The sequence below is a fragment of the Rhinolophus sinicus genome, chromosome 11 (genome assembly GCF_057876585.1).
Source record: "Rhinolophus sinicus isolate RSI-liver-muscle chromosome 11, RSI-T2T, whole genome shotgun sequence".
NCBI lineage: Eukaryota > Metazoa > Chordata > Mammalia > Chiroptera > Rhinolophidae > Rhinolophus > Rhinolophus sinicus.
Window position 1 is genome coordinate 21,443,384 of NC_142511.1, and position 72,089 is coordinate 21,515,472.

At 36.0% G+C, this 72,089-nt stretch overlaps 1 protein-coding gene and 1 non-coding gene across 11 annotated transcripts; both read right to left on the reverse strand.

Moving 5' to 3' along the window:
- Positions 1–9,096: 9,096 nt before the first annotated feature.
- Positions 9,097–36,741, reverse strand: CD55 (CD55 molecule (Cromer blood group)). 10 transcript variants are annotated; one of them, XM_088801694.1, is made up of 10 exons: positions 36,613–36,741; positions 35,676–35,861; positions 34,115–34,306; positions 33,642–33,741; positions 32,534–32,619; positions 22,424–23,299; positions 18,054–18,074; positions 13,849–13,921; positions 11,053–11,141; positions 9,097–10,198 (listed from the first exon to the last, which is right to left on the reverse strand). In XM_088801694.1, the coding sequence occupies exons 1-10, from the start codon at positions 36,701–36,703 to the stop codon at positions 10,143–10,145; spliced, it is 1,770 nt and encodes a 589-aa protein (XP_088657820.1). In that variant the 5' UTR covers positions 36,704–36,741; the 3' UTR covers positions 9,097–10,142. The 10 variants fall into 10 exon arrangements, with proteins under 10 accessions (XP_088657820.1, XP_088657821.1, XP_088657824.1 ...); XM_088801695.1 differs by having other exon boundaries at positions 11,039–11,141; XM_088801696.1 differs by having other exon boundaries at positions 10,051–10,198; positions 11,063–11,141.
- LOC141569405 (U6 spliceosomal RNA) lies at positions 31,959–32,065 on the reverse strand. Its single transcript, XR_012493017.2, has one exon. It is a non-coding gene; the product is annotated as a U6 spliceosomal RNA (small nuclear RNA).
- Positions 36,742–72,089: the final 35,348 nt, after the last annotated feature.

The following is a 72,089-nucleotide window of genomic DNA, read 5'->3' on the forward strand; positions in this document are numbered from 1 at the left end:
TTCCCCACAAAGTTGTGTATAAATGTAGGAAGTATTATAGGTTTATCAAGTGTTTAATGTCATTGTTACAGATAAAGAAATAAAGGCTCGGCAAGATTCAGTTACTAAATGAGAGGGAGTCATTACAAAGGTGTTTAAATTTTATACTTTGGACCTTTTTATTTTCAACAAAGTCTAAGGGCTATGTGTATGCTCTAAAGTTTAGGTTTAGGAAGAGCTAATAAAATAGCCATATAGCTAACCACTCCATCACATAAATGAGAACCACCAACATCTTTAATACATTTTTTAAATTAGAGTTTTAGATTTTATACAAAAATATTTTTGTTAATATTTCAAAAACTTGATGCTACTCATTTGAATAGAGGAAAGTAAAATTTAAATAAAATTATCATGCAGCAGAAAATATTATTTCCTCCCTGTATAACAACAAGATAAACTGTGGGGACCCTAATGGCATGCACCCGGTAACAATTACAGTAATTCCTGTTTACACAGCACTTCAGATGTTTCAGTGTCATGGTGGTTTTACTTTTTATACAAATACTTGATACATATTTCTACCACTAGATGGAGATAGAACCATAACTGACCGAAGTTCACTTGCCTGTTTAAAAGAAAAGGGTAAAAAACACCTCTCCAATAATTGCATATGGAAAAGTATATATACATTAGCTATGCAATATAATAAATTTCTTTGATAATTTAATATCATATACTTGTTTACATTTTAAATATTTTATCACTATATAAGATTGACATGTGTGAAGTTTCCACGTAATTTAATTTATAGATGTCATATTAATACCTCAAATCTCTGGGATTGGACAGCAGAGGACGGTCAGTTATAAACAAAACAAAGTAAAAGTGTGTATGGAAAACTATTAGTGAAGTTGAGCATCTTCTTCATATATCTGTTGGCCGTTTGTAAGTCTTCTTGGGAGAAGTGTCTATGCAGGTCCTCTGACCAGTTTTCATTGGATTGTTTGTTTTTTGTTGTTGTTGAGTTGTATGAATTCTTTATGTATTTTAGACATTAGTCAGTCCCCTATTGGAGGTGTTGTTTGCAAATATCTTCACTCATTTGATTGGTTGCCTCACTGTTTCATTGATGATTTTCTTTTGCTGTGCAGAAGCTTTTTAGTTTGATATAGTCCCATTCATTTATTCTTGCTTTTACTTTTCTTGCCTTTGAGGTCAAATTCATAAAATCTTCTCTAAGACCAAGGTCCATAAGTTTAGTTAGTATCTATGTTTTCTTCTATGCAATTTATTGCTTCAGGACTTATATTTAGATCTTTGATCCACTTTGAGTTACTTTTGTTATATGGGTCTGTTTATGTATTTATACATTTTCACCCTATCGGTTTATCTATTATGAAATATATATTAGTACCCTTAATGATTAATTTATTTTTATAATTTGACAAATATTATTTTAAATTATTAGATAAAGATATAAAATAATGGATCTGGAAAATTATAATCACTCTCAAATTCAGTGTAATTTTTGCACTCCTGATGGTAAAGATAACCAATTTTACTTGTTCCTCTTTCTGAAGCATTAGATATTATAAATCTAGATAAATCTACTTTTCCTGAAACCTAAATACAACACAGTGCTTTTTGATTTAATAATTTTTCACAATGAGTTCTATTGTCTTGATTTTTTTTTTCCTACAGTAAATGATTCCATTTTCTTGGGAGCAGCATGGCATATTGTTCTATCATAAATTACCTAAACTTAGTTTTCACTAAGTTGTTTCTGAGTGGGACTTTGAGCAGGCTTTTCAGTAGCCTGTGCTGGCTACTTAACTATATGCTAGGCTGGTTAAAATGTATTTCCCATCATCGGTCCTACAAAGCCTCTAAGAATCATATTATGTAAAAATCATCCTACAGTTTGTGGCATATCCTCTGAAAGTATGGGCTTCTGATTGGTTGTTGTTATGTTAGCCCTCATTATGATATTTAAATTCATATATCTGTTTTATGAAAGATTTAAACATTTGTGAGTCTCACTTTTAAGGAAGAGCGTCGATATTTTCTTTTCTCCCATTATTCAAAAGATAAAGTAAAACCCATAGGTTTGTTGGATTCCTAATTCAAACAGGGAAATAAGAATCCTTGTCTCTTTTAAATGAACAACTGTTTAGGGACTGAATGATTATATTCAGGTAGGGGTGTATGTTGACAGAGGTAACATTAGCCTCCATCTGTGGTTCAGAGGGGAGATCGCTGCCATCTGTTGTTACTGAGGTGGGATCCATAGGATCCAGATTTTAATTTTTTAAATGATATGAGGAATTCTGCAAGCCTTTGAACTTAAGGGAGGGTGACTAAATTCCTAAATTTCACATTTCTGCTTTGATACGTGGTTACTAGAACCCAAGTCTGATTCCCAGCAGGCGATAGGTTTTCTTTCTTTGGGCTAAATGAGAGCCCAGCAGAGAGAGGTTCTGTTTTTGCAATGTGAGTGGACCAGCAGTGCAGCTGTGGAGCTCTGTGGACAAACTTCTCACCTTCCCAGATTCTTTTCTCAGTGACAGAGCGCTGCCACCCCTGGTGGATATATACTCGGTGTGAAGTTCCAGGTCCGGGAAGCTCACTCAGAGCAGCAATAGGCACCTCTGGGTACACAGTGTCTGCAAGGCGAGCTTCTAACTGTCCTAGTTAAGAGTCACCTATCTCCTCCCTCTCTTTTCTTCCTTTCTTTCTTGTTTTTAAATTAAAGTTTATTGGGGTGACAATGGTTAGCAAAGTTACATAGGTTTCACATGTACAATTGTGTATTACATCATGTATATATTACATTGTGTGTTCACCACCCAGAGTCAGTTCTCCTTCCATCTTTGGGCAAAAACGATGGTCATAACTTCCACTTTGCCCAAGCATTTGATGAAATTCTACCACTGACGATGATCCATTTTCTTCTCCTTGAATGAAAACCCATGAATTAAAAGACGGGGACTGCAAGTCCAAGTGAAATCCAACAGTCCTAAATAGAGGCTCTATCTAGGCTTCTAGAAGTATTTTGGTGTCGGGATCTGCATGTTTCCCGAGCAGTGAAGTGGCCGTTACAGAAAACTCCGACTGATACATTCTGAATATAACCCAGATTCCATGGAGGGAATTTGATCAAAATCATCTTCTTTAATAAAAAGTCAATAATGTCTCTAATGTGCAATGGAATTTCCACAGTTTCAGCACAAAGAAATCACTAAGTACTTATATATAATACATCTAGCAGGAGTCTCTAAGATTCTAAAAATGTTTTAAAAAATCAAGGTAACATTCCTAATGTTTTAAATGTACTATGTCTGAAACAAAACAATAAAGCAACAATAACAACAAAGCCTCTCTAGATAAAAGAAAATGGAAGTCCACGTCTTGCAATCATTATGTTTGCAAAGATAACCATTATTTATATAGGATAAAGAAATTAATATTCAGAGGACCAAGAATGAACATGTTTTCTTTATTTGAAAACATTGCCTCCTAAATAAAAATACTGACTCATTAAATTGTGTTACAACAATAATAGTATACTTTGATGAAAGGAGAAATAAAATATATACACACAGCTGTGTAGAAAAATCTAAATTATTAATGTAAATGTTTTTCTGTCCTACTCTAAATGGTTTCTATCCTTTAAGAAGTTAGAAGCTGTGGTAGAAATACTTATACCTGACAAAATAAAGTTTAAAACAAAAGCTATAACAAGAAACAAAGAAGGACCCAGTAATCCCACTTCTGGGTATTTATCTGAAAAACCAAAATGTTACTTCGAGGGGATATGTGCATCCATATTTTCATTGCAACATTATTTATAATGGCCAAGATGTGGAGGTAGCCTAGGTCTATTGATGAAGAATGGATAAGGAGGAGGTGGTACATATATGCAATGGAATATTGCTCAGCCATGGAAGGGAATGGGTCCTTGCCATCTGTGGCAGCATGGACGGACCTGGAGGTATTGTGCTGAATGCAGTATGTCATACAGAGAAAGACAGATGCAATGTGATTCTGCTTATATGTGGAATCTAAAGAACAAAATAAACAAATAAAACAGAAACAAATTCATAGATACAGAGAACATTTTGATGATTGCCAGATAGGAGGGGGTTTGGGGATGGGTGAAAAAAAGAAAGGAATTAAGAAGTACAAATTAGTTGTTACACAGTAGTCATGGGGATGTAGGGTACAGTACAAGGAATATAGTCAATCATATTGTAATAATTATGTATGGTGTCAGATGAGTACTAGAGTTATCGAGGTGATAGATGGGAGTGGGGTTGGGGGCAGGGTGAAAAAGGTGAAGGGATTAAGAAACACAAACTGGTAGTTACAAAATAATCACGGGGATGTAAAGTAAAGCATAATATGGCAATAACTATGTATAGTGACAGGTGAGTACTAGACTAGTCAGGGGGATCATTTCTTAAATTATATAAATGTCTAACCATATGCTGTACACCTGAGATTAATATTAAATAATATTGAATATCAATGTATTTGACGTTCAAATAATTTTGAACATCAAATGATACTGAATTTCAATGTAATTGAAAAATTAAAAAGGGGGAAAATAGGTGAAGGGGAATAAGTAGTTCAAATTTTCAGGTATAAAACAAAGAAGGCATGAGGATGTGATGTACAGCATAGGGAATATAGTCAGTGATATTGTGATAGCGTGGTACAGTGCGAGATGGCTGCTGGCCTTATCATGGTGATCACTTCTTTAGGTATATAAATGTTGAATAACTAATTATGGTGTATACCTGAAACTAATATAATATTGTATGTTAGCTATATTTTAATAAAAGTCATAAATATTAAATAAATACCGAAAGAAAGCATCAGTACAGTACCTACCACATAAGAAAATACTCGATAAATGATTTGTTTTTAAAAAGAAAGAAAATGAATTATTTATATTTTTCCTACCTGGATAACACTTGCATTTGTGGTCTTTATCAATGAAGCACAGTAACAACCTTTGAGTCATTAGAAGACAGCTTTCATAGGTGGCACAATGAGTGATCAACTTAATGAGTAATGACATAATTAACAATGAATAAATGGTATTAGGGAACCATAGGGGCAAGAAGATCTATATCAACATGAACAGACTCTAAAAATCCATGATGTCGTGAGTAGTAACAATGTTGCCATCATTTTCTGTGGCTAGGCAGAGAAACTACCCAGGAATAGCACATTGGGCACATTTGGCAGTAAAAAATCTATCCAAACAGATGGAGATGGTGCCAGGACACTATGAAACAATTTCATGTGCACTGATTAGGCAATAAACAAATAAGTACTTTTTCTCTAAATTATTCTAAATTTTCATTGATAAAGCACTTCACTTTACATGGGACCATGAATTTTATAATGCAGTTTAAAATCAAATTGTTTTTATAGTCAGATGATTCTAAAAAAAAAAACAACAACAACAACAAAAAAAAAAAACACACGCCTTGCCCAGGGCGCTGCACACCCTCTGGGCAGCCCTTCTTATAAGAGAGTAAATGCTGCATCTGCCAGTGGGTTGCTGCATCTGCTCTGATGCCTGCTGAGGGAGGTAGAGAAGGGGTCCACCAGCATTGCAATCCATAAACAATGCCTTCATTGATCAGCCTGGTCTCTGCTCCATCCCAGTCCCTATCTCCATGCCAGTTCTATAGTGAGAATCTCTACTTTTCTCTGTGAAAAATGGCTCTGCACTCTGACGCTGCTTCTGTGCACATTTGGAGTTACAGCTCCTCCTATTCTCCATCATTCCTATTAGGCTCCCATGGGCATTTGATCTTCAAAAAAAAAAAAAAAAAAAAAATCTAAAAGCTAAAGCTGGTTGCTTCTGGTGCCCCTCAACTGACAGGAATGTAGTTGGCTTCAAACAGACAGTGAGCCTGGCCCTGGAAAAGCAGTCAGTGGTCCCAGCTCTTCTCTTGGAGTGCTTGCTTTTATTATTTTTTAATCTTTCTTTGCACAGTTCTTTCTGCTGCTTTGCTCATGTATGGCAGGAGACATGACAACCAGCAGTTCCTTGTTTTTGCATTTGTGTTCAAGAGATATATCCAGACTGAAGGTAGAATCTGTTCAACCCACCAAATTCCAGAGAAGGGATTCTGGCACTGGTCAGTCAAGGACCAACCAACCATGGATGTTTTGGACATTCTGGGCTCCCTATATTCTTTTACGATTCTATGTGCACACTGGCCAGTTAAATTCTGAGTTTATCTCTTGTCTCCTATCAAATGTAGAAATAGCAACCATTTATACTAACATTCTGCCATGAATGCTCTTTGCCCAGGGCCACTAGTTTAATGTGTACATATCTGCCTCCCAAGTTATCTCAGGCAACAGTGGTATCTAATGTTTCACCACTGCAGGGTTGCTGTTTTCCCAGTTTCCTTTAACAGATACATATTTTAGGAATTTTCATAGCAGAAACCCACTTCTACGTATAAATTTCTTCACATCAATTTTTGCTGTAACAATAACTCCAAAATCTTAGTGGCTTACCAAACCAGTGTTTTCCTCTCTTTTAAGTTGCAGATGCAGGAGTTTGGATGGGGTTTCGCTAAGATTGGCTCCATGTTTCAGGTCTGGCTCAGGTTTGTTTCCAACGTCTTTGGTCATGCTAATACCTGGTATATGGTCCTCTCATGATTGATAACATCAGAAGAGGCTATATGGCAAATCAAGTAAGACATTTGGCTCCCTGCTTAGACTTGAGAGAGGGAAAATTACAGGAAAAACATTTTTAACGCTTTAGTAAATTACCTTACCAGAGCAGAAGAACCATTACTCCTTTCAAAGAGTGCATGACAGACTTGAGATAGAAGTAGGGACAATGAGAAGCAAGGACACGTCTCAACATTAAGGCATATGGAGTGTGAAAATGAACCAGCCCCCAGTGGAGTAGGGTACAAAGGAAGCATTAACTTCAGGGAAGAGGCTATTTTTAATTTAGGCAAAGGGGGTGGAGGGAATACTCAAGGTGGATGAGTGTAAAATGAGGCATTTCCACTTTGGGCATTAACCTAAAATACAGGGCTAGGGTGTAATAAGACAAAAACTATGAATATTCAAATGTTCCAAGAAATTCAATAATGATAGTTAGTGGGTCAAATAATATAAAACTCATGTTTCTGTGGTAAGCAAGTATAATTTTTACAACAAATAAGCATCAGTCTCAAGAGTAAAGGCAATACAATCTTTGCAACTAAAGTGTAATCTCATAGGAGAGCTTACCTTGGGGAAAAAAATAAAACAATTCAACTTCATGACAACAGGATAGAGAGTAATTATAAATCCTACAAGAAAACCCCATTCCCCCCATATGCCTACTGTTTATATTATTAAGATAACTATTGTTAAATATTTTTTCAGCTTTTACCCTTAGCTAAGTAATAAGACACAAAGGCTAACTCAATGTATTATATTTTCAAAGTTCAATATTTCCCAGTATCTAAAATTCTTGCTATTATAAACCCATGTCCATTCATTCCAACTTTTAATTTAATCAAAGCGAAATAAAATATTTAGACTTTATACCTTTTACTTCTACACTAAACCCAGGACACACTGTAGCCCTCTCTCCAAGCCTTTCCTCCGTCAAGTACACAGCATTATCTGCAACCCCCAAACCTGCCATGTACACCTCATCAGTTTGTCCTTTCTCACATCCTGTCTTAGTTACCTCCCTGCCCACCACTCTTACACCGAGCCAAGACAGCTCACGCACCCTGTATTCTGTGCAAGTGATTACTATGACACTGATAACTCTACATTTTTTCTCTCACTAACTATATAATGTTGGTCTTTCTGTGGTAGACTATAAGCAACTTGAAGGCAGACACTGTGTTGTTATCTTGGTTGTGACAGGCCAGCCGCCACAAGTCGATCAGTACCTGAATGGGGGAGTGGGAATGAATAAAAGACACACACAAATGCTAATGCGGCCGGTCTTCAGTCATGCTGAAGCCCTGAGTTTATTATCTCTAACCAATATATACAGTTTGAGTACGTGCAGTTAAACGAAGAAGATATGCATTATCTCAGCGAAACTAAATCTTTCCAGCCTCAACTTTACTTTGACATAGAAGATACAAGGTCACTGAAACTCACAAAAGTAAATATCTCAAGGAGACAGAACCTACCAATTGTCCAGAAAGCCCTTAGTCTTCTGTGTCCGGGAACTGGCCGTTTCCACCACATTCCTCAGCAGCCGTTAGGCGCCTCTCAGATAAGGCAGAGACAATGTTACGGGGGCAGAAACCGAGCCAGTCTGCAAGGTTCAGGGTTGCAAGAAACCATGGCTCCCCACACTTGGTAACCTCAGCACCCAGCACATGATAACTTGCACATAGTAGGCTCTCACGTGTCAGTGTTATCCTTGCTACTACCTCAGGAAGCACCAGATTGTCACAGAGTAGGCAGAGCAGGCCCTCCTATTTAACAAGCAAATGAAGTAATAGGTGGATATGTGCCTATGAACAGCGCTTTTAGGAGAGTGAAAAAGAATTTCCTAATATTAGGAACTGTTAAGAAATGATTGTTAATCTTGTTAATTGTGATGATTGTGGTTAGGGAGAAAACATATTCTTATTGTCAGAAATACATATTGAAGTATTTACAGTGAAATGTCCTGATGTGTATGGAATTTACTTCATAAAATACTTCAACAACAAAGTAGATGAAGTAATATGACATATAATTATTGTCAAATTTCATTATGTGTATATTCTAGTCTATTCCAACACTAAAATGTAACTGGCAAGATGACAAGAACATATTAAAAATGTAGAAATTAATGTGATTATCTTTAGGTAAATCAGTAACCTAATTTTCTCCTGTTAGAATGTTATATTGTCGCAGTAACAATATAACATTCTAACAGGAGAGAATATGACATGCTTGAAAAAGTACAATATAGTGCAATTTAAAAATAAGCAAAAATGTTTCACACTAGGATAACCAAAAGCACAGCATTCTAAACTACGTAAGTGAGGCAGGAGGGGAATCTCTTATTTAGAAGTAAATCATTTATATTTAACAAAGTAAATTTCAGATACTACATGAGACAAATAATGTAATCAATTATTTATTTCATTTAGGGAAAATAAATTTTTCTTTACATATATTCTTGAACTTTTCTTGTTACATGTAAAACTAACGTGTTCACTGATGTAAATTAATATAAATAATCTTAATATTACAAAAGAATATGATTTATAATCTAGGATCACTTCAGAAATATAGAATATTTTCTTATGTTAATATTATAATATCTCTGGATACTTTTAAAGACATTAAGTTAATAAAAAGACATCTTCTATCCTTTCACCGTTTTACAGGACTGTTACAAGAAAGAAAAAAAGATTGTCCTAATAACAAAATTCAAATTATAGCTTATCTATCTTACAATTAAGGGGCTAAATCCTAGTTAATTATCTGTGCTTGTGTGACAAAGAAAGAATCATTTCTTCTTTCTATACTTCTCCTTTGCCACCAACTAACCCACGAAATTCAACACTCGGGATCATTAGCATGTTTTTCATTTAAAATATTTCGTCAACATATTCAGATTCATTTTAATAGAATTAGAAAATAGGAAAATGCCTTTGAGTTAAGAAGGATTATTTTATAATATGGTTCATCTCTCTGGCGATTTTGCTTAAAAGAGACTAGGCAATACCTTTTTTGTTTGTTTTCAATATTCAATTAATGTTTTTAGTTTTTTATTTTTTTTTAGTAAGTAAAAATAGCATTACATATCTAGTGGAAAAAAGTCACTTGTTTCCTTTTCTTCATGCTCACCTTTTAAGCTACACTTTCCTATACTTTTAGGAAATGTCTACACTTTCCTATACTTTTAGGAAAGTAATCACTCTCAGGCTTGTAAGATGTTCTACTATCAAGAGGGTTGGGAGTGTTGAGAATGTGATTCCAGGGCACATTCGTTTCTCCTCACTGCACTGATAGTCCTATGCACCTTAAAGACAATGATAACGTGCAAAACAAAGAACACGACTGCATATATGGTGTCCACGCCTCCAGAAATTTATATGGAACTAGAAATATTCTGTGTACTTGTGTACACTTTCTTCTTATATCTTCTTTGGCTAAGTCAGCTAGCCAATGACTGTTAGCATCACGAGCAAAACTGTCAATATTATATATGCGTGTCCTGAAAGTTAAAAGAAAAAGTTAAAATCAACATGCTTGTATTTACTGGTGATAAACTCTAATTTTCTATTTACTATGTGATAAACCATAAATGAGTTAATCGGGTGATTTGGGATACCACACAAATGCAAAATTAGTAAGTTATGGAATACAGACAACCTTACCAGTATAGTTAGAGATTAGTAGCTATAGCAACACAAACTAAAATATGACACTTAACTTTTTAGTTTTGGACATTAAGTGGCCAAATTACAATCAATTAAGATACTTTCAGATTAAAAATCAATGAGAAAGTTTTGTCAAAAGAAGACACCTAGAAAGCTTCACTGATACATTAACGTGAATAATTTTGTGTAACAACATAAGAGATATCTTATAAGATCCGTAAACAGGACTTTAAAAAGCTACCTTAAAACAAATTTTAGTATTTCATAAACTCTGGAAACTCTAAAAGCCATCAAGTAAAAAGAAGAAATGAATACAATGTAAGCCAATCATCTCACGAAGCAAATAGTCATAATGAGGGCGTTCCTGTTCGGAAGCCCTAAGTATCAACCTTTTGTTTTTTTCCCCAAATATTTGTGGCATTGCTAACATCTAATCATTACAATAAACTGAGTACAAAACACAAAATGAGAGCATGCTGAAGAGTCAAGAATTGAAGACGTCATGCTGAGAGGTTTAATATGTTAGTCATTCATGCAACAAAGAAAAACAGAGCTGACAATAATAGAGGTTTAAGTCTCTATTATCCTTTTAACAATCACAGATAAATCCTGAGGCAACTGTATTGACGGACATTTTGCAAGACGCAGAAATGTGATGTTATAGAACCAGATACCTTTTATAATTTACCAAGTCTTACTTCTGAGGCATCAGGAGTCACAGTTAAATTATGACACATGGCATTTTGTGCTTTGTTGTCCTCATGAGTGTAATAGGAGCTGAACAGCAGAGAAGGAAAACACTAACTGAATTACCTAATTTGAATTTGAATTAAAAAGCAATACCAGCATTTTCCTACAACCACATCGTTTTTTTTTATATATAAACTAAAATTTATCATACAAGTTCAACACTTCTAAAAGAAGTAAAAAATCCTTTGATAGGCAAACACAAAGGATCACCAGGTGAAGAGGGTATATTATCACCTTTACACTCATTAACTCTTTCCCCGTCCTCATTAAGAGCAAAATTTTAATTTAGTCAATATGAAATCAGGAGAATAACCAGGAATGTACAAAGTTAGCTCTTACCCTGAAATGCTTATATTTACTTCCCAAGTAAGGCAAGTGGAGCATTTTTTTCAGTGCATGTGAAAAAGGCAAATTCTTAGTACTTTGCACAAATTTCCTCTTATTCAGAAACAGAGGAATTAGGTTTACTGCAAACATCAATAAAATTCTAAACAAATACTTCCTCCTTCTGTTTCAGCACTTTTCATACTATTAAAAATATCATGGCCAATTATTTTACCAAAGAATGTAAAGAAACTGATGACAGCCGAGAGCTAGCTAGCAAGCACCCTATAAACTCATTACTTTCCCCCCCCCTCACCTACGGAGCCCCAAAGCCCTGGCTTTGGAAGGTAAATTCATCATGCTCTAATCCATAATGAGGGCAGGAACAAATGCAAGGAAGTACATAAAATGGGTGGTTTACTTTTTCTTCCAGAGTAGTTTTGCTGAGGCACCTATACCAACTCATTTTATATGACTGAGAATTCTGTACGTTTTGGCTGGGCTCTAAACCACATTCTTAGAAAGTTTCTGAAACGTCTAAGAGAAAGTCATACCGTGTTTCCCGAAAATAAGATCTAGCCAGACAATCAGCTCTAATGCATCTTTTGGAGCAAAAATTAATATAAGACCCGTTCTCATTTTACTATAATATAAGACCTGGTCTAATATAATATAATACCGGGGCTTATATTAATTTTTGCTCCAAAAGATGCATTAGAGCTAATTAGGGTTTCCAGGTGGGAATTCCCGCCCGTTCTCGGGAATTTTTTTCGCTTTCCCATTCTGGAATCCTTGAGAAAAGTTGGTCGGGAAATTGGGAAAATCGGCTCCTTAAACCCAGGTGGTTGGTAGTATCGGCTGTCACTTTGTGGAAACGATTCATCATGCAGAACAGAAAACAGTTTGTATCTTGGGATTCGGGAACAGGAAAGCGAAAAAAATTCCTGAGAACGGATGGCAATTCCCTCATGGAAACCCTAGAGCTGATTGTCCGGCTAGGTCTTATTTTCGGGGAAATACGGTATGTTACTACATTTGCTATTATAGCCTCTAGACTACTTCATTGGCAGTAAACAAATATCTGTAAAAACTATTAAAAAAAAACAGAACCTAATGATCAAACATTTTTACTAAAAGACTGAACCCTTTAGAGATTTAAAAAGCATTCACATATTTTAGCTTATAATAGGCTTAAGTAAAATTGTTAATTTAAGGAGAAAGGAAAGTTATATAGAGCAAAAAGTAGACAGCTCACCCAAAGAATTAAAACCAGCAGTTAAGTAACAGCATTAAAACATAGTTGCTCTTAATTAATGAAAATATAGGAATTAAGACAGTTTAGAAATAACTCAAGTTTATATGAACTCCATAATTCGTTTTCTGAACAGTAAAATCTGTAAGATAACAGTAGGGGATCAATTTAAGTAATCCTGTTTGTCTACAGAGCATGTCAGGGTCAACCATGGCATTATACTTAATATATACTGGGGGTGCCAAAAAAAATGTATACACATTTTAAGAGCTGTTATCTATGCTCAAGCAGTAGTTCGCCATAATCAGAAGTGTCTGGACGCCGATGGTAACCACTTTGAGCACCTCTTGTAATTGCAGGAGTCAAAGGTGACTTGTATTCATCTTTTGTAATCAGTATATATTGAGTATTACAATTTTAATAGTTTTTTTCCTTTCTTAAAATGTGTATACAGTTTTTTGGCACCCTCTGTCTATTTATATTCAATGCAGATCATATGTTTCGAATAATAGCAATTTTTTTCTTATGTGTTACTATATTACCATCTAAGGCTTGCCATATGCCAAGCAATGTTCTAACCTCTTTACAGGTGGCAACTCATTTGATCCTTACTGTATGAGAAAACTGAGGCATAGAGAAGTTTAGTTGCTCACAGTCACGTGGCACCTAAACAGTAGACCCAGGATCGAACCAAACAGCCAGGTTCCAGAACCTACCCTATTAACCATTGGGCTATTTTGGGCTAGATTGGCCTGTACTAATAAATACAATTCAGAAAAAGGCCTAAGCACAGGCAATTTAACAATATGTTAGAAGTTGGCTTTTCCTAGATTTCTTTGATTTGGTATAACACACATATACTATCATAAATTGTACTAAGGAAAAAGGTGAGTTGATTAATAGATTGCAAAGGGAGACTTGGGCTTTCAAATCATTTTCCTTTGAACTGTTGTTAATGTCCTTGAATATATTCAGAAATTTGAAAACACACACAAAGTCTATTCATACAAGGTAGTAATTTCAGACAAAAGAAATAAAGAGATAGCATATTGAAAAATACAGTTAAGCTAAGAAAGTTATCTACTCATGATATAGTATCAAGTTTTATTGGAAAGAAGCTAAGGATAAATGTTTTAAATCATTAGAATTTCTGCTCACCCTGATTTTCCATAGTCCCAGAAAATTCTGACTAGAATTAGGGTACCAATTATTATAGTACCAGCAACAAGTCCTTGAGGGGAAAAATTTGGTAACACAGTTAACATAAATATGAGCAATTACATGTACAGAGTAATTTCACAATAACAAACATACTGGTTATGAGGCAAGTTAAAGAAAATATAGAAGACAAGAATTATATTTTGTATATGGTTTCCTCATGTTACAAGTTTGAGAGTAAAAAATGCATGTTATTTATCCGTAATCCTGTTTTCTCAGGTAAAATGAAATAAAATATTTAAAATGAAGTATCACAATGATCAAATAAAATTTGTTGGACAGGTTTTAAAAGATTCTAAAGTGTTTCAATGCCACTATGCACAATTTTAAAAGCTTTGCTGATTGATTTTCATATACCGTATGTATTTCCTCCTCACTTCACTCTCCAATGGCCTTGAACTCTACTTTTGATCTGTCTACAAAGGAAATTAGAGATGACACTAGAAAAGCAAACTGAAGCTAATGTGTCTAATAGGTATATTTGGTTCCAAATCAGCAAATATAAATGTCACACAATTGCACTATCATAAGGACACATGATTTTAAAAACAAAAACAAAAACAAACAACAGAAAAATCTGTTTCCACCACAGGTAAGTTTTTACAGTATTTTACCCAATCAATTTATTTAACTGATGCCCTACCACCTTGCCAGAAGCTTGGAAAGACTGTATTCATAAAATAAATTATGGTTCTTCAAAATTTTTAGTTTCTTTTCCTTTGACCATGTCCCATTAACCTCACCATTTTCTACTGCTACAAAAACACTCCATTTTCTATTTGAATGATAAATATAGAAATTTAAAAGTGATCCAAACTACTTAGATGACAGAAGTAAAAGCGTATTTCTAGAACACTGGTCCATGCATACATGTAAATCTATAAGAAAGTGTGTGAAGGTGGATGGTTTAACAGAAAACCAGAGTAAAATATAGAAATATGAGAAACATAAGTCTACATAAATGATTCCTTAGTAAATTAATAAGGGAGTATTATCTCCCAAATTGGAAACAAAAAAACTTTAAGTTATGAAGGCAATAGTTTATGAAGTCAAAATTCACTTGGTATCTATAGGAAACCATCCCAAAAGTGAATCAGTGTCAATTTAATATTTATGCAACTTGGGATAAATGAAACTGTAAATTTTGAATTAAATTATGATTATGATTCCATGTTCTTAGTCACTAACTGAAGAGACTCTGAGGTAGGAAAAGTACATAATTTTAAAAATGGTTTTCTCCAAGTGAAAGAGATATTTTAGTAATGTCCCCCAATGTAGAATTATTTTTACATACTGTTTAAAATGTTGCAAAGCAATTTTCCACCTATTATCTCATTTGGTCGCCTCCAATAACTAGCACAGTGCTTGGCAAATAATAGAAAGTGCTTAGGAAATATTTATTAAATTCATGGAATGATGTTCTTTTTGCAGACAAGAAAACTAAGAGCACTAAAATATAGAGTATCATCTTCATTTCTGAAGAACCCAAGTCAGAATTCTACCTACAAGATCTGGTGTTAATTAAATGATGCTTGTCTCCTTTTCTGAAGAAGTGTGTGTTCACCTAGTCACTTCAAAAGGTATCACTTATATCTAATCAGGTAGAAATGCAGTCCATGTGCTATGAGAAACTAAGCAAGTTGTAGGGAGGTTTTGTTCTCCCTTCTAACCTTATTTAACATAACAGAGTAAAGGGACTGAGGTCGGTGGATAGGTGATTTCACACTGGAAAGAGACTTTTGCAGAAGAAAAATGAATGTGCTTGAGTAAACCTTATATTTTCAGACTTATAAGTCAGGTTCCACTTCCTCAGCAACATGTATAGGACCCTTTAAGTGTCTTGCTATTATCACTGGATTTTCTGTGCCTCTGTTATTTCTTCAAATTTTTAATATAAGGGAAATTCACACACTTCCCTTTTCCGACTAAACAGATCACAGAAAAATTACATGATTACCTAACTTCTTAACTCTGAATAACAGGTAGGTAATTGAAGTCACTTTATAATGGGATTTAAGTTTGTCGTGCATAGACAGGTAATAAGATACAGTGAAGGCCCTTTATCAGCATCACATTCATTTCAAATCCCCACTTGTGATTCAAGACTCTTCAAAGTACACTTGAATTTGGGCTAGTGTGTAATACATGCTATATTCTGGTAGGCAGAAAGCATTAGGAAATAAGGATCTATGTTTAAAGGATACAGAAAATGTATTTTAGATTTTTCACTGAGTATTCTCTTTTTTTTATTTAATATTCCTTTAATTGAACTTTTAATTTCCATAAGGGACTTAGGAATGTCACAATACCAGATTTAAGCAATGGAGGGGGGAGAAGCAATACTTGTAAAGAATCTGGACTATGTTAATTGTCAAATTTGAGTTGTGCAGTTTCTTATCCTCTACTAGGACAAGAATCTTTCTAGACTTGCAAGTACCCAGTTCTGGAAAAACTAGTCATCTGCCTTTATTAAAGCACCTAATAGATGTGACCTTGGGCACGTTCTAAATCTTGCCAAGCCACAGTTCTCTCAGATGAAAAATGGGACATAATTATATTATAAGATTGTGTGAAAAGTTAATAAAATGTCTAAAAAATGTCTGAAATTTTTTTTTAAAGGGGAGAAGGCGATATAAAAAAAAAAGATAGAGAAAACACTGTTAATAGAACCAGCAGAAGAATATCTTTAAAATTCACAATACAGGCTTCACTTACATGGCAAATAAGGAAATTCTGAGAAGATTAGTCCGTTTCTCTTTCTTAGCAGAATTAAATGGGAAAAAATTCAACTACTTTGAAAGTTATAATGTTATCTGTGTTATTTACTTACACTGCAGTATAATCAATAAAAGCAATTTCCTTGCAGTGGAGTTTGCTTCTTTAAAATGAGAAAAGTGACCTGATTTACACAATAAATTTTATTGTCATATGTGTGATTTAAGAGGAAAGGAACTCCTCTTTATTTCTGAGCACAAGTTAGAATTACAACTAACCTTGAAGAAAAGTTTCTGGGAAATCACATAATGTATACCTCAAGAATTTCAGAGAAAATAGTAAGTATTTCAGATCTTCATTGAATACCGCTGAGCAGATGAGAAAAAGCTCATCTATTACACTCATCACAACAACCAAAATGTCATGAACATTATATCACTAAATCATGGGATTTGCATTTAGAACACATTTATTTCTATGTAAAATATAGAATGAACGAATTGAATTCCAACTGTATGAATCTTTCAAGATAAATCTTTCAGCTTAAGGGAGGTTTATTCAAAATATAAAAGAACTATAATAAATAATAATAAAAGAATAATTTAAAAATACCTGCTTTCAGTGATATAGTCCTTTGGCTAATTCATGTATGCATAAGATAGGAGATTGCAGATTACAAGGACGTAATTTTAAAATATACATTTTTTGTAAGAGTGCATCTTCTATTGGATATTTTTATCAACATGTAAATTTAACGGTTCTTCTTAACAAAGATTTCTCTTACCATATTCTTTAGGAGTTTATTAATCTTGTCAATGTATAATGTCAAATAATATATTTATGGGCAAAAAAAAAAGGACTGCACCAAATACGAAAAGAAATTATAACATAGATATGTTTTGGGCCTCACGCCTACAGCAACGGAATATATTTTAATGATAACTTTGCTTTAAATCACTGACAGGGAAGGGAAAAGGAAGAGGATATAATCAAAGGTAGAACTCTATTTTATCTGGGGAAGGACAGAAATGTAGAAATGGTCAAGAAGTAGTTTATGATTAATTATAAAATATCTGAGGATAAAAACTATATTAATAACATTCTTCTTTTTATGGTTCTTCATCCCTAGAATGACTCACTGAGACAGTAGGCACTCAATTGATTGATTGGCCCAATGATTTTAAGTTTTCCTAACATTACCTTGGAGCAAGAACATGGTTGGAAACACTTAGGAACGTACCAAGTACCTGATGGTGTCCACGAAACAAGGTGATAAAATGCATTTACGTGTTTTCTCTTTTGCACCGATAAACACCGCTTTTTAATAGTTTTCCTAAGACAGTTAAAAGACAATATTCTCTTCCAGAAATATGGATTGTACATCCAACAATGAAGACAATGTCTTTTAAATTCCAGAAAGCCAGACTTACCAGATGCAATGGTGCTGACCCCTAAAGAAAAGCAAAAAAAGAATTACAAAAATAAAAATGTTAAAGAATCATTGATTTGCTAGCAGTTTTATACATATATATACATACACACACACACATATATATATACAAACTGTACTTAAAAGTTCAAAAGTCATTCAGATTTCCATAACCAAAAGAAATAATTATATTTATGAAAACAATTATATATTATGCACAATCAAATAACACACACACCAGTGCCTATATCTATTCAACAGAGTCAACACTATAAAAACATAAGACACAACAGTTACATGAATACTGAAACAAACACCATGTAAATGATTATGTTATTTAATGACAAGAAACAAGATCAAAAGCTTAAATAGTAACTGCTGATCCAATCCTATGATCAAGAAACTATCAGAAACTGAAGTCTCTTTCAACTCTATCTAGTCTATGAAGACTCTATCAAAACTTAAATTACCATATCAGGTTATTTACTTACATCGTTCAATGACTATGAATGAGGCATTGCAAAACAGCTTCACTTTCAGATAAATATAGAGGTTGCCAAAAGAAATGTATACACATTTTAAGAAAGGAAAAAAGTGTATTAAAATTGTAATACAGTGAATGATGCTAGCATTCCTTTGATTAACGCCATCTTTTGAGTAAACGTCATACTACACATTGCTATGTAATTCAATTCAACTTCAAAAAGTAGTACATAGAAAACATCTCTTAAAATGTGTATATATTTTTTGGCACCTCCGGTATATTTATAATAAATAAATTGCTCTCTTAAGTGGTGAACAAATTTACTCAATGTACCATGGAGAATAGGATATATTGCATAGCAGAAAAAGCATAGAATCTGGAGACAGCAAACATGTTTAAACCCCAATTTTGTCCCTATTAACTATGCATTGTATATGAATCATATAAGTTAATCTCTGAGCCTCTAATTTATCATCTATAAAATGAAACTTATTTTGCAAGGTTGCTGTAAGGACAAAAGGAGATTTGACTTTGAGTGGTGAATACACAATGCAATATACAGATGATGTATTATAGGATTGTATTATTGGTTAATATTATTAACCAATAATATTAACCAATGTCACCCCAATAAATTTAATTTAAAAAAAAATTTTAAAGCAGTGGTATGATATTTAAAGAATAAATTAATTGCAAATAAAAGACTTGATCCCAAGATCAGATGAGATCAAGCATGTTCAGGGCAGTACAGCCGTACTAAAATTAACTCAAAATGGGTCAAAGACCTAAACATAAGACCTGAAACAATAAACTGCATAAAAAAAAAGCATAGGTACTAAACTTATGGACCTCAGGTTCAGAGGTATTTTATGAATTTGACCTCAAAGGAAAGGGTAGTAAAAGCAAAAATAAATGTAAGGGACTATATCAAACTAAAAAGCTTCTGCACAGCAAAAGAAACCATCAACAAAACAAAGAGGCAACCAACTGAACGGGAAAAGATATTTGCAAACAACGCCTCTGATAAGGGGTTAATATCCAAAATATATAATGAACTCAACAACAAAAATTAAACAATCCAACTTAAAAAATGGGTAGAGGACTTGAATAGACAACTTCTCCCAAGAAGACATACAAATGGCCAACAGATATATGAAAATATGCTCAACTTCACTAACTATTAGTAAAATGCAAATCAAAACCACAATGAGATATTACTTCACACCTGTTAGAAAGGAACCCTCAAACACTGCTGGTGGAAATGTAAATTGGTACAGCCACTATGGAAAACAGTATGGAGGTTCCTCAAAAAATTAAGACTAGAATTATCATATAACGCAGCAATTCCTCTTCTGGGCATCTACCCCAAAAATTTAAAAGCATTTGTCCGTAAAGATATATGTACCCCTGTGTTCATTACAGCATTATTCACAGTGGCCAAGACATGGAAACAACCAGTTTCCTTCAATGAATGACTGGATAAAGAAGATGTGGTGCATATACACAATGGAATACTACTCGTCCATAAGAAAAGATGGAATATTGCCATTTGCAACAACATGGATGGATCTTGAGATTATTATGCTAAGCGAAATAAGTCAGACAGGAAAAGTCAAGAACCATATGACTTCACTCATATGTGGAATATAAAACTGAAAGCAACAAAGGAACAAGACAAACAAAGAAACAAAAACTCATGGATACAGACAATAGTTCAGCGTTACTAGAGGGTAAGGAGTGGGGAGGTAGTGGAAGAGGGTAAAAAGGGTCAAATATATGGTGATGGAAGAACTGACTCTGGGTGGTGAACACACAATTTAATATACAAATGATGCTTTATATAAATGTACACTTGAAACCTATATAATTTTACTAACCAATGTCACCTCAATAAATTTAATAAAGAAGAAAAAACAAAGAAACTTGATCCCAAATATTGGTTGTATTTTTATCTTAACAATTGACTCAAGTTTAATTTAAAGGTGTTAAATTATCTTGTATTTTTTGCAGAAAAATATTTCAACAAAGTTAGCTCTATAACAAATTTACATAAAGTGAAACATTTCTCTTTGCCCTGCTATATTAAAAGTTGGGCATACTAATCTAAAAATTTTAGGCCCCAAAATGTCTTAAAAATTTAAAAAGTCAGCGAACACATACAAGTGTTAAAATTAATGAGCTAAATTTAAATGTACAAACATAAGCCACAAAACCAATATTGAGTGCAAAAAGTCAAGGTAGAGAATAGAAATATGGCATGTTTATGTGAATTATAAAAAAATACAAAACAATGTTTTGCACTACTTATGGATACATACATGTGCCATAAGAATAGAAACATAGAAAGCTTGCACACTGCCTCAGGGCTTAATTGCCTTATGCCAAGAGAAATGGGAGTAGGGAAATGTGTAAAGGAACTTTAACAAAAATATCTATCATGGTTAAATTCTTATAAATATCCAAGTAACGGCAAAATAGGCTTCAAGGTAGCAATTATGAAATGTATGAAATCAGTATGAAAACATGGTAATAATGTGTAAAATTATTTTTAAAACCACAATTATTTGATGTCATTGAAAAGTGACCAAAACCGGGTAGAAATTGAAGTTCCCCTTTTAAAGAGAGGAACTAAATGAGGAGGGATTTTGAGTATTTGCGTGTATTTGGCCTTTTACCTAATGGAAGAAAGAAATATACAAAGAAATTTCAACAATAATATCTGTAATGTTTTAAGTTTTTAAGAACTATCTGGGTAATAGCAAAATAGACTTCAACATAGCAAATCTGGACAAAATATTAAAAAACAACAGTAACAATGGTTTGAAGGCCCTGGAGAACAAACTAATAAGTGTAGGCAGAGACTGATCAAAGCTGAGAGAACTGCATGGAATGACATTTTGCATATACTCATATGCAGCTGAGGGAAATACCTAGGCCATGTGGTATAACGAGCAGAAAGCCAGTCTTACTGGATTGAGAAGTCAGAGGATGAACAGAACATCTAGAAACTGAGGGGGCAAATCTGAGGGGCTACTAATGTTCTATTTCTTGAAATTTGTGGTGGTTACGCAAATACTTGTTTTAGAAAAGTTATTGAGCCGCACATGTATGTTTTATGCAGTTTTTCTGTATGTGTGTTGAGTTCAATGAAAATGTTAAAATGATTTTAAAAAAATTATTTGCTGGTTCAGTTCTATTGACATTTTCCAAGAAACCAAAAAAGTAAGTTATCTCTGTTGGAGAACAAGAATGTCTATAAAAAGGGCTATATATTAGGCAAGTTGTGAGACAAAACAACATCCTGGTGGACTGGAGCACATGAATTAGTAAGAGGGGTTTCATAAGAGGGGTCTATGGCATATTTTATTCCACTTTTATAAAATAAGCTTTTATTTAAAGAGCCTTGTGTTAATATGAACTATTTCAGAGAACTCTGTGTTTTCAATTACTTAGATGCTCTATCTACCAAGTTAGCAACTTTAGGGAATCTGAGAGATCTTTTGGCATACTTGAGGGATGGGTATCTCTCAACCAACCAAACCCAGAAATCAACCTTAAGGAGGGTACATACTTGGTTCTTTAAAGGGTCTTGAAGAATTCAATGACTCCCTAAAGCTAATATAGAAAACAAAATTTCTTCACCAACTTTAATTTAGCATTATTTTTACGGGCCATACCTTTTTCTATATTATAGCAAAATGTTTCTTTTTTAAAGATTTGACGTAGCACAACTCAAGTCTGCCTCTGAAGAATGTCCAGACATTAGTATGAAAAAACTCAGGTTACAATAAATCACAGACTATTTAATTTTGAGATCCTGGTCAAGTTGAAATTTCCACCATAGCACATTAGATTCATACTCAGGAACCAGATCAATGTCAACTCACCTACAGAAAGGGTTCTTGGACGAAACGATGTGGTTCTCCTCGTAACAACTTGACTCTGTGTTGCTGTAATATGAGCAGAGGGCACTGTTTGTGTTGTACGTGGATGCTTAATCACTGGGTCATGTACAGCAGTGAACTGTTGTGTTACTGTGACTTGTGTAGCAGAAGTATTTGCAATGATGGGAGTCTGGGATGCTGGTGGGGTCTCTGTAGATAAAACATGTGATATAGGGGATGTTTTAGCTATTGTGGCTGAATCATTTGCTGTGATGGTTTTCTGAGGAGTTGATGAGGCTTCTTTAGCTGCAACATTTACAGAGGTGAGTTTCTGAAGAATTAGTGGGGACTGTGTAGCAGTAGCATTTACTGTGATGGGTTTCTGAGGAGCTGATGGGGCTTCTGAAGCTGGAATATTTACTCTGGTGGGTTTCTGAGGAGTTGTTATGGCCTTTGTAGCAGAAGCATTTACTATGATGGGTTTCTGAGGAGTTGATGAGGCTTCTGTAGCTGAAATATATACTGTGGTGGGTTTCTGAGGAGTTGGTATGGCCTTTGTAGCAGAAGCATTTACTATGATGGGTTTCTGAGGAGTTGATGAGGCTTCTGTAGCTGAAATATATACTGTGGTGGGTTTCTGAGGAGTTGGTATGGCCTTTGTAGCAAGAGCATTTACTATGATGGGTTTCTGAGGAGCTGATGGGGCTTCTGAAGCTGGAATATTTACTCTGGTGGGTTTCTGAGGAGTTGGTATGGCCTTTGTAGCAAGAGCATTTACTATGATAGGTTCCTGAGGAGTTGATGGGGCTTCAGTACCTGGAATATTTGCTATGGTGGTTTTCTGAGGAGTTGGTGGGACTTTGGAAGTTTGAGGACTTTCTGTGGAGGAAAAAAATGTTTTTAAAAATTAGCTAAATAATGCTGTCCAAAGTAAGATTTGGAACCAATTGCTTTCTCAATGACTCTTCTCTTTGCCCCCCCCCCCACTACAAACACCTAAATATGACATTTAGGAAACTAAATATTATTGCGCATTTCCAAAGGAACTGAAACGTTACATTGTTTTTGCTTTTATATAATTTATACTGACAGAAAACTACACCAAAGTAGTACTGAGATATTTAAACTGTTTTCTGTGTGAAGAAAGAAAACCGAAATTAAACGTAGTGATCTCATTCTGTGACACACCCCAAATAAAGATGTTTTTTCTCATAAATTGTCTTCCTTTACTCATGCCAAGACTAAAGGACAGCAGGATGCAACCTTGGGACCAACACAGATAATCACAACATAATTACTTTTTCCAGAGTTTTCAGGATATGTTAGTGACCTTGGGAACTTGTTTTGTTTCACTTATTTTTTAAAGTAATAAAGTCAATTGGAATAAAATAACTCCCTTTTTCTCCTCTTGAGCTCGTTACCAACTTTACATACATTAGTTGTGTTCCTCTTTGGATTTTAGGTCAGCTAACAAATATCTGAAGTGCAACTTCCGTTAAGATCCTACTCTCAGTTACACAGAGAAAGATATATGTGGATTCTAAAGAACAAAATAAACAAACAAGCAAAATAGAAACAAACTCATAGATACAGAGAACATTTTGATGGTTGCCATATGAAAGGGGGGTTAGGGAGGCTGTGTGAAAAGGGGAAAGGGTTTAAGAAGTACAAATTGGTAGTTACGAAATAGTCACGGGGATGTGAAGTACAGCATAGGGAAAATAGTCAATATGGTAATAACTATGCATGGTGACAAATAGTACTGGACTTTCAGGGTGATCACTTCGTAAGTTATATAAATATCTAATCACTATGTTGTACACCTGAGACTAATATAATATTATATGCCATTCTAATTGAAAATAAAACAATTATTTTAAAAAAGAGATCCTGTTCTGATAATAGCATAGTAAAATTTTAGGTTTTCAGTGCCTGTTTGACTCTGGGTTGCTTATACAACTCCCTCTTAAGGCAGCATTGAATCCTGCTTAACACTGTTACACCACATGTTCTGTAATCCCTCTAAACTTCAGTTTTCTCATCAGTAAAATGAGCATAAAAACAGAGCAGATTTTATAACACTACTGTAAGGAAGGAGGGAAATAATTCAGTTATTTCACACAGTGTCTGCCCCTGAAACAACACGTTATATCATCCAATACTGCTACTGCCAGCACCATAAACATACATTCTGCTCTAGGCGCTCAGATGTCATTTGTTTCCTTTACCTAGCTCACAGGATACTACAAGGGATAACTCAAGTAAAATACTAGAAAGTAACATAGCACTTAGCAGGCACTCAAAAAATGAGTCAATGTTTCATGTACACTTGAAAAATTTTGCCATGTGTCCTTCTAGGACTCAATGCTCTTATCATCAATTTTTTAAAGTTTAATTGTTGTTCACATCTTCCATATTCTTATTACTGATTTTTGGTTGCTTGTTCTATTAGTTATTGAAAGAGATATGTGGAATTGTAGAACTATAATAGTGGATTGTTTATTTTTCTTTCTGTTCATTTTTGCTATATGTACAGACTGAAGCTATTTTTTTAAGTGCACATAGATTTCAGATTGTGATATATTTTTGTTGAACAGATCCCTTTATCATTATGAACTGTCTTATCTTAAAATGTACTTTGATATCAACAGAGTGCAACAGCTTTGTGTGTGTGTGTGTGTGTGTGTGTGTGTGGTACTTGTTTGCATAGTCTATTTTTCCATTCTTTACTTTCACCTATTCAGTGTTCTTATCATTAAACTGTGGCTCTTACAAACAGCAAATACTTAAGTTTTATTTTACTAATCTAATCTGACAATCTTAGGCAAATCACACATAATGTAATCACTGATATAGTTGGGTTTATATCAAACACCTCACTATTACTAGTTTTCCATTCCACCTATCTATTTTACTTTTCTTTTTGTTTCTCTCTTATTGCCTTCCGGATTAAATATTCATTATCATTCCTGTATTAGTTTGTGATTTATACATTCTTTTGCCATTATTTTCATGACAACCCTAGAGATTATAATATATATTAGACTGTAAGTCCATTATGCAAATTAACATTTTTACCACTTTTTAATACTGCTAAAACCTTGTAACTTTCAAATTCAAGTTACCTCTTTCTGCCTTTTGGTTTGTTGCTATTGTACATTTGTATTCTACATGTAATTCAAACCCCACAAGACATTGCATTTATTCTTTTGTAAAGTCAGTATTCATTTTCCTTTGCCATTGTTCTTCATTTCCTCTTGCATTTTCATGTTTCACTTGGGACAGTTTCATTCTACTTGAAGGATTTCCTTTAGTTTTTCATTTTGTATAGGTCTGGTCTGCTGGTGACAAGTTCCCTTAGTGCTTTTGTATGAGAACATCTTTATTTTGCATTCAGTTTTAAAGAATATGTTCACTGAGTATAGAATCTTAGGTGAGCAGTGATTATTTTTTATAGTATTTTAAAGATTTCTTATTAATGTCATTTGGCTTCCATAATTTTTGTTGAAAAGTCAGTGATCAGGTTTAGTGTTGTTCCTTTGACAATGTATGTTTTTGCATCTCGGTGCTTTTATTACTACTTTTGAGTTTCCAAACTTTTGTTATGAGGTACCTGGAAATGGTTTTATTTTTATTCTGCTTAGAGTCCTGAGAGCTTTGGGAATCTGTTGGTTGATGCATTTCATTAGTTTTGGAAAATTCACATTATCTTTTTGAATATTTCTTCTGTTCCTGCTTCTCTCTCTCTCTCTCTCTCTCTCTCCTCTTTTTCTAACATGTTTAATATGTCTGAAATATCTCAAACTTTTATCCTTAGTTTAAATTCTTTTTACTCTTTGTGCTGCAGTGTGGGCATTTTTAATTAACCTCTACTCCAGTTCCTAATATTCTCTCCTGCTGTGTTCAAATCACTGTTAAACCTATCTATTGTGTTCTTAATTTCAGATATTATATTTTCCAGTTGTAGAATGCCTATTTTACTCCATTTTTATAGATCTGAATTCTCTATTGATGTTCTCTGTTTATCTTTTCCTTTAATGTCTTAAACATATTAATCACTTATTTTAAAGCCCTTGTCTGCTAATTCAGTTATCTGGATCTTCTTTATCTGGTTTGGTTTTCTTCTAATCTGGTTATATTTCCTTGCTTCTTTCCATGTCTAATAATTTTTTTATTGCATGCCATACATTGTATATAAAACATTTAGATGATATGATCTTCCAAAGAGACAGTCCCCTTTTCTGGTAGGCAGATTGGTTTGCGGTGATCACATCCTCAGTCTATGAGGGATTGAGCTGGGTTACAGTCTTAGTGAGATTTTTTTCTACTTCTGCTCTTGCCTCTGCTCCTTGGGAATGACTCTTCTGGGCTTCTGATTGGCAGCCTGGTGGATCTTTGTTTCTTAAGCCCTGAGATACTATGGCAGATCCAGGTCTATCCTTCAGAAATCCTATAACCCAACAATCTAGCCTCCTTCCCCAAACAGCTTCAGAATGGACACAATACAATGTCTTAAGGGGGAGACTGGCTATATGCTTGATACAGGCTTGTTCTTCTGATGAGTATTTTTTGTCCAAATACCATAAGGTTCAGAGACATTTCATTTTGTACTTTGGAAGCTTTGGGCCTAGCTCCCCAATCTCACATGCAGCCCCAGAAATCAACAAATGACTCTTGGGAAAAACTGGTTCTGCATTTGAGGACCTCAATTTTCTGTGTATTATCCTAGCCCACCATAACCATTAAAGTTTCGCTGGTTTCTCTCTTTCCTGGCAGTGGTCTTTTATCTGGATCAAGATGGATCTTCAGTCCAGGGCATCTCAGAAGGGTTTACCTTCAACCCCACCCCCAGGAATTTTGGTTTACTCAGTCCTAGTTGTTTTCACAGCCATATCTTATGCTTTTAAAAATATTATTTAGAAAAGAATCTACCCAGATTTTATAGTTACTGTAATGAAAGCACTGACGTGCCATGACCTACTTAGCCACTACCATCGGGTTGTAAGCTCTAAATAACTGATGACTTAATAAAACAGAGGAAAATAAATATGAAGTGGATCAAATGGCCAAACAATCCAATTTAAAAAAGGGGCAGAGGAACTGAGTAGTCATTTCTCCAAAGAGTACATACAGATATCCAACAGATATATGAAATGATGTTCAACATCACTAAATTATTAGGAAAATGCAAATTAAAACCACAATGAGATATCACTTCATACCTCTCAGGATGGCTATCATTGATAAACCAACCAATAATAAGTGTTGGAGAGGATGTGAAGGAAACCCTTGTATACTGTTGGTGGGATTGTAAATTGGTGCAGCCGCTATGGAAAACAGTACGGAGATTCCTCAAAAAAATAAAAATAGAGCTGTCATATGATCTAGCAATTCCACTTCTGGGTATTTATCTGAAGAAAAAAATAACTACTTTGAAAAGATAAATACACCCCTATGTTCATTGCCGCATTACTAGTAATAGCCAAGATATGGAAACAACCCAGATGTGCATCCACAGATGAATGAATAAAGAAGATATGGTGTACACACACACACACATACACACACACACACCACACACACAAAACACACACTGAAATATTATTCAGCAATAAAAAAGAATGAAATCTTGCCATTTGTGACAGCATGGATGGACCGTGAGGTAAGTGAAATAAGTCAGACAGAGAAAGACACAAGCCATATGATTTCACTTATATGTGGAATCTAAAAAACAAAAACAAAAAAGAAATGAATAAACAAAATAGAAACAAACCCATAAATATAGAGAACAAATTGATGGTTGCTAAAGGGAAGATAGGTGGGGGAGTGAGAATGATATTTTTTTTAATTTAAAATAAAAAATAAATTAAAAAGAAAGCTAATTCACTACAAACATGAGACATTATATGTATGTATGTATGTGTGTGTGTATATGTATATATTTTCGTATATGTCATGTATGTGTGTATTTATTTATTTATATATTACCACATATTTTCTACATCAGCGGTTCTTCCTTTTCTGGAAGTCATAGACCCCTCTGAAAATCTGATGAATAACTGTACCCCCCCCCCAGATAAATGCAAAATGCATATGTACAACATTTTACATTCATTTCTCAGGGATTCCACAGAATTTCTGAAGCCCTTATATAGACCTAAGAGTAAAAAAATATATATATATATAACCATGTAAACTGCTTAGCTTTGCATTCAGATGGCACGCCACTCCATTCTCCTTGGCCACCTTTGACTTTACAGTACAGTAGAGCTCTCTCAGATCAGAGTCAAGCCTTTAGTACCTTTACGTGTTATAAACTGTCTATATACATAAGTGTTCTGTTGCCCTTGAATTATTCCACTGTCAATTTCAGTAGTTCTGCACAAAAATTTCTTTAAAAATATTTCGGAATATTTTAAATTAATAAAACTGGACAGTTATTTTTTTAAAAAAAGTAAGATTAAAACATGTTAAATATTTTGTTTTTAAAAATCAAAGACTGGAGGGGAGATGGGAAAGATGGTAAATGGTTTAAAAGCACAAATTAGTAGTCACAATATTGTTCCAGTGTCATGCAGGGAATCTGGTCCCGCTTCCCACATAAGAACTCAAGATATGGTGAGGCCAAAAAGGAACACCAATGGAGCCATAGATAGGGGAGTCACATCACTATATTCTTGCTGGTGGCTGGACTTGAGACACATGAAGCAAACATCTGCCAGTACCCCAACAAGGGGTCTTCCTGCACCCCAGTCTTGCTGGAGGCCGGGCGAGACACAGCGAGCAAAACATCTGCACAATCTGCTATTTGCTGTCCGCTTTTCTGCCTGCCAGCCACCCAACCAACCAACACAGCCACAGCAGTTATATCAGTGGCTAATTGGCTAACTGGTTACAGCTGACAGCCAACCAGTCACAGCTGATGACCATCCACTACCCGAGTCAGCACCTTTCCACGTGAGGCCGAGAACCTGGAAACTGCTCTCTGGGACTCTGTCCCCACACATGGGGATGTGAAATACAGTTTGAAGAACATAATCAATAATGTTGTAAAGATTATGTAGGATGCCAGATGGGCACTGGACTTATTAGGGAGATCACTTCATAGAATGTGTAACTGCCTGACTACTAGCACTATATGCCTGAAGCTAAAGTTAAATAATATTGAATGTCAATTATAATTAAATATATAGTATAGTATATATTTATAGTATATAGTATATCAATTGTAATTAAATTTATATATTTATAAAAGTATATATTTATAGTATATATATATTATATATATACTATATATAATATATATATAGTACATATACTATATATGTATATATAATATATATACTTTTATATATTTTTTATATATAGTATATATAGTTTATACTATATACTATAAATATATACTATATATTTAATTATAATTGACATTCAATATACATATATATTATATATATGCTCACAGAATGTGGAGTACAGCATAGCGAATACAGTCAATGGAATTGTAACAGCTATATATGATGTCAGACAGGTACTAGACTTGGCGGGGGAATCACTTTGTGAGGGGTATAAATGTCTAACTGTTATATTGTTTTGTACACCTGAAACTAAAACAAAACAAAAAATCATTTTTCTAAATTCAGCATTATTAATGGGGGCTGCTTATAAATGCCTATTAAGTAATGGTACTATATTTGGAGCTTTGGATACAAGTGTTGTAAAACATGAATGCTAACTCTAAGACCAATTTATAGAAATACAGTAATGTGAAGTTTAATAAAGGGATATGACCTGTGAAACACATTGTTAGGCAATTTCATCATTGTATGAACATCCCAGAGTGCACGCACACAAAGCTATATGGTATATCCTCCTACATACCTAGGCTCCATTGTAATCTTATGGGACCACCGTCATATAAGGGGCCCATCATTGATTGAAATGCTTTATGCAGCACATGACTGCAATAAGATTTAGAACATATATGTAAAACAAAAATTACAATTAACTGTGCATGTTGTATCTCAAACTGGTGCTAAAAAAAAGTAAAGGAGTTCAGTGGCAAAAGCAGGGCGGAGATTTTAGGGAGGAAACGGAACTTGAGCTTAACCCTAAGATGACCTTTCTTCAAAGACAAAGCAGAGAAGAGGGCATTGCTGTTCTTTCCATGGGGAAATGATGTCAAATGGAATGGCTGGGGAATTCAAGTGGCATACTTGGGAAATAGAAATAGATCATTTGGAGAGGGCATAAGATCTCAAAAGCCAGAATTACATTTTGATTTTTAGGATAAAAAGATTTTAGCATGTGCTGACTCACAGCCTTTTACTTAAAGTAAGTCTTACTGAGCAGCTGAATTTGTAAAGCATATACAAGCAGAGTTACTCCAGTTATATTATAAAAAGTGCCTCCCCCAGCAGTCACCCTGCTAAAAATCTCAATGAGTCCACATTGTCTAATGGCATGAAGTTGTTTTTTTTATTTTTTAAGCAGGAAAGTGATGTGATCATGTGAACATTAAATTATATTGCACTGAATGCCCTGAAGTACAGAGAATACTAGCAAATTTATAAATTACTTTTAGGTATTGCTTTGCAAGAAGCAAAAACAAGCTAATCGGATTTACACTAAACTAGGGTGTATGATGACTACACATATCACCATTAGTTCAATTCAAGCATTTTCTGAGCACCTAATACATACCAGGCATTGTTCTATAAATATAAATGCAAAACTGAATAAGATATTATTCCCGTGTCTTCAAATATAGTGGGGAAAAAGATTCAAAGAAGTAATTTCAATACAAAATAGTGAGTGTTATTACAGAGGCATGAACAGTGGTGTGGAAAGAGAGACAGTTAACCAGACTAGTAGGTCAGAAAGCTTTTAAAATGACTATCAGAGCAGACCCTGAATAAGAAAAAGGAAAACCCAACCAGCCAAGCAAAGATAGGACTGAAGGGCCTTTCAGGCAGAGGTAATAGTATAAGGAATGATGTGGGGGCATGAAGAAGCATTGAGGTCCATGGAAAACTACAGTAGTTTGTATAGTCAAGAGTATAAAGTATGAGGGCCAAACATGAGCGTGGAGAAGTAGGTAGACCATGACTAGCCTTGTACTTTATAATACGGAGTTTCAACTTTGTAAGTGATGAGGAGACATTAATAAGCTCTAAGAAGGAAAGACAAGTCATGTTAGTGTTTCAAATGGATCACACTGGGTGGAGTATAGGTGAAACAACATCAATGGAGTGTAAGAATGAAGGCTGGAGGCCATTGTAATCAGTATCACCTTTGAACTCAGGCAAGTGGGATTCCTCCCCTAGCTCCCACACATTAAAATGCTGTGCTCTGGCTTCCTCTGGCTGTGCCTCTCTCTACTAGGTAAAGTATTTGCAGGGCTGAAGGGATGTGCTCAATGAGAGCTCCTCCCCCGCCCCATTCTAAATCATGCTTCAGGAACTGGCACCTGGAATTCCTGTGCCAGTGTGCCTTTCAAGGCCTGGAAGAAAGTGCCCTTTCTCCTGGTCCATATTCTTTAAAAAATATGGAGCACTTCACGAATTTGCATGTCTTTCTTGCATAGTGGCCATGCTAGTCTTCTCTGTATCATTCCAATTTTAGTATATGTGCTGCCGAAGGGAGCACATGGCCTATATTGTTGAGGATGGTCTATTCTGCTGATGTGCCTACCTAGCCCAAAGTTCAAAGGAGTTAGGGATAAAGGTCATACAGGACATGATGTGGGTGTATAAACCGATTTGTCCATTTATGTGCATCAGAGACCCCTCACAGTGCAAGAAGTGGGCACCTATTTGAGAACGGCTGGATCTTAGGCCAAGGACTTCCACATTTATTTTATCTGAGTGTTAGAAAAAAATTAAGATAATAAATGACCAAGCACAATACAAACCGCAGTTTGTTTTTAGTCCTTTATCTCCACAGCTAATAAATTAAGGAGCATTATAAATAAAAGTATTTAAATTAGCTAAGACACACATTAGAAGGTGAGGATACTACAAATACATACTGCAAATAATTCTTACTGGGCAGAAAGTAATTTATCATTGATTATTCAGCCCCACAACCTGAGTGCTTAGACTTTTTCAGTCTTACCTTTGCATTCTGGCAATGGATCACTCCAATCAACTGTGTCTCCCACAACCATACAGTAACTAGAAGTTGGACCAATTAATTTGTACCTAAACAACGAGAGGAAGAGAAAAGTTGGTTCTCTTAAATTTTGCAGAATATCATCTTAAAATATTTACTATTCCAGTAGATGGAGACAAAAACAATAATTGGTCAGAGTTCCTATGGCAGTTTAAAGAAAAAGAAATTAAATTTAAAAAGGTGACATCCAAAGGATAAAAAAGCATAAAACATGCAAAACATTTTTTATTGGGGTGGGGCACATGTTAGAAAATATTAAAGCATTTTAAAATTAGATGCTTGAATATTTTATATTTCTGAGTTCTAAAAGATTGATAAAGGCTTCCTAGAACAATAGAGAGTACTTATATTTAAAGGGTTCGAAGTATTCCCAGATTCAATATTAATTATATTAATGATCCAAACAGCTATGTTTAGTACAGAAGACAAATGATACTGATATTTCTGTTATGAAAAATGGACACAGAGTAAAATATCATAATTCAATTTGCAGATATTAAATGAGAAATGAACATGAAGTTTTCAGCAGCGTCTGAGACACTGATGACACCCAATGACTGAGTTCCTTTTCTCCACACAAATAACTGGTAAAAGATTTGAGCCAGAATAGTCTTTTCACAGTAGCAATAAACATTTTTAAACCATGATATTTTAAAACAGGTTGTTTGAATATAGGAAAAAACATATGCAAATTTATTATTTAGGTAAATGACAGATTGCTTTCATATTCAACACCTGGATTTAAGTTCTGCAACTATCATCAACATATTACAAGTTTTTCCTTTACTAATCACATTTAGAAGTTTAAAATGAATCACGTATATACTGAAAGCTAAGAATTGAGAGAATTTAATGGTATAAGAAATCTTCCTTTCTCGCCATATTTTACTAAATTTAACTGTGATGAGGTCATGGGAAAAATCTTTGAATAAAGGGGTAGTTTTATTGGTATTAGCTTATAAACACTAGCCACAAATCTAAAAATTTCCATCGTACATCCTAATTTGTTTTTTCATTTGTTAAGTATAGTATTTAGTATATCAAAACTTACCCTGTATTACATGAGAAGATGATGGATGCGCCAAATAATATGTCAGTTGTTATATTAATATAACCATTTATTATTTTTCCAGGATTAGGACACGATTTTTCTAGAAAAGAATACAAATTTCTTTTTTTCATTAAAGTATCAGGCACATCTATACAAATTCATCATCCAAATCATTGATAATCTCTTATTCTTAGACTTTTTAAGTCCTACATTCATTTGATAAGTTTCAAAACAAGCAACATATGTAGAATATGTACTTATTTCATTTACGGTAATCTTTAAATGTGAAATCTATGAGTAAATTAATATTCCTATCTCACAAGTATTTAGGTTGCCTGATTTAAAATAAAATGACTCTAATGGTTCTTTTAAGAATCATTCTAAGGAGAACAGGTATACACAGACTTCCAAAATGAATGAAGCAATACTATTTCCTCAAACACCATCAGATTAAGAATACTCTTTATACTCACTGTTACAAAATTCATCTGGTTTGGACCACGTGAAATTCTGAAGGCAAGTTGCTTTTCCTGATAGGGAATGATTCCTTGTGTAACCCAAACGGCACTCATATTCCACAACGCAACCCTCTGGGAAATAACTCATTCTGTTATAAGGCTGTTTCAGAGCTGCAAAGAGTAGCCTAGTTGGAACATCACAGCTACCTAAAAGTATTAACAAAAGCAACAACAAAAAAATAGTATCACTTTATAACTTATATTTAATTACTTTGAATTATCTGGTCCTTACATTACCCCTTTTTCTGTATTTCTTTGTACATATTTGGTACTTAACAATACTAACATCATTATGGCATTTAAAGTGTATCAAGTGTGTTCACATATATGTTTTCATTTTCTAATTACTAGAGAACTGTGAAGTAGATTTGGTACATACATGTCACTATGCCCACAGTTCTGGCCACTGACTCAATAAATACCCATGCCCCATGCAGCACAGGGGTAGTTGAGAACCAATATTTACAGATTCCTGGGCTAATGTCCTGGACAACAACAATAATAGTAACGATTCTATCTAATATTTATTGAATATTTCAAAATGTTTTACACATATAAATTCATTTAATCCCCACAACAACCCATGGGGACAGGATCAAATGAGCCAGTGTGTACATAAAAGTATTTACAAATTTTAAATATCTGGGCAAATATGAATTTACAGAGGCCTGGCATAGTGGAAAGGGTTTTGGATTTATAATCAAAAGACTCAAGTTTGAACCCTGGCTTTTCTGCATAAGAGCTGCTGATCTCAAGGAAGTTATTTAACTTCTGAGGGCCTGTTTCCTCAACTGTAAAATTAGGATGAGCCCCTATTCCCCGCGCTGAGTTACCTGGAGGATTAGAAGAAGTAATATATGAGAAGGGTTATAAACGCTGAGACATGATATACATACAAAGGTTTATGTACTTCAACCGACTGTCTTCTATCACAGATGTTTAAAACGTTAAAGCTGATTTCACGCATGGTTTCAAAAAATACTTGTGGCAGTTTCTATATTTACTGTGGCTTCCATTGCTCCAACTTCTTCAAAGGCAGGAAACAAGTCTTATCTTTATACCTACTTGTATATGTAAAAGCTATGCATAGATTTTTAAGTAAACATCGAGACATTTTTGAAATGCCATCACAGAGTTGTATTTGGTAAATACTAATTAAAAAATGAAATTTAAGAGAATAGAGCACCTATGTTATGTGTCCCAAAGTAATTGCCAAACATATTCATATATAATTTACTCCCTAAACAACAGTCGCTATCGTTTATTTTCTCTGTTAGTCAGTTCAGGAGGTACAGTGTTGGGGGGTGGAGGTGGGGCGAACCTGTTAATGGAGAAGCAGGACCTAGTCGATGAACTAATGATTATCAATTACCTGAAGTATGAAGTGCCAACAAGTATACCCTGGGATTTACTAATGCTAGAAAATGATCAGTTATAAGTCACTCCGAAGAGGGATAAATTTTAACAAGACACATTTCATTCCCATAATTTTTGTAAAAAGAAATGAAGAACTTACGATTACAAAACTCTGCAATGTCCGACCATGTACTGCCCGTAAGACAGATCACTGCGTCTTTCTTGCCAGGAATTTTTACAAAATCTTTATTACATTTGTATGTTACTGTGCTTTTTTCAGGAAAACTTGTACGACCTTCCAAAGCTGGCTTGGCATTAGGTACATCTGGGGGAAGGCTGCAGTCACCTAGGGTGAAAAAACCGGGAACTGAAGGAACAACCACTTTTCCATTCATTGCAGCACTGCTTTCCCAAGGCGAACAAGGGAAGCAGCAATGGCCTGAGATGTACTTGTAACATTTCCATCCAGTGCAGAACTGACATACCAAGAACTTGCTAGGCTTCCTGCCTTGTCAATTAATTTCAAGACTAAAGTAAGTCGAGAATAAATCCGTCCCCTTCATTATTCTTTTTAAAGTGGTTTAGTATTTATCTCTGCCTAGATACTGTTGTTAGGCACGCAACAAAGACAGACGCCCCTTGGAATATTACACCTGGAGGGAATGGGCAAACCTGGAGCGCTGTGTGCTGCACACGACTGGACTCTGCTTGGAGGCGAGGGAGGTCAGCTATTTTGCCTCCCACCCTTAAAGAGATAATTGGAGGTTTGAGAATTCACTCCGAGCCCTGCCTTTTGGCTTCCGCATGTTTGGCTGTTCTGCATACTGAGCGGTGCTTCCTCAATTCTCCACGCCTCACTCCTAAACCATGCCAGCTGGTCCGCCACAGCAAGACCCGCAATTGCTGGTTAGCAGCGGAGATCCTCTTCCGGTCCCAGGGATCCTGCCAGTAGGAGCTCTGAGTCTTAAATGTAGCGATTAAGGGTAATTACGGATGCCCACAGGTTCCCAGACTTCTCGGTTGTCACGGAGACTGACTCAGGCCCTCCCACTCAGCCCAGGCTTCCCCCGCGGCGCTCGTGCCCATCCCCCACTCACTCCGCACAGCCTGTGGACACAGCAGCAGTAGCACGGTCAGCCCGCGGAGCAGGCGCGACACTGCGCCGGCGCCCAGCCACGCCGGACTCATAGCGCGGGAACCAGAATCGCGCTCCCGGACTCCGCGGCCTCAGGAGCAAGACCAAGCGGGCTCCAGCGAGGAGCTGTAAGTTGCAGCAAAGCTAGTCGTTCTGCAAGTCAATTTAAATTAGCGCCTTGGGTGGGGCCAGGGCTCTGAATCACAAAGGGTGGGGCGAAGAGAAGCGCGGAGGAAGGGAGGGCAAGGGCTGGGGTTCTTGCGTCACTGACCCCTAAGGACCCTCGACTAGGGATGGAGGTCCTCGGCGGAGACCAGCTCTCTGGCGCTGAGACCTTTTCTTTCTCTTTGCTAGGGTGGGGGCTGCGATGAGCTGCCATCTGGAAATGTAAATATCTGCTTTATAAGGAAACCAAAAAGTGGGGAGAAGGGAGTGGTTCCAGGGGCGCGGGCTTGGCTCCCCAGGAATCGGAATTACTTTAAGAGGCCTCTAAGCGCCCTTGGTGCTGCAAAGATAGATGGGCGGTAGTTGCAGGTGAATTCTGAGGTAGCTGTCGGGGCTGAGAGAGAGGGCATCCCCAGGCACTCAGCTGTAGGAGGGCTGCCAAATGCGAACCAAAGGATGGGAGACAAACGACGGAGTGTGTTGTCTCCTACGGCACTCCATAATCGGAAAACAGCAAGTGGGAAATGGCCCAAGAAACAGGTGGAGCAACATAGCAGGGAGTGACTTGTTCATACCAGGTTTGGGTGGTGACCACTTTCACCGCCAGGGTTCTCCTAATTTACCAAGGATCCCTCATGAATTCCACTTTAGGACTATTCTAGTCGGACTGCAGAGAAAAGCTCATCATCCTGCGGGGAACGCATGTGTGTTGGGCAGAAAGAAAGCACCAGAAAGCTAAATGATAGGGTGGTAGATTTTAAGAAGCAAGTTTGCTAGAAGACCTTACGTGTATGCCAGTGGTTTGTGAGGCTGGCCACGTATAGAATCACATGTGAGCTTTTTAAAAATCCAGATGTTCAGACACCTCAAGACAAGTTAAATTAGAATGTCTAGGAATGAGAGGTGAAGGGAGGGGGGAACATCTGGATTATTTAAAGAGCTCCAGGTACATAATTCCACCGTGCAGCCAGGCTGAGAACCACAGATTTATTAAATGGTGCTAGTCAGAGTGAAGATCCACTCAGCCCAGCACTATGCCTGTCAAAAACACTGAAGGACATAAATAGAAAAACCAGTTACTCACATTCACGCAGAGTACCCCCAAGATCTTGCTTCCCTTTAGTAATTTACTGGGTCTGGTTAGCAGAGTCCTAGTCTAACTTTTCTAACTAGCCCCTCAAACATCTTACCTGGTTAAGTGAAATCCCTGACTTACAACTCAGTCCATGGACCAGCTGTGGGGATAATTGTTGCATCCTGTACTGATATGCTTTTCTAAATGCTTTCTGATTGCTTTTTATGGATTAGTATGAGCTTTAGAAGGAGGAAAACTGTTTCCAACAATAGCATTTGCTCTGACTCATGCTTTCTATACTGAACTGAACCACGTGTCACTCAATGCTGGAACCCATCCTACAGAGATTCCAGGAAAGGCACTCCTATCATTGTTCATCAAAAGCTATCAGTATTAAAACATTAAGAGATTAGAAGCTGGGCTTTTAGCATCATATTTTACATTAAAATACCTTACTTTTACTCTAATACTTGAAATAAAGACACAAAGTTTATCAGGGCCCAGCAGTGCTGTAGAAGTGATACCAGGTCTTCATTTATTCTCCCCGAGAGCCTCCTATGAGTCTACCTACTATTCCCTTCTGTCATGCTATTATGGACAGGCAGTCTTTGTTTCTGCTTGAGTTCAGAGAATTGGTGTGAAAGGCAAGGTGGCATCATGAAAAAGAGCTGAAGGTCAAGGTCAGTTGTGGAGCTGTGTATTATGTAAATGTGATAGCTCTTTTATCCAGAAAAAACAATGAGCTCTGCAAAGTGTCAAAAAGTTATCTCTGTCACCCAGCTTAGCTACACTGAATGCTGTAAGCATTCACCTTCCAAAATACATAGTTCTTGATACTACGTTTTTTTAAACAGGAAATTTACAAAAAATAACCGGGTGGACTCTTTAGTAACACTATTACCACCCCCAAAATTTCAACATTCTGAGGGCAAAGGAAAAAAGAGAAATCCACTATTCATTTACCCAATTAAAAAAAAGCTTCTATGATAAAATAAAGAAAATATGCATTAAGAAAAATTATATGTGCAAATTTGTTGCTTACTAAATATTATTTTAAATAATAACCTCAAATTTTTGTGTTCCAGTCACTTCATATACATTATATCATTTCACTAACACAACTTCATGAAGTGAAGATAATTGTCCACATTTTATAGATGAGGAAACAAGCTGAGAAATTAAGCAATTAACCCCAAAATCTGTGCAGCTATTTAAGTGACCAGGCCAGGATCTTAATCGATCCTGATTCCAAACCTGTACTTAAACTCTTTTATTCAGCCTCTTCAATAAACGGTGCTGGGAGAATTGTAAAGCCACATGCAAAAGAATGAAACTAGACTGCTATCTGTCACTGTGTACCAAAATTAACTCAAAATGGGTTAAAGACCTAAACATAAGATGTGAAACAATAAACTGCACAGAAAAAAGCATGGGTACTAAACTTATGGACCTCAGGTTCAAAGAGGATTTTATGAATTTGACCTCAAAGGCAAGGGAAGTAAAAGCTAAAATAAATGAATAGGACTATATCAACCTAAAAAGCTGCTGCACAGCAAAAGAAACCATCGACAAAATAAAGAGGCAACCAACTGAATGGGAGAAGATATTTGCAAACAACACCTCCAATAAGGGGCTAATATCCAAAATATGTAAGGAACTCATACAACTCAATAAGAAAAAAAAATCTAATTAAAAAATGGGCAGAGGACCTGAATAGACATTTCTCTAAAGAGGACATACAGATGGCCAATAGACATATGAAAAGATGCTCAACATCACTAATCATCAGAGAAATATAAGTGAAAACCACAATTAGATATCACCTCACCCCAGTTAGAATGGCTATCATCAACAAGATAAATAATAAGTGTTGGAGAGGCTGTGGAGAAAAAGGAAGCCTCATACAATGTTGGTGGGAATGCAGACTGGTGCGGCCACTATGGAAGGCAGTGTGAAGATTTCTCAAAAAATTAAGAATAGAATTACCATATGACCCAGCAATCCCTCTCCTGGGTATTTACTCAAAAAATCTGAAAACATTTATACATAAAGACAACTGTGCTCCAATGTTCATTGCAGCTTTATTTACAGTGGCCAAGACCTGGAGACAACCAAAACGTCCTTCGATAGATGATTGGATAAAGAAGATGTGGTATAGATACACAATGGAATACTACTCTGCCATAAGAAAAGATGAAGTAGTGCCCTTTGCAACAATATGGATGGATCTTAAGGTTATTATGCTAAGTGAAATAAGTCAGACAGAAAAAGTTGAGAACCATATAAGTTCACTGATATGTGGGATATAAAACTGAAAGCTACAAAGGAACAAGACAAAGAAACAAAAACTCATAGAAACAGACAATAGTTTAGTGGTTACCAGAGGAGAAGGGGGAAGAAGGGTGGTAGATGAGGGTAAACAGGATCAGATATATGGTGATGGAAAGAGAACTGACTCTGGGTGGTGAACACACAATGTGATTTATAGATGATGTATTACAGAATTGTACACTGAAACCTATGTAACTTTACCAACCGTTGTCACCCCAATAAACCTTAATTTTAAAAAAAACTTTTATATTCTACCACACTACATTTTAATGGAATAAGTCAGCAAAGATTTCTTTTATGTAGAGGACACTGAATTAGATTTTGGGAGGTGATTTGAGAACCAAGCTCTTTCTGGTGTCAGCAGTTAGACCTACCATAGTCTTCCTACTTGATCTACCAAAAACTAGCTCTCCTTCACGGCCTCATTTCCACATTAAGAAAGAATTTAGGATTAAAATAATTTCTATAGCGCTTTCTAATTCCAAAATGATAGATTTATATAATTAGATAATATATATATATATATTTTCATAGAAAATAGGTCTATGATTTTGGTGGAGGTTAATGGACACACAGCTCTCACACCTATCCCAGGAAACATACAATGACTAATCAAAGGCTTTTAATAAATTTGGGAGTACTTAAGACTCAGAAGTACATTACAAAAGTACCAATACTTACATTCAAGAATCACTAATAGTGATATTGTGATTCATAAGAAAAACACAGTTGGTCATTCAGACAACCCAAATATATTTTTCATGTACTTTGGTCTTTATCCACAATCCCTGGTTCACAGCTCCTGGAACTCTTGGAGTTTTCTAACTGTTGAGAGGTGTCTTTTGTTATGAGGTGACTTTTGGACCCCATCCAGGGATGGGGGCTGGTTACCAGTGGAACCAGCCATGTGATTAGAGGGTTGGACCTTTAAGTCACACCCTGACCTCCAGGAAGAGGAAAGGGGCTTGAGGTTGAATCAATCCACAATGGTCAATGAGTTAATCAATCACAACCATGTAATGAAGCCACTGCAGAAAATCAAGAAAACAGTATTTAGAGAGCTTCATGGTTGGTGAACATGAGGAAATGCAGGGAGAGTGGTGCACATGGAAAGGGCATGCAAGTTCCATGCTCCTTCCTGCACACCTTGCCCTAAGCATCATTTCCATCTGGCTGTTCCTGAGTTATATCCTTTCACAATAAGCCAGTGATCTAGTAAGTAACATGTTTCTCTGAGTTCTGTGACCTGCTGTAGCAAATTAATTGAACCCAATGAGGAGGTGTGGGAACCTCTGATTTACAGCCAGTTCATCAGAAGAACAGATAGCAACCTGGACTTGCAATTGGCATTCTGAGATGGACGGGGTCTGAAGCGTGTGTGTGTGTGTGTGTGTGTGTGTGTGTGTGTGTGTGTGTGTGTTTGGGAGGAAGGGCAGTCTTGTAGTGCTGAACCCTTAACCTGTGGAATCTGATGCTGTCTCTGGGTAGATAGTGTCAGAGTCCTGAGAATTGTTTGTTGGTGTTGAGGGATGCCTCCCCTGTTGAACTTGGGTCCTGGAACCCAATTGAATAATCTAGTCGGGAAGTTTTATGTGATAAATGCTATGAGAATGCCACAACCAATGTAGTGCGGGATTCAGAAAAGAGAAAAAGAAACATGGCAGTTAGTGTGGAGAAAGATAGTGATTCAGCTAAATAATGACAGATATCAATGCTATAGAGAAAATATATGAAAAGAGATCAGAATGATATGAGCAAAGGTTTGGGGTCAGGAAAAATGTCAGTTGATTCCAAGAATAGTAAAGAATTTTTTTAGGCAGAGCATGGGGAATTGAATATGGTCAATGGAAGAAGAGGCTGAGAGATAGGCTGGCAGGAGATGTGAGAGAGCCTTAACACACAAGCCTTCTGCACTTTAAACTACTCAGAAGCATTGACAGACTGTTGAAGATTTTAACAGGGAATTACAAGGTTAATTTGGAAATTGTGTGCAAGATGCTGCAATGGGAGTTGTCCTGCAAGCAAAGACCCAATTTAGTTAACTATGCAATAGTCCTGTCATTGAAGATTGGAGAATAGAAATGTCTTCGTTTTAATTTTAAAGTTAATAAATCTGTATTAAGGAAACAGTCGTGTTACTCTAAAAACCCCGATACAATTATTATAGCCATTTGAGTTTCCATGTCTGTTCTTACCAAAGAAGTTTCAAAGGAAACACCTACCGAATTTGGTGACTGATTAGATAAGGAACAAGAAAAAAAAAAGTGTTAAAGATGACTCAGAGGTTTGGCATCTGTGAGACTTGGGGCCCTACTTAAAAATTCAGGGGAAAAATAATAAATTTGGCTGTACAGTTGTTGATTTAAAATGCGTTGACAGGGTGTCTGTATGGAGATGCCCAGTATGAGACGGAAATGCGGGAGAGATGGAGCTGGGGCATGGATGAGACCTGGCTGAAGGCCAGGTAACCAAGGGAGAGAGTTAAACAGAAACTCCAACAGGCCTAAGGGGTGAGCCTGGGGGACCCCACATTAGAGTACAAACAATGAAGGGGGAGGAGAGGGTAGTGAAAAGAAAAGTGGATAATGCAATTTCCTGTAAGCCCAGGGGTACAAAACTGTGAGCCAAATATCATCACCCTCCTCATACTTGAGACAGGTGTTGTTGAGGGAAGTTAGGTAACCAGCCCCAACCACGTGGCTTGTGAGCAGTGGAGCTGGAGCTAGGATCCCAACCTGTCTGCTACATCGCTCAGGCATCACCTCCTCCAGAAAAGCTCCCTGCTCCCGACATCAAACCCAGTACCTTCCTCTACGCTTCCGAAGTCTTCCAAGTGTCTCTTCGTTCCTCAGGTCTAAGGAATCAGTCTATTTCATATTTGCATTCATAACTCAGCTTAGAATTATTCTCAATCTTAAAGTGGCCAAGGAAAAACCAAAAGTTTTGGTTGAGATATTTTGTCATGCAGCTGCAATGGAGAGCAGGTGTGCTTTGCAGAATAAATGAAGTATATTTTCTAAAGATACATGAGAACAAAAGGGGAAGACTCCCATTTCTTATAAAGGAAGTTTATTCTCCAGGAACTCACTAATCAAGGTATCAGTGTATACATCAAAAATAGTATTTTTTTTTCTTGAGATGCAGGTTTAGCAGGACCTCGTAAAAGTGGCCTAACACCATGTGACAGTCTCACCTGACATGATGGCATCCTGCCCTGCACCTGACTTCTCTGTGTGTGTGGAAAGGCTCAGCAGCCAAGTGGAAGTGTAATGCTTGACTCATGAGCAAATGTTTCTTTGCCAAGCCCCAATTTTCTGAGACAGCAGTGAATTTTCACCTAAGCGGAGGTAGAGGCAGGAGCCAGAAATGTAGTATGGTGTGTGTGTGTGTGTCTGGTGTATGTGTGAATATGTGTGTGTGAGTGTGCGTTTGTGAATGTGTGACTGTGTGTGTGAGTGTATATGTCAGTGTATGTGTGTGGCTGCGTATATGGGTATTTATGTATGTGAGTGTATGTACTGTGTGTGAGTATATTGGTATGTGTGCGTAAGTATGTGTATATTAGAGTGTGACTGTGTGAGTGTATGTGTATGTGTGTTGCATATGTGTGAGTGTGTGTGTGTGTGTTCCTGAGAGTGTGTGATGGGAGACAACATAGCACAGAGACTGAGTGGGCAGGTGTGAGAGTCAAACTGACTTAGGCTGTATACCCACTCCTTTGCTCCCTTTCTCTGCAGCCTGATATTCACAAATTCCTCGTTTGTAAAACAGGAGTGATAATATCATCTACCTCACAGAGATTCTGTGAAGAATAAATGAGATAATGTATGTAAAGCATTTGGTATGTTGGTTGGCCCACAGCACTCAATAAATATTAGCAATAATTAATGATGATGATTGACATGAGTGACTACTTCCTATACCAGGACTAGCCGACTTTTTAGGTAACCTATAAAAAAGGACATGCCATGACACAGAATCTGAAAAATCTATAAAAGAAATATAACATTTTCCAAGGAGATACCAGTAGTGTTGAGATCACTGTCATTCTCCTCATTCTCTCCCCACCCAACAAATTTGTTTTTCGGCAAAGATTAGGTCATGTACAAAGACCCAGATTTGTATAAACATTGGCCTCTTTTCCCTTCCTCCACTGTATTCCTTTCGTTTCTCTTGATTTATGATCTTGCAAATTACAAAGCGGAATTCTAATGTGAGCTCATTAGAATTACACAAGGCTGACGAGAGAAGAAAGACATTTGCATTTAAGGGTCACGTACCATGTGCTACTCCTAGTTTGAGACCGAACCTCACTGCTTACCCATCACAGCAATGCCATGAGTAAACTTTTATGACATCATTTTCACATGATGAAACAGAGGTTCAGAGGGGAAAGTAACTGGACCAAAATATACAGATGGGAAATCCAAGATTTGAACCCAGGTCTGCCGAGGTCTAAAATTACACTCCTGCCACTACACATGTTATCTTAAATACATGTGTTGGTGCATACTTAAAACAAAACGCTTCTTTGATATTTCTCAGAAATATTCATTACTGGGTAATATTTTCCTACCACTTTTCTTTCAGTTGTCAAATAAAATCATTTACCTAAATTATGAGTATCTCCCTAAGGTAAGTTGCACTTTCTCATATGAAGCTAAATAATTTGCTATAAAGAGGACAATTCACCTCAAACAATAATTGCAATTGCTATTGAAAAATGCTACTCTAGCCTCAAGGTCCCCATCTATTACTGCCTCCTCAAAGACTTCTGTAACAGTCTTTCTTTCCCCTCTTACATGTCAAATCTTGTGTTTCCAAGTCCTTTCTCATCTCCTTGCTGGTACTTCCTTAGTCTGTTCTGTCATGTGTGGGCTACATGAAACACAACTCTTAATTTCAGGATTGAACTTATTGAGGGTAAGCATAATATCTAATTTATCTTTGTATTTTTTTATTCCCTAGTTCAATACCATGCACATAGTAGTCCCTGAATAAATGTTTGTTAAATTGTATTTACCAGTCTATCATCTTTATGATCATGGGATTTATTGACTTTTTCAATAAATATTACAGATATACTAAATAAGATGACTGAAAACATTGCTTCAACCTTTTGGCATTTCTCTCTCAATTCATATTTTAGGTATGGGCAAATCTTCCCTGACCTCTATGCCAGATTAGAACTTCGATAAGTAGAAAAGAGAGAAAAGAATTTTCCAGAATAAAGGATCTATATAGTGTGATTTTTAGTTTATCTCGGAAATATATAGAAGTGAGCTCATTTTCATGTTCACCACCATTCTCTCTACTTCAAACCTGCTTTAGCTTAAAGAATGGTCCCCTTATCCACTCAGACTTAGGTGCCTTCCCACCTATTGCTTCCATTACTTGAAGACATATAATTAAAGAACGTATTGGAACAGCAAACATAAGCACAGGAAAAAAATGCTCAATAGCATTATTAATTAGAGAAATACAAATCAAAAGCACAATGAGATACAACTAAACACCCACTAGAATGACTAAAATTTAAAAAGAATGAACAAATCCAGGCATTGGTGAGGATATAGAATAACTGGATATAGAACTCTCAGACATTGCTGGTGAGAATGTAAAAGGTACAACCACTTTGGAAAATAGTTCAGCATCTCATTATAAAGTTAAACAGATAACTTATGACCCGACAATTCCATTTCTAAGTATTGACCCAGAGAAAGTAAAAACATGTCTACAAGACTTGTACATAAATGTTAATAGAAGCTTTACTCATAACTTCAAATGGAAACAATTCAAATGTCCATCAATAGCTGAATGGATAAACAAATTGTGATACTTCCCTACAACAACTCAGAATTTAAAAGGAACAAAGTAGTGATACACACAACATGGAAAAATCTCAAAAACATACTGAGCAAGAGAAGCTAGACAGAGGGAGTGACGTCATAGGAATGGCGGTAGCGGGGCGCACTTTTTGAGTTCTCCAGATCTTATTACGAACGGGACATCTATAACGCATCAAAGGACTCGCTGCTCATTACACAGAACAGCTAAGAGACTCATGCAAGAATTACTTGAAGGGCCCAGCTTAAGAGGTACAAGATTCAACACACCCAGAGGCTAACTCCAGACCAAACCAGAGTACTACTGGGTTTGACCTAGAAGTGACCACACCCAGAGGGAATTCTCTACAGGCACAAGAGCCCATAGAGGTCAAACCTCATTTAAGTGGTCAACCCTCACACAGCAGAACACCCAGCAGTGGGCAGAGCCAAGTCTCACAACTAGTCAGCCTAGGAGTTAACCCCACCTACTCACAAGCGAGAAGCAATTAAAGATCTTCTTTAACAGGACAACATACACAACACAAGAGTCACCTTTGGAGCACATGCAGAGGAGAAGAACGAAGTAGTGCAAGTCAAATATAAAGGACACATACTACATAAGATAACCCAGCAAGAACTAAGAACTCTAGGGGATGTACCTAATACATTGAAGCAAACACAGAGAGTCAGCCAGAATGGGGAAACAAAGAAACATGTCCCAAAGAAAAGAACAGAAGAAACCTCCAGAAATGGAACCAAATGAAACAGAGGTAATCAACCTATCAGAGACAGAGTTCAGAACACTGATGATAAGAATGTTTAAGGAGCTTAGAGATGACATAAAAAAGGATAGAGAAATGATAATGAACAACCAGTTAGAACTAAAGAACACAATTACTGAAATAAAGAACTCAATTGAAGGAATTAACAGCAGGTGAGATGAAGCAGAGGATCGAATCAGTGACTTAGAAGACAAGTTAGCAGAAATCACCCAAACAGAACAACAGAAAGAAAAAAGAATGAAAAACAATGAAGATGGTTTAAGAGACCTCTGGGATAACATCAAGTGCAACAACATGCGCATCATAGGAATACCAGAAGGTGAAGACAGGAAGCAAGGGATTGAGAACATATTTGAAGTAATAATGTCTGAAAACTTCCCTACCCTGATGAAGGAAACCAACATACAAGCCCAGGAAGTGCAGAGAGTTCCAACCAGGATAAACCCAAACAGGTCCACACCAAGACACATTATAGTTAAAATGGCAAAGGTTAAAGACAAAGAGAGAATTCTAAAAGCAGCAAGAGAAACATAGAGGGTAACATACAAGGGAACTCCCATAAGACTATCAAATAACTTTTCTACAGAAACATTGAAGGCCAGGAGGGAGTGGCAGGAGATACTCAAAGTGATGGAAAACAAAGGCCTACAACCTAGATTGCTTTATCCAGCAAGGCTATCATTTAAGGTTGATGGAGAGATAAAGAGCTTCCCAGAAAAGAATAAGCTAAAGGAATTTATTACCACCAAGCCAGCATTGCAAGAAATACTAAAAGGACTTCTATAAATAGAAGAAAGATGAAAACAATCTAACTACAAATTTAAAAATGGCAATAACTATGTACCTATCAATAATCACTTTAAATGTAAAGAGAATAAATGCTCCAATCAAGAGACATAGGGTGGCTGAGTGCATAAGAAAGCAAGACCCTTGTATATGCTGTATATAAGAGACTCACCACAGATCAAAAGACACACACAGGCTGAAAGTGAAGGGTTGGAGTAAGATATTTCATGCAAATGGAAATGAGAAAAAAGCTGGAGTTGCAATACTTATATCTGACAAAATAGACTTTAAAATGAAGAACATATTAAAAGACAAAGATGGGCACTATATAATAATAAAGGGATCGATCCACAAGAGGACATAACCCTAGTAAACATCTATGCACCCAAGATAGGAGCACCCAAATACATAAAACAGATATTGACTGACATAAACACAGAGATCAACAGTAACACTATCACAGTAGGGGACTTCAACACACCTCTGACAACAAGGGACAGATCTTCCAGACAGAAAATCAATATGGAAACAACGGCCTTAAATGACACATTGGACCACTTGGATTTAATCGATATTTTCAGAGCATTTCACCCCAAAGCTGCAGAATACACGTTCTTCTCAAGCGCACATGGAACATTTTCCAAGATAGACCATATGTCAGGCCACAAAACAAGTCTTGATAAATTTAAGAAAATTGAAATCCTACCAATTGTCTTCTCTGACCACAGTGCTATGAAATTAGAAATGAACTACAGGAAAAAAACTGGAAGACACACCAATTCATGGAGGCTGAATAACATGTTACTAAATAATGAATGGGTCAACCAGGAGATCAAGGAAGAAATCAAAAGATATCTCGAGACAAACTAAAATGAAAACCCGACGACCCAAAATCTATGGGATGCCACGAAAGCAGTCCTAAGAGGGAAATTCATAACATTGCAGGCATGCCTAAAGAAACAAGAAAAATCACTAATCCACAGTTTATCTTCACACTTAAGGGATCTGGAAAAAGAACAGCAAAATAAGCCCAAAGGGAGTACAAGGAAGGAGATAATAAAGATCAGAGCGGAAATAAATGAAATAGAAACCAAAAAAACAATACAAAAGATCAATGAATTGAAGAGTTGGTTCTTAGAGAAGATAAACAAAATTGACAAACCTTTAGCCAGACTCATTAAAAAAAAAAGAGAGAGAGGACCCAAATCAATAAAATCAGAAATGAAAAGGGGAAGTGACAACAGACACTGCAGAAATACAAAAAATTTTAAGAAATTACTATGAGCAAATATATTTAGGGATCAGGGTGATAGTGGCTTCAATCCCTAATATTTAGGGATTTAACCAAAGAAGTAAAAGATCTGTACTCAGAAAATTATAAGACACTGAAGAAAGAAATGAAAGGGAAGGTTGCCAGTTGAACAAATTTGACAATCTGGAAGAAATGGACAATTTTCTAGAGGCATACAACCTTCCAAGGCTAACTCAAGAAGAAACAGAAAACCTGAATAGACTGAATACCACCAGGGAAATTGAATCAGTAATCAACAATTTCCCAACAAACAAAAGCCCTGGACCAGATGGCTTTACAGGTGAATTCTACAAAACATTCAAAAAAGAATTATCACCTATTCTCATGCTCTTCCAAAAAATCCAGAAGGAGGGAAGGCTTTTTACGAAGCCACTATCATCCTGATCCCTAAATCACACAAAGACACCACAAAAAAAGAAAACTACAGGCCGATATCTCTAATGAACATAGATGCAAAAATCCTCAACAAAATATTAGCCAACAGAATTCAGCAACACATTAAAAAGATCATACACCATGATCAAGTGGGATTCATCCCTGGTATGCAAGTGTGGTTTAACATCCACAAATCAATTAATGTCATACACCACATTAACAAAATGAAAAATAAAAATCACATGGTCATATCAATAGATGCAGAAAAAGCATTTGATAAAATCCAGCAGCCTTTTGTGACAAAAACCCTTAAGAAAGTGGGACTAGAGGGATCATATCTCAACATAATAAAGGCCATATATGATAAAGCCACAGCTAACATCATACTCAATGGGGAAAAGCTAAAACCATTCCCCTTAAGATCAGGAACAAGGCAAGGTTGCCCACTTTCTCCACTTCTATTCAATGTAGTGCTGAAAGTTCTAGCCACAGCAATCAGAAAAGAAAAAGAAATAAAAGGCATCCAAATTGGTAAGGAGGAAGTAAAATTGTCATTATATGCAGATGACATGATACTATATATAGAGTACTCCACCCTAGAAACTCCACCAAGAGAGAACCCTAGAGACTCCACCAAGAAACTATTAGAGCTGATAGATGAATTTAGTAAAGTAGCAGGATACAAAATTAATATTCAGAAATCAGTTGCATTTGTAGACACCAATCATAAAACATCGGAAGGAGAAATTAAAAAAACAATCCCATTTACAATTGCTTCAAAGACTATAAAATACCTGGGAACAAATGTAACTAAAGAAGTAAAAGATCTGTACTCAGAAAATTATAAGACACTGAAGAAAGAAATGAAAGAAGATACAAATAGATGGAAACACATACCATGTTCATGGATAGGAAGAATTAATATCATTAAAATGTCCATACTGCCTAAGGCAATACACATATTCAACACAATTCCTATCAAACTACCAACGTTTTTCACGGAAATAGAACATATAATCCTAAAATTTATATGGGACCATAAAAGACCCCAGATAGCCTCAGCAATCTTGAGAAATAAGAATTAAGTGGGAGGTATAACAATAACTGACATCAAGTTATACTACAAGGCTACAGTAATCAAAACAGCATGGTACTGGCATAAAAGCAGACACATAGATCAATGGAACAGAATAGAGAGTCCAGAAATAATTCCGTGCCTATATGGCCATTTAATCTACGACAATGGAAGCAAGAATGTACGGTGGGGTAAAGACAGTCTATTCAATACATGGTGCTGGGAAACCTGGACAGACACATGCAAAAAATGAAGCTGGACCACCTCATTACACCATATACAAAAATAAATTCAAAATGGCTTAAAGACTTAAATGTAAGATCTGAAACCATAAAACTCCTGGAAGAAACTTCACAGACATTACCCGGAGTAAGATTTTTACTGATATATCCCCTCGCGCCAGGGAAGTAAGAGAAAAAATAAACATGTGGGATTTCATCAAACTAAAAAGTTTTTTCACAGCAAAGGAAACCATCAATAAAACAAAACGGGATCCTACTGAATGGGAAAAGATATTTGCCAATGATATATCTGATAAGGGGTTAATATCACAAATTTATAAAAAACTCACTCAACTCAACTGCAAAAAAACAAACAACCCAATTAAAAAATGGGCAGAAGACAATAAGAGACGTTTTTCTAAAAAGGACATACAGATGGCAAAGAGACATATGAAAAAATGTTCAACCTCACTAACCATCAGAGAAATGCAAATAAAAACCACAGTGAGATAACACTTCACCCCAGTTAAGATGGCTATCATCAATAAATCAACAAACAACAAGTGCTGGCACGGATGTGGAGAAAAGGGAACGCTTGTGTACTGTTGGTGGGATTGCAGATTGGTGCAGCCACTATGGAAAACAGTCTGGAGGTATCTCAAAAATCTGAAAATGGAACTACCTTATGATCCAGCAATTCCACTCCTAGGTATCTATCCAGAGAAATCCAAAACTCTAATTCAAAAAAAATTTATGCACCCCTATGTCTATTGCAGCACTATACACAATAGCCAACACATGGAAACAACCAAAATGTCCATCGGTAGAGACTGGATTAAGAAACTGTGGTACATTTATACAATGGAGTATTATGCAGCCATAAAAAATGAAATAAATCTTACCATTTGTACAACATGGATGGACCTAGAGAACATTATGTTAAGTGAAATAAGCCAGACAGAGAAAGACAAATACCATATGATCTCACTTATATGTGGAATCTAAAGAAAAGAATAAGTGAATGAACTAATCAGAAACAGTTTTGGAGACATAGAGGAAAAACTGAGGGTTGCTAGAGGGGCAGGGGGGTGGGGATAAGGGGAAGGTGAGAGGTTTAGAAAATAGTCGGTAACCACAAGATGGCCACGGGGTTTTGAAAATTAATTTTGAGAATGTAATCAATAATGTTGTAAAGATTTTGTAGAGTATCTGATGGACACTTGTCCCATTTGGGAGACCACCGCAGGGATGATGTAGATGCCTGATCACTGCACTGTACACCTGAAGCTGAAGCTGAACAATAATGAATGCCAACTATAATTTTATATATATATATATATATATATATATATATATATATATATATATATATAGTTTGCCCTGCAGCAAATAACTGCATCTTTTATTCTAGTACCCTGAAAGAGTAGTCATTTCACAGAGAAAAATGACTGAAATTCCATGTACTTGGTTCATAATAGATATAAACTGCATGTTTATATGTTACAAGAAGTGGAGTACAGCATTAGGAATAGAGACAGTGGAAATGTAATGGCTCTGTGTGATGTCAGAGGGATAGTGGATGGGGGGAGGGGGTTTCACACAGTGTGAGGGCTATAAATGATAAACGTCTAAGTATTACTTTGTCTTGTGCCCCTGAAACTAATAAAAAAAAAAGAGAGAGAGAGCGAGTAGAAGAACTTATAAAGAAGAAATAAGTTAAACAGTAAGACTAGTCTCAAAATACTATGAGCATACTCACAGTACTATCAATAATTAATCAGAATTAAGTAAAATAGATAGATAGATAGATAGATGATAGATAGATAGATAGACAGATAGATAGATAGACAGATAGATAGATAAAAAGACCAAAGAAGAAATATCAACCAAAGAAAAAGTAGGACATCATATACCAATTCTTCATATACTAGTCACATACATCATATAGTATATATACTAAACATCAAATATTAATCCCTTTTCCTCACAAGTTGTTCTTACTCTTAAATTCGTACCTCCAAAAATGAATATTTCACAATTTGATCAAGTTTTTCATTGTCCTCAAAACCCTATGCGCTTCCAACCAAGTATTTTTTTTTCCAACTTGCTTCCTCTGCCACTTCAATTCAACGGCCCCTTTCCATTAATGTTTGCCCAGCAGCAAATAACTGCATCCTTTGTTCTAGTACCCTGAAAGAGTAGTCATTTCACAGAGAAAAATGACTGAAATTCCATGTACTTGGTTCATAATAGATATAAACTGCATCCATTCTAGAAATGTGAACATAGAGTGACTAGTAACTAGTACTAAAGGATTAGCTTAATTTATATTCAATACTGTCAAATGATCAGGACCCCGCAAGATCACAAAAAAGACTTGTCAGATAATTTTTTTTTCACCACACTTTGTCCCATTAGGGTTTACAGATCCTTCTAGTCAAGAAATTAGTAACTATTTCAACATCAAATGCCTTTTTGAGAAATGAATGAAAAATGTGGAAACACTTCCTATAAAAATGCACTGTATCACTGAGAAATAGTTTAGGATGAAAGAGAAAATCCCAAACTTAAAAGAGATAATAGATCACTTCTCCTTCATGTAATAATTTGGAGATAAGCAGTCCAGAGATAATTTGACAACCACAGGCGGGTAGGAAAACTAAGCCGGTTCTATTGTATGGCTTTACTGTGCATAGCTTTCATTTCTCAGACCACTCATGAACCCAGGAAATGCTTCAACGCCTGCCATTTTGTCTATATTCCAGACAGCAGGTGGGAAGAAAGGATAAAGAAGGGCACCCTCTGCTTTTGTTTTTTTCAAATGGCACTCCACAGAATTTTCATCTTACTCTCACTTGTATTTCATTGGCTGGAATGTATGACCATACTAACTGCAAGAGAGGCTGGGAAATCTAAGGAAGGTTGGGAAGATGGACGTTAAGAGACCACCAGCTGACTTCACATGTACTCAAAAACCTTTGCATTCAAATTAAGGTGGTTTATGAAGCCCTCCCACCCCAGAAGTCTATCCCAAGAATCCGTCACACAGATCCAATATCAAGAACGCCTGTTCCCATGATGAAAATGTCCATAGTCTAAGAGGCTGGGTTTAAGACATACTTAGTCTTTGTTTTGTCGCTCCACATAGTATAGAACCCTGAGAAGTAGAAATTCTATGGTAACTATATGGAACATCTATAGGTCATGTATGTTTATTTTCTGACTTTCACTTTATCTTGTATGGCAAGAATTTAGCCTCACTAAAAAATCCTTGGGCTGGCTGGATGGCTCAGGTGGTTAGAGTGCGAGCTCTTAACAACAGGGTTGTGATTGGATTCCCACATGGGCCAGTGAGCTGCACCCTCCACAACTAGATTGAAGACAACGAGCTGGCGCTGAGAGGCCAGTAGAGCAGCCAGATGGCTCAGTTGGTTAGAGCTTGAGCTCTTTGCAACAAGGTTGCCGGTTCAATCCCTGCATGGGATGGTGGGCTGTGGCCCCAGCAACTAAGATTGAAAACGGTGACTGGATTTGGAATTGAGTTGCATCCTCCACAACTAGATTGAACGACTTGGAGCTGATGGGCCCTAGAAAAACACACTGTCCCCCAATATTTCCCAATAAAAAAACAAAACACAAACAAAACCAAAATAAGGACAGAGGGAAGACAACATGAAGATACAGGGAGAAAACATCCTAGGACAGAGGACTCAGAAGAAACCAACCCTTCCAACACATTGATCTCACATGTATAGCCTCCAGAACTGAGAAAATAAAGTTCTGTTTAAGCTTAAAAAAAAAAAAAGAGAGAAGCTAGACACATAAGAGGACATGCATTATCATTCCTTTTATACGACGTCTGACAATTAAGTTTGTGAACTTGTTGTAATGAGGTTGCTAACCTTTTTTGACATCAGAGAGATTATTCATTACGAATTTGTATCAACTGGACAAACAGTTCGCCAAGTTTACTATTTCGAAGTGCTGAAAAGCCTGCGTGAAAAAGTTAGACAACCTGAACTTTTCACCAACAATTCATGGCTCTTGCATCACGACAATGCACCAGCTCACACGGCACTGTCTGTGAGGGAGTTTTTAGCCAGTAAACAAATAACTGCATTGGAACACCCTCCCTACCCACCTGATCTAGCCCCCAATGATTTCTTTCTTTACCCCAAAATAAAGAAAATATTGATAAGAAGACATTTTGATGACATTCAGGACATCAAGGGTAATATGACAACAGCTCTGATGGCCGTTCCAGAAAAAGAGTTCCAAAATTGCTTTGAAGGGTGGACTAGGCACTGGCATCAGTGCATAGCTTCCCAAGGGGAGTACTTCAAAGGTGACCGTAATGATATTCAGCAATGAGGTATGTAGCACTTTTTCTAGGATGAGTTCATGAACTTAATTGTCCAAACTTGTGTGATGTTCTGGAACACAAAAGAAAAACAATTTATGATGATGGAAATCAAATTAGTGGCTGTCTCGAGTGGGAATTGCAAAGGGGTAGGACTGACTGCAGAAGAGAAAGTGGCAAATTTGGGGGGCAACAAACGTGTTCTACATGTTGATTAGGGTGTTGGTTACATGGTGTGTACATTGGTCAAAACCCATCAAACTGACTACTTCAAGTATTTTTGTTTGTTTTATATAATCTACACCTCAATAAAGTTGATTACAAAACCGTAAAATGAGATCAAAGGTTTAAGTTCTAGAGTCAGTGGCTTTCACAACAGAGGACCAAATAGGTCATCATTGTGTCAAGGATAGCACGATCAAATGTACCTTTCCTTTTTTGCCCCCTAGTTTAGTAGATCAATTTTAAGTAGAGTTAACCTGGCTTGTGAAATGCTCTTAACCTATGTGTATATGGAACAATATCAGTGGGCTTTGCTGACTTCCGAAAACCTGAGTAGGTATATACATATGAAAATTGACAACATGACCGAAAGAATTAAAATCATGTTGGATCAACCTTTTGATGTGATAGTATAACCCCTATGTTGTGAGAGGCGCAGGTCAAATCACAGGGATCACCATTATCAGAACAACCATGGGAACTTCCCAGGCGACATCCCCCCCAATGAGATTCATCCACGCAGTTTTGACCCCAGCCCCTGCTCTTACTGCTCCATCTGAGGAGCTGGTTATATGTTCTGAGCTAGTGAGGAGAGTTTCTGGCTCTCCTGCAAATGCTCTCTTTCCTGCTCAGTGAATTCCCATAACTCTTGTGCCAGGATAACATGGAGGACAGAAAGGATGACAGCGCAGTTTAGACTTGTGGAGGACTTCATTGCTTTGGGTGTTTCTCATCGCTGTCTCAGGTAATCCTCAGACTCGCTCTGTGAGACGGGTGCTATGGTCATCCCCTGAGTGAATTTCAAGGATTACATACATCTGGTAATGATCAGGATGAAACTTAAATGCAAATCTTCTGACTACAGATTATGTTCATGACACCACTCACGGTTCACAATCTACAGCAAAATTAATAGCTGACTCCTGCAAGCACCATGTTTTAAAGGGTGCTGTGTGTCTGGTCTGTTCACTCCAAGCGCCACAATTTTCACTCTAGGTGTCAGTGGGTACTAACTGGTTCAGATATCTCTTTTTAATAATGTCTACTATTCCCATTAAGAATTTTAAAACAACAATATGATGAATTAAGAGAGCAATTATACCTATACTTCAGAATGTTCTATGTCCATTTTCCCAGTTAACTTAAATGAAAATATATATACATAAATTTAAATGCAATATAACAACATAAATATAGATATAACTATAGTAGGCTTCTGATGTTAATTATCAAACTGCTTGTGCCTCCTTAGATATTTTCTGTGCTGTGGTTATTTCTCAAGTGTCATTATCAGTTGTTCTTCAGGGGCAGCAATGTGGTTAAAAACTGGTCATTTTTTGCAGTTTGTCTCACCTCCACTTAAATAGAAGTTATGTTTAAACTGGCTACTTATTTCATATTCTGTTGTTTTTCTTCAAGATTTTTATCTGGAAAAGTAGCCTAAGGAGATAATTCACAATATAGAAAAAAAAAATTAAGCAAAAGGATATCACATTAATGTAAAAAGAAAATTTAGAATGTGCTTAAATATCCAACTGCATTTGGTTAAATACCTCTTAGTACTTATATTCATATTACCAACTGCTATGCAGCTATTAAGAGGTATGTATACAAATAAATTTGTAATAGAATATGAAATATTTTATTAAAATGTTATTCAACCAAGATAAAAATTGTAAATTCTGTACACAATATGGTAATCAATCTGCCTATGTGTTAATGTGGAAACAAAGTTACACTTAAAAGAGACTGAAAAAAATAAACCAAAATGTTAGCTAAGGATATATCTGGAGAGATAAGATTACTGATTTTTTTCTTCTTTCTACTTTTATTTATTTCCCATATTGAGCATATATTACTATTCATTCTAGAAATCTTTATTTCATTTTAATATAAATCTTATCAGCTGATTCAAAATCATAATTGCTGAATATTTGATTATTCTGGGTTGTAACATGTTTGAATCTAGAGATTTGAACTTATTTTTTAAAAAGCAGATACTCTACTTGAACTTCTTGCAATTTAATTCCATTTTAATCATCCTGTTCCATCCTTTCTAGTTTGAAAATCTTTTTCTTCGTAGAGAAGACAAAATCCAACATAGTTGTGTAAGCCTTGGTGGTTCATCCCATCCAGAACTCAGCCCTCTCTTTCCACTCTCACTAACACGAGTCTAGATCTTGATAATTCTCATTCGCTGTCACAATAAGCCCTTACCTATTCTTCCCACCTCTTCTTCTCCTGTCAGTTGATTATGTGTATAGTATCCAGATTAAGCTCCCACATGCTCAACAATTACTTCCTGTTTCCACAGGACATAGTCCAGTCTTCTTAGCCTGCTATCAAGGCCCTTTATAATTTGACATTAGATCTTTCCTGCCTTGTTCTCACTGGTCTCATTTGTGGATGGACAATGCTCGGGTCAATTTACTTTCCTTGCTGACCTCTGTCATATGGCTTATCATCTCTGCATCATGATTCACTCAAAAGAATTCCCTTTCCACCCAGTTTGGTCCAAATTCAGTAGTCCTCCCCTTACCCAGTTTTACTTTTTATGATTTAAGTTACCGGAGGTCATCGCAGATATCAGAGCAGCTGCCGAGGTATTGCAGTGCTTGTGTTCAAGTAACCCTTACAATAGCCAAATGCTTCATCACAATGCATACCTCACTCAGCTTGTTCCATCACATCACATAGACATTGTATCATCTCACCTCATCACAAGAAGAGGGGTGAGTACAGTACAATAAGAGATTTTGAGAGAGAGAGACAGACCATAGTTACATAACTTTTATTGTTATAATTGTTGTATTATATTATCAGTTATTGTTGTTAATCTCTTACTGTACCTAATTCATAAATTAAACTTCATCACAAGTATGTTTGCATAGGAAAAAAACACAGTACGAGGCTAAACAATTAAATTCGTGAATTTGTTGCAACGATGTTGCTAATCTTTTTTGATATCAGAGGGATTATTCATTATGAATTTATACCAACTGGACAAACATTTCACCAAGTTTAATATTTGGAATTGTTGAAAAAGCTGAGTGAAAAAGTTAGACAACCTGAACTTTTCGCCAACAATTCATGGCTCTTGCATCACGACAATGCACCAGCTCACACGGCACTGTCTGTGAGGGAGTTTTTAGCCAGTAAACAAATAACTGTCTCGGGACACCCTCCCTACTCACCTGATCTGACCCCCAGTGACTTCTTTCTTTAGTCAAAGATAAAGAAAATATTGAAAAGAAGACATTTTGATGACATTCAGGACATCAAGGGTAATATGACAACAGCTCTGATGGCCATTCCAGAAAAAGAGTTCCAAAGTTGCTTTGGAGGGTGGACTAGGTGCTGACATCAGTGCATAGCTTCCCAAGGGGAGAACTTCAAAGGTGACGCTAATGATATTCAATAATGAGGTATGTAGCACTTTTTCTAGGATGAGTTCGCGAACTTAATTGTTTGACCTCGTATACAGAGGATTTGGTATTACCTGCAGTTTCAGGCATCCACTAGGGATCTTGGAACATATCCCCCCAGTGGATAAAGCGGACTACTGTAAATTCTTCCTTGACCATCAACCCAAAGCTTTCTCTGAGCTCCTACAGTAATAGGCTTATTTTCCCTAAAATGTGCTTGCATTTGTTTGTGACATTTCTTCCAGCATTGTGTTGAACCTTAAGGTCATTTAGCTCTGCTTGCTCTTTCCCTCAACAAGATTACGAAGCAATTTATCACAGTGGATAATAGCACTGACTCTCAAGCCTTCTGTTTGGGTTTGAATGCTGGCTTCATCTCTTATGAGCTTCGTGATCTGGACAAGTTATTTCATTTTATTGGGCCTTACTTTCCTCACCTATAAAACAGAGACAATAATAATATCTGTCTCATAGAATTAAATGGGATAATATAACTAAAGTATTAGGTTGGTGCAAAAGTAATTGCAATTTAAAAGGTTAAAAATAATTGCAAAAACCACAATTACTTTTGCACCAACCTAATATTTGGAACAATGTTTGGAATGCATTTACTGCCAATTAAATATTATTAATAGCTGTCATGACTGTTATTAAAGTTATTTTAGTATAAGGATTTCATTTCATATTTCTTTATATATCATCCACAGCTTAGTAAAGAATGCTTTGCTAGGGGATGGTGAGTAAAAAATTGGATATTTACTGATTGTTTTGTTAATGAATTTACTGATTGTTTTGTTTATATCACAAGCTGGCAAATCTTGGGAATTTATTGATATTCTATGGTGTATCAACAGTATATTATGCACTGCACATACATTATTTTAAAAAATAATCATAAGTTTTTCCTACATAGTTTTATATGTAGTTTTTAAATTTGAATTTTAGGAGATATATATATGATTTTAAAAGCCTAATAATACTTTAAGGACATGAGGTAGCAGTTCCCTGACCTAGCATTCCCCTAAAAAGTAGCAAGTTTCAGTATTTTTAATTGTATCTTCAGGTATATACCTCCATGTCTCTGTTCTTCATGCCTTAGTATTTTTTATCAATTTTGGACTTTATGTGTTGACTTCCTATTATGGAAGATTAGAATTTAACTCTCTGACGCTCCCACCTCCCATACGTACTTCCCATCTCCCTCATGCTCTCAATATAATTTTTACTTAAAAATATTACAATTTTTACTTAAATTAATATTTAATGTTTATATACTAGTACTATATAAATATTGGTAACATGTGTTGCATTATTAATAAATTTCTGTTTTCATACTAATCTTTTTACATTTCTTTCCATTGATAATTACCTCATTCTATTGTTTGTTCGCTTTTTCTATGCACTTTTCACTAAATTTGCGCAGAGCCGTACTATTCCTTAAAATATGGTTAGACATTAAATAAAGTATCAGTTCCATATTTTCTTCTTCTTGGAATACAGACCTTTTGTAGTCCTTCATAATCTTCCATCAATCTGTACATTTGTCTTCTTGGGACTTCCTTTTACCATGATTCTGAGAAATTATCTTTGCCTCTTTTGTTAGTATTGTTATTGGATTTCCTGCTTCTTGCACCCTTGTCTTCCTTTCACTTGTGTTTATCTTCATTTTGATGGTCTATGTTCTCTAATAGCTTCCTGGGGGAAAAAGGGGGCGGGAGGATATGGAAGGTAATTTTCCGTTTTCTTTTTATTATTTCTGAAAAGTATTTGTTCTATTCACAAACTTGAAAGCTTGTCTTGGTTTTTCAGTCTAAGTTGCAATTCTTTTCCTTAGAATTGTGAAGGTATTTCTTTATTACAGTTATCCGTTTTCAGGATTACTAACTTTCAGAATTTGGTTGTCATTCTGACTCCAAATTCTTTGACCCAATTTTATTCTTTAGAAGGTTATAGTTTCTTCTCTTTAACATTGGAACTCTGGAATTTTATCACAATTTTATTACAATGTCTCACATTAGTCTTTTTTCATTCACTGTGCTGGACAAGTCTCAAAGTTCATGTCTCCCAGTTTTGGGAATTACTCTCATATTATTCTTTAGATAATGTTTTTTTGGTATTCTCTTTCTTGATCTTATATTAGTTAGACTATTAGTCTTGGAATTCCTATTTGCTCTCTAAACTTTTTTTTTTTTTTGCTATTTTAATCTCTTTGTCTTTTTGTTATAGCTCCTCGACTTGATCATACAATATTTCTATTGAACTTTTATTATCAGTATGACCTTTTTAATTACCACCAGCTCTTAGTTATTCTTGGAGTATTCTTTCATTTTTACCAACATCTTTTTTTCATTTCATACATCTGATGATATTAATTATACAACTTTGATTTTGTTTTGGTTTTGGTGGTGGGGTGTTTTTTTCTGCTGTTTGCATTGTCTGTGTGTCGTTTGAGGATTGGGTCTTTTTGGTTTTGTGTGTGTTTTTTTTTGTTTTTGTCTTCATTTGTTTGTTAGTTTTGGCCTCTGTTTTTCATGTTGGAGGCTTTCCATGACTTTCCTTTAATATTTAAGAGTGAGTCTTCAAAAAGCTGGTCGCAGAACTGTGTGTGTTTGTGTGTGTTTGTGTGTGTGTGTGTGTGTGTGTGTGTGTGTGTGTGTGTGTGTGTGTGTGTGTATAGTCCATGCTGGTTTTCTGGTTGGCCTGACTAGAGTTATTTGGTTGTGAACTTGACAGTGTAGGTAGTAGTCCCATATGTTATTGTCTGAAAATGTTTTCTCTTAGATCGATTCATTTCTCTAGAAAGAAATCCTCCAAAGTCTTGCCTGAGATGGAACAAAGAGTTATAAACCTGGCTACAACATTCATGGGTCTCAATGGGAAAAGGGGACCAAGAGTCTCACTATGCAATATTTGTCTTTCATACCCCTCTTCATTCACTTTCTGATATCCTAGAGCCAGGAATTACCCTGGCTTGATTTGTCCACTTAAAACCCCCTGCCTCTTGCCAGGTAGTCACCTGGATGCTGTGGATATGAAAAGGGTCCTTGGGGGTCTATCTACTTTATGTATGTTTTCAACTTATCCTCCTATTTTCAGCCCAAACCCCAATCCGCACATTTTCAGAGGTGTTTGGTGCCTCAAATTTCTCAGCTTTTCTGAGATTTTTCAACATAAACAGACTGGCTTCTCCCTCTGCTTGTAGTTAGGATTTAGCTTTCTACTTTCTGCTAGATCAGTAACCATTCAAACCCGTGTCTACATCTCCTCGCCCATTGTCATTCTCTTGTATTTTTATGCCTTTTAAAAAGTGTCTTTACTGTCACTTTACTGGCATTTTGAGAAAGAGTAGAAATAAAGTTATTTCATATATATATGCACATATATATGTATGTGTATATATATATGTGTGTGTATATAGATAGATAGATAGATAGATAGATAGATAGATAGATAGATAGATAGATATTGCTGAACTATGCCATATGATGCTATTATCACCTAAAGAACAGAGACTTCTTTATCAGCCAATATTTGTTTAGCATCTGGGCAGAAAATTTGAAAGAACTGGGTATATCAATGAAAAAGATTACAGAGTCAGAAATTGAAAGTCTACTTTGTTCCTAGGACAGAAACATCCAGCAAGTAAGGCAAACTATAAATTAGCTCTTTCTTTTATTAATAAATGGCTTAGAGAGTGGGTTCTTCTTACCCAAAATATTACCTAAAATTCAACAAAGTGCATCAATACTTGTCCCCTGAAAAGCCAATTAACTTGTGAGTTATAAAAAAAAAAAAAAAAAAAAAAAAAAAAAAAAAAAAAACTTTAGGTGTTATTCACATTTCTTAATAAAATCATTTGACAAAGGCTAATTCAAGTCCAGGGTCTAATGGAGGTAACAATGTTTCAGAGAGTAGACAGAACTAATTTATATTCATTAATTTAACAGCTGTTTATCATGCCCCTCTTTGTGCCAAGAACTAGGATTATTGGCTGTTTGATACCAGTCCTTCCCATGGATAAAGTAGTGGGGCATGTTGACCCATGGCAAGCTGTCCTTCTCTAAGGCAGCTAATCCAGAAGGGCTGTCAAGGATCGCAAGTGCTTCATCTTCTGCACAGAGCACTAATGTTTTTCCTTCTAGTTGAAGTGCTGTTTGACAAAGCAGGTTTTAACTATTTCAAATACATGACAAGTCTAAGTCTCCAGAAGTGGCTTCCAAATTAAGAAATATTTCTGTGATGATATCAGCATATACTTAAGAGGCAAATCAGTTTCTTTGAGAGTTGTCAGTAGTTATAATCTAGTAGCTGAAATGATGTAGCTATCTATTCCTCATGGGCTAACACCAAAATTTTTAAAAGAAATGTAAACAGCTCTAGTGTGAATGTGCAATTTGAAGTCAATTTAGGGTTTATCTTTATTTCTTCATTCCAAACGAATTCCAACTGACCATTTCCAGAGCACATGATTCCTTCAAAGTCCCACCAATTATGGTTTAGCAGCTTTAGTTTGGCAATGTTTATGGTGAAGAAAATCTAAATATTGGTAGTGTTTCCAAAGGAAGCCTTTTCTGCTGTGAAGGACCCGCAAATGTCCGATGTATTTTCAGGATGAACAAATACAATGTGCAGTCGGTGCAAGCTAGCAGCCTGCATGTTGGGCCCAGAACTCGGTGTGCATTCTTTGTAGAGGCTCCAAGTCTCCCCCCTTGAGGCCTGGATCCCGCCCTACCTCTCCTGCTCTAGGGCATTCTTCCAACAATTGTCTGCTGTTTCTCCTGCACCATTAGTTTTTTCTCTCAGATCTCTCCTGCAAACATACCCACGTACTGTTTTTCCTCTGATCTTCAAAAACACAAAGATTCTCTCTTGACCCACTTCTCCCTTCAGCCACTCTCCCATAATTTTACTCCCCTTAGAACTTGTCAAAAAGATTTGTGTGGGGCGGCTGGATGGCTCAGTTGGTTAGAGCGCAAGCTCTTAACAACAAGGTTTCTGGTTCAGTTCCCACATGGGCCAGTGAACTGTGCCCTCCACAACTAGATTGAAAACAACGGCTTGAGCTTGGAGCTGGGCCACCAGTGAGTTAGTGGTGTTAGAGTGAGGTGCTTATAACACCAAGGTCACCGGTTTGAGTCCCACATGGGCCAGTGAGCTGCGCCCTCCAGAACTAGATTGAAAACAATGACTTGGAGCTGAGCTGTGCCTCCCACAACTGGATTGAAAAACAACAACTTGACATCCTGGAAAAACATACTGTTCCCTAATATTCCCCAATTAAAAAAAAAACTGTATATGCATATTGGATTTAATTTTTCTTTTATTTCTTGAACCTATTCCAATAAGGCTTCTGCCACCCCCTTCACTCCACTAAAACTGCTCTTATCCTCGTCATTAATGATCCTCACGTTGCTTAGTGGTCATTTCTTTGGACTGACAACAGCACATGTCCCAATTGGCCACTTTCTTTCTTAAAGTACTTTCTTCTCTCGGATGCCACATTCTCCTGGTTTCTTTATTTCATTGGCTGTGTCTTCTCACTTGACTTTTCTGGCTCCTCCTCATCTCTCCAAATTCTAAATACAGTGCTTCAGTGCTCAGTCCTTTGTCCTGTTCCCTTCTCTATCAACGCTTACTCCCCTGATAACATCTGGTGTAAATGGTATGATTCCCTAATTTATATGTCCAGTCTGGATCACTACCCTGAGTTCTAAACATATATACCGAATTGCCTAACTGACAACCCCACTTGGAGATCTAACAGGTAAAAAACTGAGCTTCTATTTTTCACACCACCCCCAAGATCACAGTTTTCCTATCTTGCTTAATGACAACCCATCCTTTCAGGTTAGACCAAAAATCCTGGGAGTCTTATTTGATGCCTCTTTCTCTCCCACCTCGACATAGAATCTATCAGCAAATTCTATTGTCTCTGCCTCCAAAATACATCCCAAATCTGATTCAGTCTCCTTGCCTACACCCTTACAAGTGTTATCTAAGCAGCCTTCATTTCTAGTCTGGTTTATCTGCAGTAGCTTCTTCTCAGGTGTCCTGATTCCTGCCCTTACTCCATATAAGTATGCTCTCAACATAGCAAGCACAGAGCTACTCCTCAGCTCAAACATACTTTGGCTTCTTATCTCACCCAGGAAAATGGCCCAGACCCTCACCACAGCAAAAGACCCTGTGGGGTCTTCTTCTCCCTCACTTCTCTAACCACATCTCTATAGATTCTCCCTCTAGATCTCACTGCTTCCGTGGTCTTTTGAACTCAGTGATCAATGCCCCACCTCAGAGACTTTTGCTGTTCTCTCTTTATGTCAATATGAAAATAGATATCTGAGTTGCCTGCTCCTTCTCTTCCCTAAGGTATTTACCTTTCTTGGTAAGGCCTTTCCTTGATACCCTATTTAATATCGCAAACAACTCCAATGTTACCTATCCCACACTCCTGCTTTATATTTCCTTGCCTCTTTATATAGCACTTGCCTCGCCACCTAACTTATTATATACGAGGTGTAATCAAACAACATGGTGAATGTTTAATTTTTAAAAATGTATTACAGTAAAAGACACATTGCCAATAATCCCCCTCAAAGTACTCCCCCTTGCTTTGAACACATTTATCCCATCATTCTTGCCACTTTCTGAAGCAGTTCTGAAATCCTCTTTCATGAGTGTCTTTAGTTGTCCTATCATAGCTGCCTCAATGTCCTGAATCATTTGACTTTGGAGAAGATCTAGAAATCGCATGGTGCCAGATCCGGTGAATAAAGTGGATGAGGACACACCATAATGCTTTTATGTGACAGAAATTGCCATATACCAGAAGTGATGTGTGACACGGAGCATTGTCATGATGGAGGATGATTTACGGCACACTTTAAAACACACCTTGTCTCAACCATAGTTCACACCCCACTGACTGCACCAAACGAGGTGAAACTTGTCACACACTGTTACTAAGGTTCGACCACCACTTCCCATATTGAAAATCCCTGTCTTTCTATTGGCTGGCACCCGGCAGCAGTACTCACCGTATTTTATGATCACAACGGAAAGGCTCCGTGTCACACATCGCTTCTGGTACAGCAGTTTCTGTCAAATAAAATCATCACGGTGTGTCCTCATCCACCTTATTCAATGGATCTGGCACCATGCAACTTATGGCTTTTCCCCAAAGTCAAAATGACCATGAAAGGTAAACATTTTGAATGGATTCAGGACATCAAAGTAGCTACAACAGCACAACTAAGGTCATTCATGAAACAGGACTTCCAGAACTGCTTCAGAAAGTGTCAAGAATGATGGGATAAGTGTGTTTAAAGCAAGGGGGAGTATTTTGAGGGGGAATTAATGGCAATGTGTCTTTTACTGTAGTAATTTTTTTTTTTAATTTAAGCATTCACCACATTTTTAAATCACACCTCGTATTTTACTCATTTCCTTTTTTTATTGTATGTGTTCCCACATTTGAATGTAAACTTCATCTAGGGAAGGAACTTCTGCCTCCTTTATTCATTGCAAAATCTCCAGATCCTAGAATTGTACATAGAATTGTATGGTACATAATAGGTACTCAAAACATAATTGTTCAATAGATGAAATCATGCACAGAATTTTTAAAAGCTGAAAACTTTCAATAAAACACCAAGTTTATAGTTCTTCTTGAAACATCAAAAGGTTAGGCAACACTGGGACTGTGTCTTCCCAGGCTAACAAACACCTGGAGTGGTGAAGGGGCTGTTTCCTTTGGATGGTACATGCTCTCCACCCTTCCACTGTTTTTCATCCTGTGATGATTGTATCTTATCTGACTCTCTAGCAGCATCTATTTCTAACCTACTTGTGATTGTAAGGAAACAATACTTTCTGTTTTTCTTTCTTTTCAACAAAGGTAATTTTCCGTCTTTTTTTTATTTTTATTGGGGAACAGTGAGTTTTTTCAGGACCCATCATCGCCAAGTCGTTGGTTTTCAATCTAGCTGTGGAGAGCGCAACTCCGCTCCAAGTCAAGCCATTGTTTTCACTCTAGTTGTGGAGGGTGCAGCTCACTGGCCCCTGTGAGAATCGAACCAGCAACCTTGGTGTTAAGAGCACTACGCTCTAATCAACTGAGCCACTTGGTTGCCCCCAAAGGTAATTTTCTTTTTTAAAAATTTTCAATTATAGTTGACATTTAATATTATTTTATATTAGTTTCAGGTGTACAGCATAGTGGTTAAACATTTATATGATTTATGAAGTGATCCCCCCAATAAGTCTAGTACCTACCTGGCACCATACATAGTTATTATAATATTATTGACTGTCTTCCCTATACTGTAATTACATCCCCATGACTATTTTGTTACTACAAATTTGTATTTCTTAATCCCTTCGCCTTTTTCACCCAACACCTCACCCATCTTGAAACCATCAGTTTGTTTTCTATATTTATGAGTTTTTTGTCTGTTTATTTATGTTGTTCTTTAGATTCCAGATATAAGTGAGATCATATGGTATTTGTCTCTCTCTACCTGACTTATTTCACTTAGCATAATACCCTCTAGGTCCACTCATGTTGCCACAAATGGTAACATTTCATTCTTTTTTTATGGCCAAGTAATAGTCCATTGCATATATGTACCATATCTTTATCAACTCATCTATTGATAGGCATTTCGGTTGCTTCCATATCTTGGCTATTTATAAATAGTGCTGCAGTGAACAAAGGGGTGCATATAACTTTTGAATTTATTCAGATTAATACCCAGAAGTGGAATTGTGCAGTCATAAAGCAGTTTTATTTTTAATTTTTTGAGGAACATCTACACTGTTTTCCATAGTGGCTGCACCAATTTGCAGTCCCATCAACAGTGCACAAGAGTTCTCTTTTCTCCACATCCTCACCAACACTTGTTGTTTTTTGATTTATTCATGATAGCCATCCTGACAGGTGTGAGATGGTATCTCATTATGATTTTTATTTGCATTTCTCTGATGATTAGTAATGTTGAGCATCTTTTCATATATCTATTGGTCATCTGTATGACCCTTTGAAGAAAGGAAACTCTACCCATTCAGGTCCTCTGCCCATTTTGTAATTGGGTTTTGTTTTTTTGGTGTTGAGTTGTATGAGTTCTTTATAAATTTTGGATATTAAGCACTTGTCGGATGTGTCATTGATGAATATCTTCTCCCATTCAGTAATCTGTCTTTTCGTTTTGGTGATGGTTTCTTTTACCGTGCAAAAATTTTTAGTTTGATGTAGTCCCATTTGTTTATTTTTGCTTTTATTTCCCTTGCCTAAGGAGATAGATCAGAAAAAAATATCACTAAGGGCAATGTCAGAGAATTTACTGCCCATGTTTTCTTCTAGGTGTTTTATTGTTTTGAGTCTTACATTTAAGTCTTTCATCCATTTTGAGTTTATTCTTGTATATGGTGTAAGGTGGTCCAGTTTCATTTTTTTGCATGTATCTGTCTAGTTTTCCCAGCATCATTTATTGAATAGACTGTTTTTACCCCATTGTATACTAGCTTCACTTGTCATAGATTAAATGACCATATAGGCAGAGGTTTATTTATGGGCTCTCTATTCTGTTTCATTGATCTGTGTGCCTGTTTTTATGCCAATACCATAATGTTTTGATTACTATGGCCTTGTAGTATAGTTTGATATAAGGTAGTATGATACCTCCAACTTTGTTCTTCTTTCTCAAGATTGCCATGGCTATTTGGGTTCTTTTATGGTTCCGTATAAAATTTAGGATTATTTGTTCTAGTTATATGAAAAATGCCATTGGTATTTTGATAGGGATTGAATGAACCTATAGATTGCTTTGGGTGGTATGAATATTTTAACGATGTTAATTCTTCCTATCCATGAACACAGTATATTCTTCCATTTGTTTGTATCTTCTTCAATATTTTATAACCTCTGAGTACAGGTCTTTTACCTCCTTGGTTAAATTTATTTCTAGGAATTTTTTTGATGCAATTATAAATGGAATTGTTTTCTTAATTTCTTTTTTACATAATTTGTTATTGGTGTATAAAAGTGTGACCAATTTCTAAGTATTAATTTTGTATTCTGCTACTTCACTGAATTCATTTATTACTTCTAATAATTTTTTGGTGGAATTTTTAGGGTTTTCTATATATATAGTATCATGTCTGCAATAATGACAGTTTTCTTTTTCCTTTCCCATATGGATGCCTTTTATTTCTTTTTCTTGTCTGATTGCTGTGTCTAGGACATCCAATATTATGTTGAACAAAACAGGTGAAAGCTGACATCCTTGTCTTGTTCCTGACTTAAGGAGAATGCTTTTACCTTTTCCCCATAGAGTATGTTGTTAGCTGTGGGTTTGCCTTTATTATGTTGACATATGTTCCCTCTATTCCCACTTTGCTGAGAGTTTTTATCAAAAATTGATGCTGGATTTTGTCAAATGCTTTTTCTGTATCTATTGATATGATCACGATTGTTATTTTTCATTTTGTTTATGTGGTGTCTCACATTAATTGATATGTGAATATTGAACCAAACTTGCACCCTAGGAATAGATCCACTTGATCATGTTGTATGATCTTTTAATGTATTGCTGAATTCAGTTTGCTAATATTTTGGTGAGGATTTTTGAATTTTTTGAATTTCTTGTATGTTCATCATGGATATTGGCCTAGAGTTTTCTTTTTTTTTTTTTTTTCTTCTTTTTTTTTTTTCTTTTTTTTTTTGTAATGCCTTTGTCTGGCTTTGGAATCAGGATAATGGTGGCCTCATAGAATGAGCTTGGGAGCCTTCCCTACTCTTAAACTTTTTGGAATAGTTTGAGAAGTGTAGGTATTAATTCTTTTGTAAATGTTTGGTAAAATTTACCTGTGAAGCCATCCAGTCCAGGACTTTTGTTTGTTATGAATTTTTTAATTACTGATTTGTTTCATTAATAGTAAATTGGTCAGTTCAGATTTTCTGTTTCCTTTTGATTCAGCCTTGGAAGATTGTATACTTATAGGAATTTATCTGTTTCTTCCATATTGTCCAATTTGTTGTCATATTATTGTTCTTAGTATTTCCTTATATATTTTTGCATTTCTGAGGTGTCTATTATCATTTCTTCTTTGATTTCTGATTTTATCTATTTGGGTTCTCTCCCTGTTTTTCTTGAGTCTGATTAAAAGTTTATCAACTTTGTTTATCTTTTCAAAGAACCAGCTTAAATTGATTTTTTGTAATTTTTTTAGAGTCTATTTTATTTATTTCTACTCTGATCTTTATTATTTTCTTCCTTTTACTCAATTTAGGCTTTGTTTCTTCTTCTTTTTCTAGTTCCTTTAAGTGTAAGGCTAGATTATATATTTGAGATATTTTTGTTTCTTGAGGTAGGCCTGTATTGCTATGAATTTCCCTCTTAGGACTGTTTGCACTATGTCCCATAGATTTTGTGTCATTGTGTTTTCATTTTCATTTGTCTCAAGGTATCTTTTGATTTCTCTCTTGATCTCATTATTAACCAATTCATTATTTAGTAGCATGTTATTTGGCCTCCATGCATTTGTGTGTTTTTCAGTTTTTTTCTTGTAATTGATTTCTAATTTTATACCATAGTTGTCGGAGAAGATGCTTGATATGATTTCAATCTTTTTAAATTTATTGAGACTTGTTTTGTAGCCTAACTTGTTTTGTAGCCTAAATTTATTGAGACTTGTTTTGTAACATGTGGTCTATACTGCAAAATGTCCCATGTGCACTTGAAAAGAATGTATATTCTGCTACTTTGGGGTGGAATGCTCTAAAAAATATAAATTAACTCCATCTGTTCTAGCATGTCATTTAAGTCTCTTGTTTTCTTGTTGATTTTCTTTCTGGAAGATCTGTCCATTGCAGTGCTAAAGCTCCCTACTATGACTGTATTGCTGTCAATCTCTCCTTTTATGTCAGTCATTATTTGTTTTATATATTTAGATGCTCCTATGTTGGGTACATAGATGTTTACTAGGGTTATAGCCTCTTGTTGGATTGATCTCTTTACCAATATACAAAGTTTTCTTTATCTCTTATTATAGTCTTTGTTTTAAAGTCTATTTTGTCTGATATAAATATTGCTACACTAGATTTTTGTTTTCATTTCTGTCTTGCATGTAATGTCTCTTTCCATCCCTTTACTTTCATTCTATGTTTGTCTTGGACTAAGGTGGGTCTCTTGTAAACAGAATATATATGAGTCTTGTTTTCTTAATCATTCAACTACCCTATATCTTTTGATTGGAGCATTTACATTTAAAGTGATTATTCATAGGCAAATAGTTATTGCCATTTTATTATTCATATTTATGTTATTTTTGTTTTGTTTTTCCCATCAATAAATTTCATAGAAGAAATCATAGGCATTAAATTTATGGACTTTGGATTCAGAGATGATTTTGTAAATTAGACCTCAAAGACAAGTGAAGTAAAAGCAAAAATAAATGAATGGGACTATATCAGACTAAAAAGCTTCTGTACAGCAAAAGAAGCCATCAACAAAGCAAAGAGGCCACCAGCTGAATGGGACAAGATATTTGCAAACAATGCCTCTGATAAGGGGCAAATATCCAAAATATATGAAGAACTTGTACAACTCAACAACAACAAAAAACAAACAATCCAATTGAAAAATGGGTTGAGGGCCTGAACAGACACTTCTCCCAAGGAGACAAACAAATGTTTTTGTTGACGCTCTTATTAGAATGGCTATTATCAACAAGACAAGTAATGACAAGTGTTGGAGAGGTTGTGGAGAAAACAAAACCCTCATACACTGCTGGTGGGAATGTAAATTTGTATAGCCACTATGGAAAACAATATGGAGGTTTCTCAAAAAATTAATAATAGGATTTCCATATGTCTCAGCAATCCCTCTTCTAGGTATCTGCACACAAAAAATGTGAAACATTTATCTGCAAAGATATATGCACCACTATATTCATTGCAATAGTATTCATGGCAGCCAGAACATGGAAACAGTCAAAATGTCTTTCAATAAATGACTGGATAAAGGAGATGTGGTACATATATACAATGGAATATTACTCAGTCATCAGAAAAGATGAAATATTGTCATTTTGAGAACATGGATGGATCTTGAGATTATCATAAATCATACAGAAAAAGTTGAGAACCATATGATTTCACTCATATGTGGGATATAAAACTGAAAGCAACAAATAAACAAGACAAACAAACAAAAATTCATAGACACAGACACAGTTTAATGGTTACCATAGGGTAAGGAAAGAGAGGGGCAGTAGAAGAAGATAAAGGGACACAAATATGTGGTGATGGAAGGAGAACTGACTCTGGTTGGTGAACACACAATGCAATATATAGATGATGTATTATAGAATTGTAAAGTTGAAACCTATAAAATTTTACTAACCAATGTTACCCCCAATGAATTTAATAAACTTTATTTTAAAAAAATTTTGTAGTACTGGCTTGGTGGTTGTGAATTTCTT

Coding starts and splice junctions, on each gene's coding strand:
- CD55 (XM_088801694.1), bottom strand. CDS start 36,703: ATGAGTCCGGCGTGGCTGGGCGCCGGCGCAGTGTCGCGCCTGCTCCGC. Junction 35,862..36,612: donor GTGTCCACAGGCTGTGCGGA/GTGAGTGGGGGA, acceptor TTTTCACCCTAG/GTGACTGCAGCCTTCCCCCA. Junction 13,922..18,053: donor GGTCAGCACCATTGCATCTG/GTAAGTCTGGCT, acceptor TTTCCCCTCAAG/GACTTGTTGCTGGTACTATA.